We start from the raw sequence: 72089 nt of genomic DNA on the forward strand, positions 1-72089 counted from the left end.
CAAAAGTCTAGTTTAAAATAACCTTTTGTTTTGACTTTCATCAAATATAATACAATTTTATCATAAATTAAAATAAATTTTATTGGAGAAAAACTTTCTAATGGTTGTCATGTGATCGTAGTATTTTGATTCCATACATGCCGTTATGAAATATAATGTCAATAAAATATGTGCTCATTTTGTCAAAGAATGGATGAAGGGTAAAAACCAAGGGATCTATTTATCTTAATGTGGGACATAACTAACTTTGTCCTAACCACCTAGTTAAAGGGATATTGAGTTCGAAAGAATTAAGAATTGAGTAAATCTTTTACCTACAAATAGGTTATTTCGCCCATCCCTTTATGCTCGGAGCCTTGGTGTAAGGACTTGTTGACTAAATGAAATGTTTTATGCTAGAAAACATAAGTCAACAGAGGAGTGGTCAGTTTAGAGAACACAAATAATATCACCGTCCTCTCTTGAGATAATGTTTATGCTGATGACTATGATAACTAAACAACAAATCCATACTATTTTTTCCTTAATACATAACTAACAAAGTTTTAATATAACATGATTTACATAAATGTGATTAATAACTTCTACTATGATTATGGTGTCAAAAGAGTCTCACCTCGTAAGTTGAGCGTCCATAATTGTTCACACGCTAATCAAGCATGGGATTAAGCAAACAATCAACTGATCATGACCTCACAATGTGATAATTAAGGACAAGATTGGGTGACCAATCAATGACAATTGTTGCCCCATAAGACAATTATCAAGGACAAATTTGAAAATCAATTTGCTACAAAATAATGCAGACAACTTAATAATTAACACAATTCGACCCACTAAATTGATATGACCCTAATAACATAAATAAATAAAAAAAGTCACCTAAGGATAGGCCAAGATAAGAGTCTACCATTTCTAATTCCTTCTTTTATCCATTTGAACTCTTTGATTACCTATGATTGACTTTATCATCTAGATAAGAAATGTGACCCTTGCCCACGAGAGAGCACATCAAAGAACAAACCATGGCCTATAGAGCCTTGACCTTAGGGCCTTATCTTTGATAATTTTACTTGAGTGAATTTTTTTGAAAAACAAAATTGGTAAAAGTTGTCAATTTATAATTGGAATTTGCTTTATAGACTATTTTTATTGAATTCAAATGAGGTTATTATATTATTTTCATAGTAAAATTAAAATAAATAGAGATATGTATAAATGACAAAATGCTAAATGAGGACATTTGTTTAAATATAATACTATGAGAATATTGTCTTACAATAAATCAAAAAGACCATGTTGTGGAGGGGGGGGGGGGATTGCTCATATTGTATATCCAAACTAGTTTCCAACATTAAATAAAGTATATCTTAATCATGAGTTTAATTCAACCATGAATAACAACTGCAACATTGCAATCATCGTCAATTCCATCGCATACAAGCAAAATATTCTCAAAAGCAAATAATTCAATATATCATGATTTTTTCTCAACACAAACATAATTCAAGATTTCATTCAAACAATAGTTTAGTTCAAAGAAAAATGAATTCAGAAAATACAATTTTAAAATTGTAAACTTTTTTGTCTATTATGTATGTATTCATCCTTAACTTTCAACCTTTTCTTCTTTGATTTTCCTTTTGAGTAAAGCTCTAAGTTTTGAGAAAAATTTCAATGTTCTTCCATTTATACGCTAAAGACTACCCATTGAAAATATATCTTTAGGCTAGCAACTACCTCATCCCCAACTACAACCATATGTCACATTATACATCTTTAAGTGTCTCACTCTAATTCTCTATTTACACTTGTTTTAGCCCCTTCTTGATTGAACCTTGAGATAATGAATTTTATAGTAGAAGAAAGTTGGTTGAATTTTTAGCCATAAAAAAATTAAGCAATTGATTAAGTTGTCAACCTCATGTGTTGCTAACATTATAAAGAAATTCCACCATTCTAAGTCCACTTTTAAGTTACTCCAAAATTGGTTAAGCATGTTAGTTACTCAATTAATCATTTTCTTTAATTAAATAACTAATTGATTGACCAATTGAGTCATTAATCTTCACTAAGTTTTTAATAATTTATTTATTTTTAATATTTTATTGTACAATTTTATTTATTTTTTTCCCTATTTCCCTCCAAACTTTTCAACAACCAAAAATGTCACCTAAATGATATAGATGTATGCTAAGCCAAGGCCCAAGGCTGCTCTTCAAAGCTTTAAGTTGTAGTATCCATTATATCATATCATTAAAAATCAATCTACCTAAAATCTAAAAAGTACGACTTTATGCCTTATTAAATAATGAGTACAAAATAATATAACTTCATTCATTTTCAACTTTACACATGAACTTATACTACAATCAATCAATGTATATGAATATGCTCCCTTCAAAGAGAGAAAAAATAAGTGGATCCAATTAAAAAGGAATGACTTCCCATTAATTCCAATATTACGGGGTGTTTGGTAAAACTGAATATTTATTATTGAATAACTTAAATTGATTTTAAGTTAAATTATTGACTTCTAACTTATTACTTAATTTTTACTTCAAGTATTAAAGTTGTTTGATAAATTTAATTTAAATCATTAAATTGATATATTTGTCTTTATAAATTATAATTATGACAAAAAAGGTTGAGTAACAATGAAGGTTGTAAAGTAGTAAAAGAAATCGTAAAGGTAATTGGTGTAAACAAGGATAAAAAGGTAAAATGAAAATGTCAACTTAAAAATAAATTAATTGTTTTTACTTATTACTTAAAATTATTTTTTACTTTAAGTTATACTATTATATTATTTTACCAAACATACTTAATTTATTTAATAACTTAAATTAAATTATTAAGTTATTTTAAGTTATTAAGTTAATTTATCAAACACCCACTACGATAAAAAAGAAAATAGAAAACAAGGAAAAGAAAAAAAAAAAGGAAAAAAAAACCCTTAAATAATGATTCTAGCAGGGCACAAGTTTACTCTTCCCATGTGCCAATCATAAGGCAACTTGTAGTGGCTCTTCAAATGGAACTGATGCCTTTTCAGCCAAGTTAAACTCTCTTTCCCTCATTTCCATCTCAACTCCATTCAGTTTTCTTATAGCTTACCCTACACATGTATGAGGCCAACATAAACATAGCAAGAAGTACTTTTCTCCACCCATTTTTCTTCACTCATTAGTTGCCTCTTCATCCTCATGAAATTTGTATTAATTTAGGGTTTTTGAAATGTGACCCACACTGTCACATTCGATACCCAAGTTAATTTATAATCATTATGAGAAAATAAATTATAGTCTAGGTGTCATGTCATCTTCTTCTGGCGAGACAAAAGTGGTGGGATCGACACGTTCACATACATATTCTTCTTGCAAATGGATAGAGACCGACTAAAGCAAGGCGGTCGGTTTGATCAGCTTCCCTTCAATGGTCAAGTCAAATGTGAATGTTTGAAAGAGAGAATACATACATTACTTAAAATGTATGTGTGTGAACTTACTTTTACTTCAATGGTTGTGGATTTTATTGGGGTTAGTTTGGTGTGGAAGATCATAAGCATATCTTAACTTTAAAAATAGCATTCAACCATATTGAATACGTGTTTAATCACATTAATCATATCCTTAGAGATCACTAAGTTTTGAGGATCACCAAACATAACAACTAACATCTTGGTAAAATCTTGGATGAGCTAAAGTGTAGCAACATAAAATTGTAGTTATGGAAGCATGGTTATTGTGGCAATTTGTTATAGAAAAAAATATCATGACCATAATTATATATAGAAATATTTGATTAAAATGAATGAGATAATACTCATATGAAAAAAATAAAAATTCCGTGCATTAAAAATTGTATATACAACCTCATTTTGACGTTTTTGCCCTTAAACTTTTTATCAAAAAAATGCTCGATGTACAATGGCATTAAAAAAAATTATTGAAACATAGTTTTGTCTAAAGAAGGTTATATTTATATTTTTAAAAGATGAAAGGTAGATGAATTTACATCTTTAATATCCTTTTTAATCAAATAATCTTTCTATATAATTCTAAGTGAACATGTGAAATTATCATTGTTTTTTTTTTTTGGTGGTATGAAAGATAATTTTTTCTTTATAAATTATATATATAATCATAGTTACTAATAGTCCGTTTCATAGTGATTTTAGAAAATATTTTTAACATTTTTAACACTTGAAAATTTTTATCATTCAAATGTTAGAAATGTTAAAAATGTTTTTTAAAATCACTATCAAACACAATAATCCGTTTGATAGTGATTTTAGGAAACATTTTTAATCTTTTTAACATTTAAAAATTTTTATTTTTCAAATATTAGAAATACTTCCTAAAATTACTACTAGACATACTCTAAGGGTCACTTTAGCAGTATTTTAAAAAAATATTTTTAACATAAAAAGTGTTTTTTTTTAAATTAGATATTTAGTAAAATTTAAAAAACATTCTTATATTTGAAAAATCACTTATAGTGTTTTTGAGAAAAACACATTAAGTGATTTTCTTAAAAATATTTTTAAAGAAAACATTTTAATTAAAAACACTTCTATAAAAAATACTTCCCAAGTAGTTAAATATACCTTATAAAGCATGATTTTTCTCAAATGAACTTTACATATCCCTTCACCCGAGTCAATAATTTTATGAAACGCTTTTAACTTAAAAAATGTTTTTGAAAAAACATTAAATATTTGATAAAAAAAATGTTTTTCAAAATTTTAAATATCATTTATAGAATTAAAAAATCACTTATGAGAATACTTTCTGAAAAATACTTCAATTAAAAACACTTCTGAGTTGAACACTTTGCAAACCTAGCTTTTAAAATGCAATAACTTGAGATAATGTGTATTCTTTTTCAAAGGATACCTGCCACCAGATTTAAGTTGCTGAATTAGTGGTACAACTTTTTTTAAGACAAGCCTTAAGTTTAGAGGGCACCACCCTATCCATAAGGGCAGCTTTGGTAGGAAAGTGTAGTTGTTTTCAAACTGATACATAGAAGTCTTTTTGTATTATTTTCAGCATAGTGGCAGATTAATCAAAAGAAGATTGTCTCCTTGGACTTGGTCAATAAGTTTGACCAAGCTGTTAAATCTTTGAAAGAAAATCTCAAGGGCTCCCACGCCCAAGAAAAAAAGGGAAAAAAAATAGTAGAAAATAATTTTTTAAAGAGCCTTTTTTCTTTTTTAAATTTGGATTGTTTTTATTTTTTTTCAAAGTTTTAATTTAATATGTTTTGTCCAAAAATAAAAATAAAAGGTTTAACTTTTATCTAAAATTTGAACTTTTATTCAAATCTTAGAAAGATTTACACCTATTTTGACTTGAATAAAAATATTTTTTTATATTTGATTTTTAATAAAAATATAAAAATGAATATAATTAAAATACGATTTTTTAAATGGTTCCATATTTATATAAAAATATGAAATAAACATAACTTATAAAATAATTTATTAAATTTAAATATATTTAAAAAAATTATTTTCTATTTATTTTTTTTTTCATAATAGATTTTGATTTTATAAAGTAGGAAATGATGGGTAAATTTTGGGTTGATGGTGTCTAAAATTGTGCCTTAATAATCAAACTACCAAGAGAATCCATCACTTTAAAAAAATGAAAGGAGGGGGTTTTTGAAAAAGTGGGGATTGTCAAGGAAATGGGGAACAGGGGGCAAAAAAGAAGGGTACAAATTTGCAATTAAGTGCCAACAAAAAAGAAATCCCATCTTTTATTTGGGGAAGATTATTAGCCTGCACTCACCATTGGCAACATGTCAAGGGGCCTCACACCTTTTCTTTCCTGTCCACTTGACACTAGGAAAAAAAAAATGGTTTCCCAAATGTAACTTCACTCTTCACAACCCCACCTTAAATAAATGTCACACAATGCTTTATCATTCTTGTAATATTTATTTAGTGCTACCACATCTTAATTTTGAGCATTGGAAGCTTTCTTAAATGAGATGGGTTTATAACATGTTATAATAATTGGTCAATTTTTGTTTCTACTCAAAATGAGATTGAATATCTATCCGATTTTGATTCATCGCTAGTGAAATTTGGGTTCTTGAATAAAGTTTAAATATCTGGTATCGATTATAAATAAATGAAACCAAGATATAAATAAATGAGATACGGTAAAAAATAATCACTAGTGAAATTTGGGTTCTTAAATAAAGTTTAAATATGTGGGATCGGTTATAAATAAATGAAACCAAGATATTAATAAATGAGATACGGTAAAAAATAATAAAATCTGTGCTTGATATAAATAATAAGATTCAGGTAGAAAGTAATGAAACTTAAGTTAAAAATATGACCATTGCTTGATTTTTATCAATAATAGTAAAATTTGGAATCTTGATTAAAGTTTAAATATGTGGGACCCATATTTAAATAAATGGAATAGGGTAGAAAGTAACAAGACTCGTAAGTGATATAAATAAAAAATTAAAATAGAAAATAATGAAACTTACAGAGCAATTCCCATACTTGTCCCACCCCGTCCCGTTTATTTGATTTAATTTAATTTTAAAACTTAATTTTATATATAATGGGGGCGGGATGAGGAGGGAAAACTCATCTCATTATCATCATCACCTAATTTGTAATATTTTTTTTCAATAGATATAGAAAAAGTACGTTTCGATACTATGATAAGACATGTCGGTGTATTTTTTTGAATATACCATAGTTCAATTTGATATATGTATGTTTTGAAAATATTTTCTATAAATTTGTAATGATGTAATAAATAAGATTCTATTATTAATACCTACTTTTTCATGGAAACATTTCAATGAACCTCGTCATGTTTCATGATATCATTTTTTTTGTAAATGTATTAAATACCCATGAATTATTAGGGCATGACTTGTTTTTATTCAAATATTAAAAGATTCCAAATAATACTATATTAAAGAGTATGGATGTGATATGATATGTCTATTATTGTCTTTTTCCTATTTCAATTTATCCAACTACCTCTATATATAGTTTTTTTTTTTTTCATGTTCACTAAATATAGTGAGTGGTAGGAAGGAAGAGGGGCAATATGGTCATTTAAGAAAATGGTCCCATTTGAACAATTCACCCACAAATTTTCCGCAGTCAAAAGCAGAGGAAAAGGGAAATCAAAAACCCTCCAACGAGATTCGAACAGATGCCACGTCTCCCACCGCCCCCTGGTAATTAGTTTTTTTTTTTTTTTCCTCTTTTTTTCTGTTTTTGAATTTCATCGTTACCTAACGCCGTTAAAAGAGACTAAAAACAAAAAACGGAGACAAAAAACAAGGAAGAAATAAAAAAGTATGTCTATATATAACGGCGACACGCAGGCACGATGGGGAGTCGGTGTAGGGGGTGGAAAATCTCATAAACGTTGTGGGAGGGGTGTTCGGACGGGGAGAAAGTAGAGAGAGGCAGGGCCAAATCCCTACGGATCGGAGCAGAAATGTAAGAAATCTTTGAATTTTGGTTGTGTTGGTTCTGTTCTTTTTGTGAATTATTGCAATGTGGTTCGGGTTTTGTGTGAATTGTTTCATGATTTGGTTGCCGTATCTTTTGGTTCTTCTCAATTTTGGTTTTGGATTTTGGTTTTGCTCGGTGGGTGTTTGTTTGTTTTTTTTTGTTTTTGTTTTTGTTTTTTGTTTTTTTTTTTTTTTGTTTTTCTGTGGCAGTGTTGGGTTTTGGGTATGTGAGTGCTGGGTGAGGGATGTGTTTGGGGGTTTTCAATCTTAGATTTTTGTGGGATTTGTGCGTTTTTTTGTACTCAAAATTTTTTAGTTCTTACTTCATTTTCTCTCTCTGAAATCTCCCTCTCTTGGGTGTTCTGAAGTATTGTTTAATTTTCTTTATATCTGTGAACATCGGCTCGTAAATGGAAGGTTTTTTTTTTTTAGCAATTCATGATATTTGGTTGCTATTTTGTCTTATTTTATTTTTATTTTTGGTCTTGTGAATGCCTTTTTAGCTGTTCAATATTTCTGGTGTGTATTTTGATGGTTATTTTTTATTTTTATTTTTCACCCTTGCTATGTGAATAACGGGAGATCTGTTGTGAATTCATGCTCTTCTGCTTCTTTGCACTGGCCTTTTTTTTTTGTTTGAATCTATGGAGTTGTTTTTCTTTGTTGATGGGTTGAGAAGAAAATCTTGGGAGATTTGAGTTTAAGACAATTTAGAAATGACTAGAGTCTACGGATGACAGTAAGGATGGGCTTTGGATCCAACCTAGTATTTTTGGGTATTAAATTTGTCGATTCATATCATTTAGTATGGTACTTGGTTATAAAATATTTTGTTCTGGGAATGTTGTTTTGTCGTTTTTCATCATTTTCTTTTCTTTTCTTTCTCTTATTGGATTAAGAGTTTATTTTTAGTGAGAGGTTAGGGTTTATTGCTGGAGGTATTAGTTTGGGTTTGGCTGATTGCAAATTACTGCAAACTAGTGTATCTTTGGCAACACAGAGCTCATTCTTATTGTTGTTTTGGTGGCTGAGAAAGTGGTGATTTTATGTGTAATTGCTGGGTAAATGGTGATTTTATGTTTGATTGCCAAGAAAGTGGCGAAAATGAAGAGATAATGAAAGTCTTTTTCATTTCAAGTTTGTGTTGATTTGGTTGCTGAGGAAGTATACATTTGCTGTTTGGTTGCTAAGAAAGTGTGGGGAAGGAAGATAAAATATTTCTTATTTCCTATTAAAAAAATGCTCCTTCTGAATTTCATGTCTGTTGTTGGGGAAGTCAGGATTTTCTGTATAGTTGATGATAAAGTGGAGAAATAGGAAAACCATATATTTTTTCATTGATCCTGACATTAACATAGACTACCAGGGGAATGGGAAGTCCTGACTACCATCTAATCCCTGCCGGCTTCGATATTCACTTATAGGAATAAGAATCATAGGAATCATTGCTTTTCTCCTATTTGGGCCAACTAAGAGCAACCAAAGTGTGCGGAATACCTTGCTCACCTTTCAATTCTGTTCTGCATTTTGTTGCAAAAAGTGCTATTGACAAGCCAGGAAGGCTACAAGGACTAAGTGGACAGAAGGTGGGGCAGGGGGAAGCTCAGGATTATGTGCATGTGGATTATGATTGAGAAGTCCATACTATGGCAACATAAAGTTATGGAGTAAGATCACAAACTTGTACTCTAATTCTGGCCATATTGTGATGTCAAGTTGTCATTTGCATTGGGGAAAGAACACCAGGCAATATAGATTTTGTCTGAAGATAAAAGAGCCCTGTATTATTTCTAGCCAACATGGATTCTGTGTAAAGATCATAGAATCCTACATCTCATTGCAGATTCCAGTTGTGATAGGGTTCTAGCATGGATTTTGTAAGAGATGTAGGAAGTATGACACATGATGCAGCTTTTCTAAATTTTAGGCCCCTAGACTGATTTGTGGGGTTGTTTAGCTGATTGATGTGGAAAAACATCTATATCTAAAAAAGGAAAAGAAATGAGCTTTTTTTGGGTTATAGTCTCTCAAAGTTAGACATGATTCTGGATGAAGGTCTTTCCTTGTCCATTCCCTCTCTCTAAGCTTGAATTGTTTAGATCTGGGTGGTATTATTTTATTTGTTACACATTGGCAAATTTTGTCAATTTTTTATTTATTTTTATTTTTTTGGTTTTATATCTTTTATTAAAAACTGGGGGCTTGGAAAAGTGCTCATAATTAACTTTTTTCTACTAGGATGTAAACAAAGTTAATTTATCTGTAGAAGGAAGGAACTTTCTTGATAGAGGAATATCGTATCATCGAATTGCTTCACCAGATGTCCTTGTAAAATGACTCGTAACATAAATGCCGTTCATTTTGTGAAAAATCACAATTCATGCCATTGAGTCTCTTAACAAGGCTGTTTGTGTGAATTGGTTCATTTGATTAAACATTTTCTTTTTGATTTGTCCAAAGGGAGATTAACAATGTGAGGCATGGAGTAGAATCATAAAGCTATTGTCATAATATAAAGAAAGCAAATGCTAATCATCTGGTGGTCTTTAGCATGTTTGTAAAATTGTTTGACTTTTACATCTTTTGTTAATTAAATTTTCAGCCTTGCTTTGCTTTTGAAAATATGAGATAATATGCTGAAAAGTTATAAGAATTAGGAAGCATTTGAACATTAAAAGAAAATAAAGTCATTTCCTTATTTGTCAGTCTCTTGTTTCTGAACATTGTCATTAAAGTAATTTCCTTATTTGTCAGTCTGTCTTGTTTCTTAACTCTTAGCCTTTGATTTTCAATGTAGCTTGATGGGAAGGGAGCTTACTGATACACAAATGGACAAGAAGCCACACACCATTGTAGTGAATTCAAATGGTGTTTCCCATGGTACAGTTGATGCGATTTCAGAAGGAAGCATTGAAGCAAAGGACTATGATGTCAAGGAATGCACTGAAGAAAGCTCAGTTGTTGAAAAGTGTAATGAGAAGCAAGATGTACTAGGTGTAAGAAGCACAAATTTTAACAGTGGTCGGCTTGAAGAGAAAACTATGAAACCTGGATCTCAGAAGTCAAGTGAAAATAAAAAGGCATGCTCTCCTACAACGAAATCTGATCCTATTGGAAATTCAAGAAACTGTACCGTTCCCCAGCCATTTGCTCTGGCAACTGACAAGCGTGAGCGTGCTTCATGCGTGAGTCGTCCTATTGGGGTTGAAACTGCTGCTGTTGGTGTGAACGGGTCATCTAATGTTAACAATTTACAGTCTCCCAACGGTAGTAAGAAATCACAGGTAGTTAAGTACCTAGCAATATTATGTGTTTTTGTCATCTATTTTGTACTCTATCTGTGGATAGGGGTGGCGATTTTGTGCCCACCTTTGCACCTGACCCAAACTCGATCCATTGACTCGATCAGGATCCAACCTGATCCATTTTGGGGTTGCTTTAAGGTTGAGAAAACTGAAACCATTACAAATATCTGGAGTTTGGTTTGAAAATAGGAGTTGAGTGGTGAATGAGCCATTAAAGAAATTGGGGGTTTTCTATTTCCTATGTGGAATAGAAGTTTGTAAAAGTGAACCATCGAATCCTTCTGTTGGTTCTTACTTTTATCGTTTAGAAGCTGTAGGCAAACAAAGCATGCTGCATGTAGAAATAGTGACAAACTTCTTACTTCACTACTGATGTCATTTTTTGTTGTTTGAAACTGCCCCCCCCCCCCCCCCACTCCTTTTTTTTTTTTTTCTTAACCTGGATGATTGGATGGTTGGATGGATTCAAACTTGTAAATTGATTGATTTTGATTTAATATCTATATGTCCTGATTTTGATCCTGCTGACCGATGGCCATTCCTACATATATCTTTATATGGTTGATTCAACCCAGGTCATTGCTAACCCTGCTGGCTAGTTGTTTCCTTGAATGCATGATTATGCCTTTAAGGTGTGCTCATTGAAAATAACGAATTACTTCATTTTGATTGCATGAGAATTGCCTGTGTATTGGAAATTTGAAGGAGATCCATTGTAGCAGAGTGAGCAGTTATAACTTTTTGAGTGGGTGGGAACCAGAAAGATTTTTTTCATTTGTTAGAAAATATCTTTTCTGATATGATCGTAGATTTGGAGACTGCTGGTCCTGAGTTTTTCTTTTTAAAAATCTCTTCCAGCCAAACTCACCTCTGTCAGTGAGGAAGCTTTTGCAACATGACAATAGAAAGCATCTGGACGAAGAGGATAATTGGTCTGTTGCATCCTCGTATCCTTTGTTAGACTTTAAGCAGTTCTAATTGGACAGAGTGCTTTATATGCTATGTTGTAAATTTGGTTTTTATCAGTCTCAAAGTGGAATTATCCTTAGCCATGCTTAGCGCTGCAGCATCTGTACGAACAATTAAATCCCGAACAACAGTTGGAACAGCTCCCACATTTAGATGCACTGAACGTGCAGAGAAACGGAAGGAGGTATTGTTTCTGTATCAAATAGCATTTGCAATACACCTTAATTAGCAACTAGTTTTTTTTATTTTTTTTATTTTTATTGTTTTTTATTTTTATTTTTCAATCTTCTAGTTTTATTCGAAGTTAGAGGAAAAACACCAAGCTTTGGTACTAGAGAGAAGCCAGTGTGAAGCAAGGCACAAGGTACAACATTTTGTTTTCTCTGAGAAGTGTTTTACATGGTCTTTATCCCCATTTGCATGTCTTTTAACTTATGTCATATGTTTTCCCTGCACTTCTTTTGCAAATCTGTATACGATTTTTTTAATACAACCTCCTCACCCTCATTTCTTTTCTCCATTGTAAATTTCTAGGAAGAGCAAGAAGCAGCTATCAGGCAACTTAGAAGAAATATGGTGTTCAAAGCAAATCCGGTTCCTAGTTTCTACAATGAGGGTCCCCCGCCCAAGGTTGAACTGAAGAAGGTAAAATGTCGGACCTTCTTTTCTTAGTTCTATATGAGTCCAGTAAGAAGTGCATAGATTTAAGATAAGTTTTGAACTGGCAAAGGATTCTGCAGTTTGCATCCAGTGACAAAGCATCTGTAGATAGGGGAAAATACTAGAAATGTAAGTGACCAAATAAATTAAATCATTAAGCAATGAACTTATCTCTGCACTGACATGAATTTGAATTCTTTTTAGTATGCATTTTTGGGGTTGTAAACAACAGTGTGACGGTGAGGAAGAGATGGTGTAAACCTGGAGGTGGGAATTAGGAGCAATATTCCAATTTGGGCTGCCTCCTTATATATTGTGTTTTATGTTCAAGCACCCATGCAAGATGGGGTAGGACCTCTGCTGGAATATTTATGCTTACTGTTTAAAATTACCCATTTTGGTGTCTGATAGTCCTGCTATGTAGCTTCCTGTTGTACCTGCAGCTTTTGTTGGACCACAAAATATTTATGCCCTTTGTTTGATTGGATGCCCAGGTACCATTGACTCGCCCTGTATCACCAAAACTGGGCCGGAGAAAGAGTTGCAGCGATGCAACTATCTCATCTCAGGAAGAAAAGGGAAGAGTTTGCAGTCGGGCAAGCCGCCACAGCCTTGGCAGTTACAAATATGATTCCAGCACAACAACCACCACCAAAAACAAGGATCAGATCGCTGGCCGAGCTGGTAACAGTGCTTGCAAAGTGAAAGAGCAACCAAAACAGGCCAAGGAGACAACGAAATCCACTCCTCCAAAGATCATTGAGCAGACAAACACAGACATCACTGTTCACTCATGAATACTTGATGGTTTTTAAGTGGGGAAAGTTGTCTAGTTTCCCTAGTTGTTATCATGTGGACGTCCTGAGAACTAAGAGGTGTATTATCTTTTCCACCTGCAGTGACTTTTGTTTAAGTGGTTTGTGTTGATGTGAATTGTATATTTTGTGTAAGTCATATTGGTACAAGTCATATATTTATATATAAAGGAGTTGTTTTTCTAATGTTTCTCCCCATGGGCTATATATAATATATGCTTTTGCACTCTAGTTTTATGGATTGGATCAGGTATGTTGTTGTTAGATGTAGATTATATCCTATTTCTTTAAACAACTCTTGCTGCCTCTGCAGTTCTTTTTTATTTTAAATGTCCTTGGAAAGAATGTTTGGGAATGGAGAGATGGTGGCTCTCAGTAGCTGATGTTCCCATCAATTTTTATTTTTTAACACTCCCAAATTTTTCTTTATTATTGGGGCCCACGTGAAGCAATTAAGGCTTCCATATTCAATGGAAAATATAGGGTCTGTCCGGGAATTGGTATTGAAAATAATTTTTTATTCTTCATAACAAAAAAAAAATTAGAAAAACATAATAAAAAATTATTTTTTGAAGAACATAAAATCTTCAAGTTATTTTTTGTAATTAAAAATGAGGAATTATTAAAAATAAAATACTAGACATTAAAATTATTTTTGAAACAAATTTAAAAATAAGTTAAAAATATTTTGAGTTTTTAAATAGATTTTTGTTTTATAAAACATCGTAAAATAATTTTTAAAAATAATTTTTCAAAATTGTTATCGAAAAAAAATTATTTTATATTTAATGACTAGAGTAACATTTACAAAATACTATAATATATGTTTTTGTAAGTTAAGAGTTTTATTTTCAATATCTTGTTTAAAAATAATTTTAGTTTGAAATTTCAAGTCTGAATTGTAGTTGCACATTAATACCCATTCAAAATTGGAAATTTGGGCTACTTACCTCGGTTTATCGTAAAAAATAAAAATTAATCCTTTATATAATGAAAATGTTCTTATTTTCTTTAATAATTTTGTTAGAATATAATTTTTTTACTTTTTATTTTTAAAAATACAAAATCATATAGAAATTCTTATAAAATTTGATTACATATTTTATGTATTTTAAAAAACGTATTTTAAAAAAATTTAAAATAATAAAATAAATTTTTTTCACTCTTCTAAGATTTTTAAATTTTGAATTTTTTTAAGGATATAAGAATTTTATTTTTTCATAAGAGTATCTATTTTTAAACGGTTCTGATGGTTCCAGCTGTTTTGTTCAAGATAAAAGGGAAGAGCTGCAATGCGTTAAGACTTAAAAAGCGCTTTCCCACCAAATTGCAGAGCCATGGCCACCTTCTTCACTACACTCCCCAAGACGCTGACTCTTACCCTAGTTTCAGGCTCCCTATCGAAACCCAATCCCAAGAAAGCAAGCTCCATGCAAGGCCAAAAACCCACTTCCAGAAAGCCAAGAAAAGCATCTTATGGCGCTTCTCGGAAGTCGATTCTCAAGAAATCCTTCAACCAAGAGCAGGTCATGTTCACCGCTCCGCTATCCGACGACCCCGCTGTCGCTATCATCGGCGGAGGAATGGCGGGTCTCAGCTGTGCTCTTTATTTGGAGAAAAGAGGGGTTCGGTCCACGGTGTTCGACACGGTTGGTCAGTTCATCTTTTTTCTCCTGAATTTCTTCCATTGATGTACCATTCGGCTTTTGACGTTTGGAAATGGTTGAGTAAGCAGTGTGTTTTGAAAACCTTATTTGTTGAGGAGGGTATACTCATAAATCATACGAAATGAGTAATGCAATTTATAGGGTGTGTCGTTTAATTAAACAATTATTTTTTCCTTAGGAGTGGCTTAGAAAATAGGTAGTGGTCGGGCTTCAGTTCTTGGGGTTTGTGGAGGGAAAGATGAATAGGGTTTATGGATGGTTTAAGGGCCAGAGTGCTATGATTTTAGGCGATTTATGGTTTCAAATCGAGTAAGAAAACTTTGCCAAAAATCCTGGACAGCAAGGAAAAAATGGGTTTTATTACTAGAATGGTGGGAAAAGATGGGATTTTTGGGTTATTGAAAAGCTGTTCATGTGTACAAAATAAAACAATAATGCAGAAAGTAAAATACAGTAAAACTAAATAGATGGAAACTTACCTTTTGCTTGGTTATAGGCATATATTTACTAAACCCTCCCAACCCTAAGCTAAAACTTTTTAAATAAGAATGTGCTACCTAAGAGAAAATTCCTGAACTCTTTATAAGACTTAGATTTGGAAAGAATTTACTAACATCTATAAGCTTGACTCATACAGACAAAAAGACTTTACATAGAACCTAGTTGTCAAATTTTACTCTACTTAAATTTAGGAACTTGTGCTAGAGAAAAAAAGACTTTCTCAATTAGACTCATAACAAGAATAAGGAATGCTATAACACATAAACAAATACCCATTAACTTTGAGGCACATCACTCAAAATCTGACAAATATTCTTGGACGATGAAATTCTAAACCTTTCTTTTTTCAAATCCAAGGAGGTTTGAACCTAGTGGGTTTGACATAATCAACCTAGAAAAACCATCATGTGCCACTTTATGGTGGAACCCCTTCTCCACTAGTGTGGGGTGGGTGGGGGAAGAGTGTTAGTTCACGACTTCTGAACTTGTGTATTGCACTTGTGTTTATTGAAAGTATCTGTAACATATAAACATACATGTAATGTGGTGTCACCCTAGTGACACTCTCAAGTTATTGTACTTTAAAAATCAATATCCTTGCTTACTTAAGTCCTTCATGGATAGAATATTTTCCTGTTCTTAAGACCTAGAGAAAGTTAAAAAAATTGTTATTAGAAAGTATGTTTAAAACCTTCAGAGAACAATAATATGCCATTCTCGGTATTTTTTTTGAACCATTTTTTGAATTAATTGAAAACATCGAGGCTTTTAAATGAATTCACCATAATTTATAGGGATAACCGTTTAAAAGGGATAAAATTCCCCTATAATTGCAAAAGAAACCCCCTACTTTTAATAGCCTCAAAAGTGACCCGTTTCAAACAAAAATACCCTCAGCCCATTTTTCCTCCAACTATTACATTCCCCCCTTTATCCTTTTTATTTTTTTTTCAGCACATTCTCTACAGTTAAAGAGTGTACTTTTTTCAACACATTTTCCCTTCAACTATTCCTTCAACCCATTTTCTTTGGTAAGTCTGATTTCTCTCTTTTTCAACATGTTTTTTCATATTTTACACACAAATTCTCTTCAATTTTTTTCAATTTAAGGTGCTTAAAGTTATAGTTGGGTAAATAGTGTATATTTATTCTTTTTTTTTTTTTCATATATTTTTCTTTCATTTTTTATGTATTAAATGTTTTCAAACCTTTAATGAGATGTAATAAATGTTTAAATAAGTTTGAATTTGTTTTAATTTTTTAATATCATTTACAACCATGAAAAACAAAGTTGAAAGAAGGAAACGGTCAAATAAACTCGATGCCAATGCATCTATACAAAATAAACTCGATACCTATTAAGTTAAGATTAAATATGATAATCGTGGAATAGACTTGGACTTAACATCTTTTAAGTTTGTTCATAGTTAACTTGCTAGTAGTTACGTTCAGGTATTTTGTGAAGATTGTGGACTTAACTACCTTCAAGTTTGTACACAAAACAACTTGACAATAGTTAAGTTCAGGTTAAAATGTCAACTGTAAACATAACTTCCTATGAGTCTACACAAAATCAATTTGATATTTGTTAAGTTTAGATTAAATATGATACAATGGAATAGACTTAGACTTAACAACTTTTAAGTTTGTTCATAGTTAACTTGATAGTAGTTACGTTCAAGTGTTTTATGAAGACTGTGAACTTAATTACCTTCAAGTTTGTACACAAAACAACTTGACGACAATTAAGTTAAGTTTAAATTGTCAACTGTGGACATAACTTCCAATGATTTTATATAAACTCAACTTGATATCTGTTAAATCCATATTACGTTTGATAAGTTTAGAATAGACACAACTTCTTTCAAGTATGTCCACAAATAATTTGTTGCTTAGAAAGTCCATAATAATATTATTGATAACTTTAGAATAATCTTTGGATTCAATTAGAAACTTGCTATCATGAAACTACATTTAAATTTATATTGACATATATCAAAATGTCTAACTACATATTTCAAAATGTCCAACCACATATGTCAAAATGTCTAACTACATATATCACAATGTCCAACTGGATTAGCATGATTAATAAGAATGTCATTCTCTGGTAATTTAAATTGGTTCCATTTCTTGTCATGCTTAATCCATCTTGCTTGAGCATTTTGCTACATAGAATACAGTTAACATACATGAATAAATAACTAAGATCATGAGATTCGTTATTACAAAAAATTAAAAATGATAACAACAAGTCAAACAACTTCTCAGTTGATGAGCAAGTTTGGAATATGAAAATTGCATTTCCAACAGTTAGACCAAACAACCAATTATGGACATTCCAAAAAACTTCTACCAAGAGCCTATTAATCAAGATGGTCTAATTTCCTCGAAACTTCCATTGAAGGTGCTTCACTTGCATTACCATCTTACTATCTATATGGATGGTGAGGAAGGGGTTGTTTGCACCGATTGTGTTGCACTCAATTGATAGATTATGATTTTGGTCATTGTCTCGAAATTGAGCCTTAGTGCCATACAACTTCTTTCCAAAAATGTGTTCCTTCTTAGTAATGAAGATGACATTGTAAAAACCAAGGGTGACATTAGTCTTTTTGAATGCTTCTTTCCTCGTATCCCCTAGAAGTAGAACCATCTCTCCATTAAACACCACTCCTAAGTAGAAGCCCTCCAATGGCTCAGGCTCAAATTTGAATTTTGCCAAAGAGAGGTCCCAATGTGTCTACTTGAATGGAATTAATCTCAGAACTCTTAGACACTTTTCTTTTGGTGAACAACCATGGCTTTATATCAAATTTACAGAGACACTAATTCATCCAATCATTGATTTCAATACTAAGGCACTAACCTACCAAGCTTTTGCTCCATATTATTATGATAAAGTAAGGTTTGGCTCCTAATTTACATGAACAAATGCATGTGACCAAATTTTGAGTAGTACTCCTAGAGACACTTGAAGAAGTAAAATCAGCTACTTGAACCCCATTTTCACCAAAACAAGATGGAAAGTCTCTCATACTGACACAAGAGGAAACACCCAAGATCTCCTTGTTTCTTAGCACATTGAATGACAATTTGACCCTTTCTTTTGCTACTGCGACATCAACGCTTTGTTTGGTTGCCTAGAAAACTAAGGAAAAGAAAAGGAAAATCAACTTTGGGTGTCGCATTCTTTCTTCGATTTGGAAACCAAAAAAAGGAGAAAATCTGTGATTTCTTGACAAAGAAAAGGAATCTAATGAAATAAAAAAGGGAAAAAGGTTTAACAAAGAAAAGAAGAAGTGCATCGTACCAGATGGAAATCAGAAGAGAAGTGATGAACCCCATGCTGTGTTCCAAATGGGCCGAAAAGAATCTGGTAGTGGTCTCAAGTCTCAAGTAAGGGCTTGGCTTGATGGGGAAGAGAGATGGGTATTTGTGATAGAAGAAAAAATAAAAAAGGTGAAGGGAGGGAAATAAAAGTAGAATGAGAGGGAAAAAGGGGCTGAAGTAGCTGATGGGTATTTTTTTCCAGGTTGGGTCATTTTTGAGGCTATTAAAAGTGGGGGGTTAGTTTTACAATATTGAGGGAATTTTAGCCCTTTTAATCAGTTATCCCTAATTTATAACATAGAAGATATAAAATGCCTTAAAACCCAAATCTTTCTTCTTTTGCATTAGAAGGAGTGTCTTAGATAAATTGAAATAATTGGAAACTTAAGAGTTTTGGAGAAGGAAGATTCTCTGGAACACTTGGAAGCTAGAAGCTTTAGAAAATTAAGGTTCTTTGGTATGATTGAAAACCTAATGATTTTTTTTTTTTTTTTAATAGGCAAAGAGAAAGAAAATGATATTAAAAGCACCTAATAAAAAGGGGTGTACCCAAGTGCACTGTAAGTACATAAAGAGTGCCAAAGGCCAAAGCCCCCCCCAAAAAAAAAACCACTGAAGGAAACAATAAAAAAACTGTACCCCTAAGAATTGATCCAAACCATCTATAAAATCCAAAAAAGCAAGATCAAACCCTCAAGGGATCTTACCCGAATCACAAAAGAACTTATGAAAAATGCTTTGAATGTATAATTTCAACTCTCATTTTCTCTAAAAATCCTACCATTGTGCTCGCTCCATAAATACCAAAACAGATACAAAGGATTCTTTAGTTTCTTCTCACTACTTTATGATTCTAACCTATGAGTACCTCTCTAATGTTCTTTGAAAACACTCACGACAACTCGAACAAAAATGAGCAGTAGGTCTTAAAGCATACTGACTTTGGCATTGTGAACTAAGATATGATTTGCTAACTCCTTAACCTTGCACATACAACATCTATTCAAGATCAGCCCCTTTTCATAATTAGTTGATTGATCGTTAAGATTTTCTCCTAAGTAGCTTCCTAAGTGAAAAAGAGGACCCATAGAGGAGCCTCTAACATCCAAACCTGTTTAGCAAGGAACTTCATAGAAATTTGAAGTCAATGACGAGAAAAAAGACTTGATAAAAAACCTCGCATTCTTCTCGACTTTTCTAACTAAGCTGTCCTCTCTATTGTATAGAAAGGGTGTTGAGTGAATGTGCTCAAGGCTACTCATCATGTCCATTTCCTAATCCTAAAATAGCCTTTAGGGTTTGGAAAGGACTCTAATGACCTTGCTCCTCCATTCCCAAGTAGAGCTCCTAACTTTTGCCATTTTATTATAAGCAATAGTGAACAAGGAAGGGTAATAATTGTAGAAGGAAAAAATTTAACCTTCTATGATTTATCAATCAATTTAAGCTAATTATGGACACCCCTACCCAAAGAAAAAAAAAACTCATAATTAATTTAAATTGTGACCGATTAAAAGTCATCACATGGTATAAGTATCCTACCAATAAAATAATGTAATGTTTGCATGGGCCTTATGTAAGAAGAAGACCAATTGTTTTCCATTTAAATTAAGAAAATGATATTCTGACAATTAAAATAAGTACAAATGATTAATTAGATAATTGAAAAAATAATTATCAATTCTTTTTAAGAGATAAATTAAAGACTATTTCAAATGTGGTCTTTGAAATCTCCTTGAATATTATATTTAATTAAAGAATAATACAATGTTAAGACCAAGGATGAAAATATAAGTTTTAACAGATATATCAATAGTTGGATTTTACGGATGTATTGAGATTTATCAAGAAATATCGATGAAAATTTTGACATGGACAAAAATTGATAAAAAAATATTGAAAAAACTCTAAAAATAATATAAAAAACAATAATTGATATATTGAAATTGTTCTAACTAAAAAAATGATATCTATAAGAATTTAATAACACATGAAAACTAAAATGATAATATATTTAGTTTGAATATATTAAAGTATATAAAAGAAATGATGATATATATAAGTATTTTTTATTTAAAAATATTGATAAAATTATTTATAAATTTATATTTTTATTGTATTTAATTATTATTATATAAAATACATAATAAGTAAAATTAAATTATTATAATAATTTTATTTTAATTAATTTATAATACACACACACACATATAATTTTATGAGAATTAATGACTACAAAGTGCATGTGGTAGGGTGGTAGAAGTTTTCTCATTTTATTCTCAACGTCACAGGTTCAATTCTAATATTGCTTGGTTTTAGGCGTATTTTATATTTAACAGCTTTATAAAGGAAATTCCACATTGGTAGTTGGGAAGAAACCAATGCCATATTTAATATTATTGGTGCCTAGGTGCTATTACATGCATAAGTGGGCTGAGATGAGGCTCAGACCCATTTCTCTTATTTGAGTTGCCATGAATAATTACAATTTTGAGGATTTATGAAAATCATGTGACATGGCTTGAAAAGATTGTAAATATATCTAAAATATTGGTTGAATATCGGGATTGTGCCGAAAAATTGGCAATAAATGTGGATAAAATACAAAATTTCTCTCACTTGACATATTTGTAGTTATCATATCAAGGCCCACGACACACGATTTATTGGCAAAATATCGTCGATAAATCTTGACATTTTCTTCCGTGGTTAAGACTAGCCAAATATGATCTTCCATATCTTCCTAAATATCATCTTTAATTAAGGATTTTTAAGGGATTAGAAAACTATTCAAATATAGTGCTTGCAATCCCTATACATAGGGCTCATTCTAAAGCTTTTAAGACAATTTAAAAGGCAACACTTGGAAAGGAGCTCTTCAAGGGAGATATAAAGCTTCCTTAAAAGGAGACTTTAACAAATCTTTTTTTTTTTTTGATAGGTAAACAAGTGATGTATTAAAAGTGCCAAAAAGAAAGCGCACCAAAGTACACGACTTTAACAAATCTTCGAAGGTTTTTTAAAGAATGTTCAAGTCTTTCTATTGTTAAGATCTTTGATCCCTTGAGTTTTAAGCTTTAGGATCGAAATTTGCAAAAGACTTCTGCAATTTGAGATCAAGTTGTTCAAACTCTTAATCAATGTTTTTGAATGAAGCCAATGCCCAATTCAAGTCAAGCCAAGGCCAAAGTTAAGCCAAGATCGAAATCATGCCAAGACCCAAGTTGCACTAAGGCCCAACTCAGGTCGAGATCTAAGTCAAGTCAAGACTTAAAACTAAATCAGATTAAGACTCAAATTAAGTTCAAGTCCATAATAGCAAATCTTCAATTAACTCTTTCTTTAAGATCAAGCTTCTTCAAACCCTTAATTGACAACTATAAAAGGAAGAATTAAAGAACAAAATAGAGATTGTACCTACATTATTTTTAGATCAATAAAATTTAAATTTGATAGAAAATGTTTTTCAAGAGAAATATGTATACACAAATTTTTAGTACACCTAGTGGGATAATCTTTACCTCTGATCTCTTTCTTCACCAAATGAAAGATTTACTCTACATGACTCCAAAAAATGCTTATCTAACAAGCAAAGTATTAAATGCGTCCAATCTAATCCTATCAAAGCAGCCACCTTTGGAAGAAGCTTTGGCACCGTGACTCAGAGCAAAGTAAAGACTGCTTCTCATTTGTAAACACAAGTTGACTCCTTCAAGTTTGCTATCACTTTTGAGATGACTTCATCCAATAATCTTATCATGTCTTTAGCCCTCCTAGAGGTAAGAAAGAGTGACATGGTTGAAAAAAGGTATTATCACATCCAACCGCTTCTTAAAGAACATTTTCAAATCACTCCTTCTAGATAAAGAAAAAAAAAGTGTTGGCTTAAATCACCATCAAATTGGTCATTAGTCAAAAATTCAAAATTTTGACTTTTGCCTTGGTAGAAGTCAGCTTAGAAAATTCAAAGTTCAAGTTATACAATAATATTTTAGTGATTACTTGTTATACCAACCATCACACCAAAATTGAGTGTAATGGCTTATTCCCAACCGGGATACTCACCTTGGGCTAAATCTCACTCCAACCACGTCTGATGGTCTTAGAGGTCCACTAGCTTCTCCTATCCCTTTGGAACTCATACCACCATCAATCTCCCCAAACTTGCTTGTAATCACCCAATTCTAAAGCCAATCATATTCCCTTGCATACCTCCACAACAATTTTCCAAGGAGGGCTTTGTTTAGTGCCACCAATCTTCTAATTCCAAGGCCCTCATTCTTCTTCTCTCAATGTACGGTGTCTCACTTCATCCATTGAGCATTCTTCCTTGAAAAATTGCCCCCCCTTATAAAAAATTGTGTTGATGCTTCTCCATCTTGTTATTGACTTCCTCAGGAATTTTGAACAAAGACATGAAACAAATCAATAAAATGGATGAAGTGCTTTCCATTTACTCCCTTAGATGAAAACTACATCTACCCCTCCTCTACCATGTTGCACACAACATAGGGCTTGCATGGGGCCTCTAGAGGCGGCTCTAGTACGTTGTAGGAAATACACTTAACTCACAACAGATTCTTTAACTCTTGACGTTCAGGATCTTGATGACTAGGATGATTTCACTCTTCAATAGATTTATATTCAAACTAGATACTGTATCAAATCAAAGGACCCATCTAAAGTCTCAATGTTGAGTTAACAGATTACAGAGGCATCATCTGTGAATAGGAGGTAACAGGGTTCTATAACTAACATTGAGAATCTGGCTACGCTAATGCTAAATCTTATCCAGCTTAACTGTTTTTGCCTGAAACCCATGTTTGCTAAGACTAGCGAGAACAACCTTGTTGACAGGCCTTTCAATATCAAGCTTACAAGCCACCCCCTCTCATGAGCTCTATTATTGGAATCAATAGCCTCTTTGCAATTAGATATCCTGCTTCCATAATTTGTTTATGCTCTACAAAATCATTTTGGGATCAAGGATCACTTTCCCTATTACATTCTTTGATTTATTCACCCAAGTTTTATCTAGAAGTCTATAGAGGGCCTCACTGAGCTGATTGGGTTGAAATCCTTTATATGACCTTTCTTAGGAACCAAAACCAAGAATGTTGCTTTTAGGCTTCTGTCTCTTGAAACTGTTCAATAAACCTCCCCTTTCACTGTAGGCGAATGATTTAGCCATAATGCCATTGAGAATTCATCTGGGCCCAAGGCCTGATCTCCCTCCAGATCAGCCAGAGCTGCCTACTTCAACTGTGGAAGAGGTATAGTCTTATTATACGCCTTGAACAATCATACTTCTATTTGAAGCAATGTTCAAGATGACTCTTTGGTGATTGAAATCTACATTAGCACAGTGAGGGAACAAAATGTGAGCCTAGGATAGATAATAAGAGTGGAAAGTCAAGATAAACTAAAAAGAGTGAGGAACTATCCCTTGATTGCTTGACTTTTAAAATTCTTTTTCTATGATCACTAAATGTTGAATTAATTTATTTTCTCCAATTATTTGCATACAAACTGATGCAAAATTTAAAATAATAGTGTCAAAAAAAATTATCACACAATAAACAACCTAATACTCGATCAATTGAAGCTCCCATGAAGAACATGCCTTGAGCCTTAAATTCCTTGCCAGATGGTTTCTTGTTATTATTTTTTTATATCATTTTTAGCTGTCCTTAGTCAAACAAATTTGGACTCTTCTATTTTTTTGAAAAATGTTATTTTGTTTTACCAAACGTGTTTTCGAACTGAAAACTTAAAAGATAGCTGTTCTTCTTTTTCAAAATTTGCTATTGGAAACTGTTTCAGAGAATAGAACCAAACATGTCCTAAGATCTTACATGTTTTAAATACCTATTGAATTATTTTGAAATTCTTGGATGTGAGCTCATTCTAGAATTAGGATAGATTCTTATTCTTCTTTCCTGCTAAATATGAATTCCTTTTCTAATTTTTAAATTGACTTCAGGATTTCTCTGAGTTTTTCCCAATATTGCATGACTAACTCCCATATTCCAAATTGTTCTGGTGCCAAGTTATTCCTGAATCTCAAATTTGTGATTATTTTTTCATGCGTCTTAATGCCTGTCTTATGAGTTGGATTGAATGATTTCCTAGGCTGAGAACCGTATGTGTCACTGAATTTCAAAAGGTTAAATCTTTGACAAATGGTACTGATGGGGTGTTGGGTTGATGAAATTTTTATTAAAAACATTCCAATGCGATCTTGATATGGATAATCCTATTTACTAATTTCATTTTCTTTCTTGATTATAGGAGTCCACTTGATTCCCTTTTTTTTTTCTTTTTTTGCAAACCTTTAATTCATCTCTTAAGCACCGTGACAAGGGTATATTACCAGGTTTCTCACAATATTTTGCTGCTTTAGGGGGTTCATGGGCTGGGAGGAAGGATGGGAACTAGAATGATTGATCCTCAGTCATTGATCTTTGATCATGCGGCTCAGTTTTTCACTGTGGGTGATCCTCGGTTTGCTCAGTTGGTTGATGGATGGTTGGAGAAAGGTTTGGTTCAACAGTGGCAGGGTATGATTGGAGAGCTTGAAGTAGGTGGTCAGTTTGTTCCTCTTCCTTCTCTCCCTCCAAGATATATAGGTGTCAATGGAATGCGCCCTCTTGCAGATTCAATACTGTCTCAGGTGATTAACCTTCACTTTGGCTTTCTTATTTTCCTGGTACTGTAAACTACGGTATGCATGTATATATTCATACAGACATATAATTCAAACAAATAAAAAAAGAATTATATTAAACAAGTTGTTAGGGATTTTTTCAAAATTTTTATATTGGCAAGTCCTATCCAAAAGCATAAGGTCAAGTCATGTGAATCTGAGTTCTTCACATCCAATCTAGGACATTGAAGCTATGGAGAATGAGGCTTCAAACTGTTCAAGTTGTGTCAAGTGTTCTCTTCATTGAGATTATGGATGTAGGAATGAGATTGAGATTTTTCATCTCATTTAAAATGTATAAAATTGTTTTTTCTTGCATTTAAAGTTCTGTAGAAGTGATTGATTTGAAAACGTGAATTTGAAAAATAGTTTTTAAAGTATAAAAGGGGTTCTTGGTAAACAGTTTGAGGCAGACTGATTGCGCTTGCTTTGGCAGCCCATTTATTTCGAAAAAACTGTTGGCCTATCAATCAGGCCCTTTGGCCACTCACTCCAGCTCAATCATTTTTTGCCCTGTTTTATGTTTGAAATGATTGATTGATTCACCTTAGTCAGGCTCTGGATTTGTAAGATTGTAAAACCTTAAACTTATTATTTTGATGGAAATAGAAGGTTAAAAGTTTTGTAAACTTGTGGAACCATTCTAAATGAACAGAATAGAAATTCAAAATGCTCTTTCTGCTGACAAAATCTTTTGGCAAGTTGAAATTTGGGAAAAGTTTCTAAGTCGACTCAAACAACGTTCTCAAGTCTATAAATATTCCTTCACCCCAATATGTTCCAAAAGGACTTATTTATCATTAAAGTGAGAACTTTCTGTTTTTGAGTTTTTCAATTCTCAAAACTTAAGGTTGTGTTTGGTTTGGAATTTTTTTTTCTAGTTTTCATTTTCTATTTTTATTTTCTGAAAACAGTTTTCATTTCATGAAAATGCATTTGGTTGAGAAAGCGTTTTAAGAATATATGTAATATTCGTATTCCTTGTGTTGTGGGTCTCATGAGGTGTTTTAAGTATTCTTGTTCCCCATTGTGTTTTCAACTCATGCCGTTTGGTTTCTGTTTTTTTTTCTAGTTTTCATTTTCTATTTTTATTTTCTGAAAACAGTTTTCATTTCATGAAAATGCATTTGATTGAGAAAGCGTTTTAAGAAGATATGTAATATTCGTATTCCTTGTGTTGTGGGTCTCATGAGGTGTTTTAAGTATTCTTGTTCCCCATTGTGTTTTCAACCTTTTAGAAAATGATTTTCACTTTCTTAAGAAATTTTGAAGACACCAATTTGGTGTTCTCATATTTTGCCTTTTTGAACTCAAGTTTTTAGAAAATCAAAATGGATTTGATGTATCCAAACATGTTATCAAACTTGGTTCTGTTTTATTTGAAAAAGGAAAGCACAAAATAGTCTAAACAAACTGAGCCTAAAGTTTTAAGTGGATCCATTGGGTTTTTGAACAGAAAAATCACTCAATCTCACACTTGCATGTTGTCATCATGATTGGTTCATGTCTCTTCTTTGGGTGAAGAGCAAAGTCCTTGAAGGAGCTTCAAGGATTCCAAAGGTGTGTATATTTGGTGGATTCCAAGGTTTATATTGCTAAAGATTGAATGAGGTTGGCATCATTGTTGAGTGGAGTCAAGGCAGGTGGAGGTCCAAAGTGTGAAAGTGAGAGGTATCCTGCATTGGGTTGGTGGTGTCTTTGTTTGATAAAACTATCTCATTTTGTTATTTGTTGAAGATTTCTACAGCCTCATGGAATTTGTTTTTTCCTCACTAGTTTAAAGGGGTTCGTATATATTAGGTGTTTTTATCTTTTTCTTTATCATTTTGTAGTTTTTGCTTGGGATTTGAGCAATTTTAAATCAATCCAATTAACTTGCTTAAGTTGGTAAAAGATTAAAAATCCAGGGTTTTGCAAGTTGTTGTCATTTGGTTTTAGTCATGTTATTATCATTGTAACATAGTTTTACTAAGGCCTTTCAAATCAAGATGCTGTTGATGTGTACATGGGGCAGATTATGGATGAAATGGGACTTATAGGTAGATTAAATGTAAAAACTTATTGCTTTGGTGGCATGCGTGGCCTTGGTAAGTAAATAGATTACTTTAGGTAAAGTGATGGGGGAAAGCCTTTTAAAGTTTATTCAAGGAGGAAAGGGAAGACCTAAGTAAACTTTAAGTAGGATTTATATTAATTATAATTGATATTTGTTGGAGTCTAATTAGGATTAGCTAGTTGAGTTATAATATAATTAGAATTTGAGTCATGATAGGTTATTAGAGTCCTAGTAGACTTTGGATGTTATAATTATAATTAGAATTATAATAGGTTATTAGAGTTTTAGTAGACTTTGGATTTCTTAGAGAAATCTATAAATAGGCTAATCAATGTAAATCAAAGGGATGATTGATATTAATAATATTATGTTTTCTTTCATTGCAAGGTTGCAACCCTTAATGGTGAGACTCCATTGATTTTCTTCTAGGTGAGACTCCTAAAAGGCCTCAGTGAGACTCTAAGGTTTTCGATATTTTCTTCGTTGTTTTTTATTTCTCTCTATTTCTTATCTTATATTTTTCTCTACCATAAAATTTATTCCTTATTCCTTTTCTTACACTCTAAAAATAAAACCCTAGCCCATCTACCCTTGAATGTAGGCAACCATCCTAGGGTTGTCCTACATCAATTTTGGTATCAGAGTGAAAGTTCTTGGCTTGAAGGTATATGCAATTAAGGAGCGAAGCAATATGCTTGGAGGAAATTTCAGCCACAACAATCCCATCAAGATGCTATAATATACTAAATAGCAAACTTGATGAGATCATGAAGTTATCGGAAAAGAGTCAAGAAAAACAACCAATTGAAGATGAGATTGCAAGTCATCAATTTAGACAACGCCAAGTCAATCATGCGAAGAACAAGACAATTTTATGATGAGGAATCAAAGAAGGGCCAAACTTTTTGAGCTAGATGATGATGTGACAAAAAAGGTATGCCTTGAAGTTGCTGAATTTTATGGAAAACTAAATCCAACAACTTTTCTGGATTGGATTATGTCAATGGAAGATTACTTTGATTGGTATGCAATGCCCGAAAATAGAAAAGTTCGTTTTGTAAAGGCAAAGTTGAAAGGAGCAACACGTCTATGGTGGCATAATATTGAGAATCAAGTTCATAGAATTGACTAGCCACCTATTGACACATAGGGCGAGATGAAGGAGCACTTTCTCCCAACTGATTATGAACAACTTATGTATATAGAGTTGTTTTCCCTTAAACAAGGTACCAAGTCCGTTGAAGAATATATATAAGAATTCCATGAATTGAGCATTCAAAATCAAGTGCGGGAAAGTGATGCTCAACTTGCAGCCCGTTACAAAGTTGGACTTCGAATGGAGATTCAACTTGAGATGATAGCTACACATACTTATACCGTAGATGATGTTTATCAACTAGCCTTCAAAATAGAAGAAGACCTCAAATTTCGGGTTTCCAGGCGTCCAAGTTCACAAATTGGGAGCACTTTCTCCAACAGGACAAGAAGCAAACCTTTAAGCACATCAAGCTTCAATACTTCTAATCATGCGAATGGTGGGGGCAACACTCAACAGACTTCGAATTTGGCTCATAAAGATGGTAATTAGGGTAAAACTTCAATGAGTATTGGAGATAGAAAAGTAGATGTGACTCCTTTATGCTTTAAGTGTAGTGGGCATGGTCATTATGCTGTTGTGTGCCCAACCAAAGGTTTACACTTTTATGTTGAAGAACTAGAATCTGAATTGGAGAGTTACGCAAAGGAAGAAGAGACCTACAATGAAGATGAACTTAGTGAAGAATGTGACTACTATGATGGTATGACAGAAGGACATGGTCTTGTAGTATGACCTTTATTAGCTGTCCTAAAGGTAAAAGGAGAAGAAGATTGGCGATGTGCTAGCATTTTCCAGACACGTATTTCTTACCAAGGGAGATTATGCATCATGATCATTGATGGAGATAACAGTTTGAACATAGCTTCACAAGAACTTGTTGAGAAGCTAAACCTTTTTATTTTTTATTTTTTTGGTAAGTAAAACATGTGTTGTATTAAAGAAAAGGTATACACAACGTATACATATACAAAAACCAATAGGGGCGATAACACAATTGCTTTCTACGGGGAACTTAACCAATCCACAAATTCTATCAAAGAAGTAATGCTATCCCCCATGTACACTCTAACCCAATCACAAAATAGGTACAAAAAAGAACTTTTGAAAGATTGATCTAAGCATTCTTTATCCTCAAAAGCTCTCCTATTTCGTTCTCTCCAAATGGACCAAAAAATGCAAAGAGGAGCAACTTTCCAAGCCTTTTTCCTTTTCTTGCCAATCGGGACACCATTCCAACTTAGAAGCACCTCCCTCACTGAAGAATGCATCACCCACTGAATGTGAAAAAGAGCACAAACCAGCTGCCACAATGTACTTGCTTTCGGACAATGCAAAAGTAAATGATCTCCTGTTTCCTCTTTAACCCTGCACACATAGCACCTATTTGACATCTTCCAACCCCTTTGTCTAAGTTGATCCTGTGTCAATCTTAGCCCAAGTTGCCTCCCAAGCAAAAAAGCTAGCTCTAACAGGGGCCCAAGAATTCCACACTGTGCCGTATGGGAAAGGCTCCACTCTTTTACTTGCCAGAGAGGAGTAAAAGAACTGAACTGAAAATCACCATCCTTAATCTTCAACCAAACCATGGTATCAAAAGTACCTGAACCGAAGGAGTAGCTATGCAACCTCCCAAATAAGGCATTAACCTCCTCTAACTCCCAATCATTGAATTGTTCAATAAACCTTGGTCCCCAACTACCCCCATCCCAAACATCCTTAAAGGAAGCTATAACATAAAGACCCGGGAACTCATCCCTCAAAGACATATCCCCACACCATCTATCTTTCTAGAATTTTACCCAATTCTCTAAGCCAACTGGAAACCTTCTTTTATCTTTGAAGACCTCCCACCCATTTCTAATTGACTTCCATACTCCTACACCATACCTCCCTCTCACCTTCTTAGTGCACCTCTCCTCCTCCTGCGTCCTATACTTACCAACAATTACCCGTTTCCAAAGAGGGTTCTTTTCCTTCACAAATCTCCAAGACCATTTACTCAAGAGAGCCTTATTGAAGAGATAAAGGTTTTTAAAACCCAATCTCTCATTATGCTTCTCCAAACACACAATTGACCAATTAAGCAAATGAGGCTTTTTCTCCAACTCCCCTCCTCCCCATAAGAAATGTCTTTAAATTTTTTCCAATCTAGCCGCCACTCTTTTAGGGATAACAAAAAAGGACATAACGTAAATGGGCAAACTAGATAAAGTGCTTTTAATTAACGTTTGTGTTCCACCTTTTGACAAATATTGTCTCTTCCACAAAGCAAGCCTTTTTTGGAACCGTTCCTCCACACCTTCTCATACCCTACTAGACTTGTAAGGAGCACTCAAGGGGAGGCTTAACTAAGTGGATGGAAGAGAAACCACCTTACACCCTAAAACCTTGGCAAGCTCCTCCAAATTTGAAACCTCCCCAAAAGAAATCAATTCACTTTTCTCCAAATTAATCTTAAGACCTGAGCATACCTCGAACCACATAAAAACCCAGCTCAAATACTCCAGGTTCTCCTTACTTGCATCACAAAAAATGAGAGTATCATTTGCAAAGAACAAATGAGATACCACTACTCCCGCAACATTCCTCTCTTTAACTCAGAAACCCTCAATAAACCACCATCCTTTGCCCTTGAGATCAAACAGTAAAGGATCTCCATCACCAAAATAAAAAAATAAAGAGACAGAGGATCTTCTTGTTTCAACCCTCTACAACTGCTGAAGAAACCAAAAGGAGAGCTGTTGACCAAAATAGAGAAACGGATCATAGAAATGCACCATCTAATCCAACCCAACCACTTGGAGCCGAAACCCATTTTATCCATCATCGCTATAAGATGGTTCCAGTTAACATGGTCATACGCCTTTTCTATATCCAGTTTGCAAAGCAAGCCTCTCAAGCTAGCTTTGAGTCTAGAATCTATGACCTCATTAGCTATCAAAACTGCATCTAAGATTTGTCTTCCCCCCACAAAAACATGCTGAAAATCCGAGACCAAAGAGTCCACTACCTACTTGAGTCTATTAACTAGAACTTTGGCTAACAACTTGTACAAACCCCCAACCAAGTTGATAGGCCTAAAGTCCTTTAACTCTTTGGCTCCCCCTTTCTTAGGCACCAAAACCACAAAAGTAGCATTTAAACTTCTCTTAAAGCAACTCAACTCATAAAAGTCACTAAAAAAACCCAAGACCTCGTCTTTTACAACATCCCAGCACTTTTGCCAAAATGCCAAAGTAAAACCTTCCGGACTCGGGGCTTTATCTCCACCTAAGCTAGACAAGGCAGAAAAAACCTCATCTTCAGAAAAAGGAACCTCCAAGGCTGCTGAATCTGTATGCGACAGAGAATTAAACGTCAACCCCTCCATACTTGGCCTCCATTCCCCTGTCTCGGAAAGCAACAATTGAAAAACTCCTGCCACCCCCTCTTTAATACTATTCTCCCTCTCTAGACAAACACCATTTACCCTTAACTTCTTCAGAAAATTCCTCCTTCTATAAGCATTTGCCATTTTATGGAAAGATCTAGTATTTTTATCCCCTTTTTTTAGCCATAGCTCTCTTGATTTTTGCCTCCAGAAAATCTCCTCCAACTCTACCCATTTTTTAAACTCATCTACCGCTCTCCTTTTCTCCTTAAACTCCTCCACTGGGAGGGCTCTATCTCTTTCCTTTGCATCCCACTGACCTAACTGCTCCAAAGCCTCAAGTTTTTTTGGTGGACACATTCCCAAAAACCTCTCTGTTCCACACTTTGAGATCCTACTTCAAACTTTTGAGCTTACTTGCCAAAATATGACTGTGAGACCCTTGGATGCTATATCCCTCCTACCAACACCTTATGAGATCCTTGAATCTTTCCTCATTTAACCACATATTTTCAAATCTGAATGGAATTTTTCCATTTCTAATCCCTCCCCTATCCAACAATATTGGAGCATGATTAGAGGCTGGGTTTGGCAAGATTTTTTGAACCAGTCCATTGAATTGGTCTTCTCAATCATTAGATACTAGGGGAGAATCCAACCTAGAAGCTGAACTGTTGTTTAAGCCACCATACCAAGTATACTCGCCTTTGGAAAGAGTAAGGTCTTTAATGCCCAACTCATCTATAACCTCTGAAAAACGTCTCATTGTAACTAACATTCTCAAACAACCCCTCTTTTCCGTTGGAAATCATACCACATTAAAATCTCCCCCAATACACCAAGGATCCCTACAAAGACCTCTAATAGCATCCAACTCAGCCCAAAAATCTTCCCTATTCTCAGCGAGAACAGGTCCATAAACACCTGAAAACATCCACACAAAGTTGCCCTCACAATTTCTAAAACGACACAACACTGACCTACCTTCATCTCAAGAAGCTCCAACACCCGCTTATCCCAAAACACCACAGTACCTCCTACTTGACCTCTAGCATTCACTGCTCCCTAGTCTAAACATCTGCCCACACCTAGGCTCCTCACCATTCTAGTTGTTATCTGTTGAACCTTCGTTTCTTGAAGACATACCAAATTGGCCGAGTACAAGCGAATCAAAGATTTAATCACGCTACGTTTATTCTCCTCATTAGTCCTTCTAACATTCCACGAAATAATTCGAAGCTTCATTGACTTACCCTGACTAAATCCCCAAAAATTATCTTCCTCTCCCACACTTGGAATCGGTCTTGTAACTAATTGAGCATTCCAATTTCTGACGCTCCCTCTCCAACTTTGAACTGCTCACCTAAGCCTTTTTGGTCCCTTGCCTTCCTGTCTTTCCTTTTATTCTTAGTTCTAATTTTTCCAAGAGGCTTAAAATTTCCTCTTCATAACCATCCACTAGAAGCCCCAAAACTTTGCTGAAAGCCATTAATTTGCTAAAGGCACTTCCCTCCCTCATAAGGTAAGCCTCATCCTCCTCCCCAACCAAGAAACTCGATTCCACTGCTACGTAGTTTGACTGAAGATTCACCCTTGACCCATCCTTCAAGAACATGAAAAGGGGGCCATTTCTCACATTTTCTACTATCAACGGATCTTCCCTATCCATCGTCGACATATCACCCTAACAAATCAACCCTACCTCCCAACAAGCCTCCTTGACAGCCCCATAGAAAGGAGTAGAAGATAGAGTCCCTTCCGCTTCGGAAAGAGAGATAGACATTGTATCTTGAAAACGCGCCGCCTCCGACAACAAAACCTTATCCACAGGTGAGAAAATCTTTCTCGACTGCCTCTCACCAAGCTAGTCAATAAGAGACACCCCCCACTTAGGGCAAAAAGGATCCCTGCTCTTAAGAAGAGAAGAGGGTTGGGCCTTGCACCCTTCTATCTCCTTTGCATTTGGTTGAATTGGGCCCAAAAGACTTTCATGGGCCAAACTACTAGGGAGATCTTGGGCCCTTTTAAACGCCCAAGCTATGTTATCGGTAGGCTGGCCTGCCCTCCCATCAATGGGCTGAACCCCCTCAACAAAAGGCCCAACAGCCTCACTTATGGGCTCTTTAAACCAACTCATGACCCTATTATTAGTAAGCTGACTTTTCCTCCCATCAATGGATTGAACCCCCTCAACAATAGGCCCAATAACCTCACTTATGGGCTCCTTAAACCAAGATGAGCTTACTTTCACTTCCACAGGCCTCTGTAAAGCTGCTTTAGTTGCAAACGACTAACTCTCCCACATAGTACTTGCAAACTCCTGCTTCTATGCATCCTGTTGGCCTTGGGAGCCCCACGCGACTTGCCTCGCGTGTATTACTACTCTTCTTCTCCCTCTCTTCTTGCCTCTCAGTATGGGGAGCCACCGGAGCTACCCAAGGAGGTATCTCCCACCATAGGTTCACTGAAAAACATAGTTCTCCCACCACAACCTGTAACCTCCTTGGTACCTTTTTTTCCATTTGTTTTGATTAAAACTCGTGCCCATTGTAAGTTTTTGCCCCTCACGGTCTCCTCGTCCACTCCCACATAACCCCCGCATGCATCATCTACTCGCTTAAAGAAATCCTTGTGCCAAAGACAAAGCGGGAGCCCTACAATCCTCACCCAGTAGGAATTTATTTGAGCTCTCACTGAGACAACCTAATGTTGGACTCCATCTTTCTAGCTTAAGTGGTCTCTGCTTGAAGACACTCAAGCCTTCTTGTAACACCCTCTCAACCTCCTTTGCCAACTCGAATTCAAACAAAATCCATGGCTTTTCCAAATGAAATAACGATAGATTCCCTTTCAACCTCCAATGATACCTAGCCCAATCCTCCAAAGAGGATATCGACGGACCCTTCTCCATGACTTTTCCCTATTTTCCTACCAAGAAATGATTAAGATACTGCAACTGGTTAAACGAATTAACTCCCTTAAACTACAACCACACCTCTTCCCTTTCACTCCCCTGTTTAGGCAAGCGAAAAGCCTCCATGGGCCCTTGACTCTGCTCATCTTTCATCTTGAATGCCTTGATCCTACTTTCTCGACGTTCTACTCTGCAGGCCTTCAACTTCTGAGCAAGAACATACCACCCCCTAGTAATCCCTTTCCATTCGGAAAAATTAACACAAACCGTTTCGCCTCTACAAAGAATATTGAACACAACAGGTATCTACCTGCCTCATTGCTGCGGAGCTGGAGCTTATAGCTCCTTCCTTCTTCTACCCAAGAGTTTTTGAACTCCTTCAAACTCTCCTTCTGGTAAAAGTCTTCTACTCCTTCTAAGAGTAAGGACATACCTCTCTCTCCGAATCTAATCCAGGTAGAAAAATTTCTACCCCTCTCTATAATTACCCCAGACAACTTTCCTTTGGATAGTTCCACCGAAATCTCGAAGGACTTGGACTCAATCCCAAACCAGGCCCTTCCTCCGACATTCATCCTCTTTACACCTTCCTAGACATCCAAATCCATTCAAAGTAGCATGGGTTAATGACACCTCTATCTTGGTAAGTTTTCGTTGCTTGTAACATTTCTTTTTGGTAAGGACTTTGAAGAGTCTGTATGGTATGAGGTCTTACCCATAAAAGTAAGTCATATTTTACTTGGAAGACCTTGGCTTTTTGATAGAAGAGTTCAACATGATGACTATGAAAATACATATGCTCTCATACACAACAGACGTAAGAAGATCCTTAGTCCAATGAAAGAAGTCCCTCTAATTAAGAAGTTTGGGAGGCACAACCAAAAAAGGTACTTACTATGTGCCAATTTGAAAAGGAGAGCATGAAAACTAAAGTTATTTTTGCTTTAATGGCTCGAGAAGTGGAAGAATTTAAAGAGCAAGATAAGGAATATCCAACAAACATATGTAAAATCCTTGATGACTTTTCTGACTTGTGGCCTGCAGAGTTACCTAATCAACTTCCTCCTATGCGTGGCATACAACATGCCATTGATTTGATTCTCGGTGCATCATTACCAAATTTACTAGCCTACATAATGAATCCAACAAAACATGCTAAGTTGAAAAGGAAAGTTGATGAATTACTTACTAAAGGCTTTATTTGTAAAAGCCTAAGTCCTTGTGTAGTTCTTGCCCTATATCATGGCGGATGTGTGGATAGTCGTGCAATCAACAAAATCACAATCAAGTATCGATTTCCAATTCCAAGACTTGATCTGCTAGATATGATGGTTGGATCAGTAATCTTCTCGAAGATTGATCTAAGAAGTGGATATCATCAAATATGTATTAGACCAGGGGATGAATGGAAAACATCCTTCAAAGCTAAGGATGGATTGTATGAGTGGTTAGTCATGCTGTTTGGACTAACCAATGCTCCAAGTACCTTCATGTGGGTTATGATGCAGGTATTGAAACCTTTTATTGGACGGTTTGTTGTTGTCTATTTTGATGATATTCTTATCTATAGTTGATCTTTTGAAGATCGTGAAGAACACTTAAAGCAAGTAATGCGCACTCTTAGGGTTGAAAAATTTTACATTAATTTGAAAAAATGTACTTTCATGAGCCCTAGTGTTGTATTTCTAGGCTTTGTTGTGTCTTCTAAGGGTGTTGAAATAGATCCGGAGAAGATCAAAGCTATTGTTGATTGGCTAGTACCAACAAATATCCATGAGGTGCAAAGCTTCCATGGAATGACTACATTTGATCGATGATTTATTCGAAATTTCAGCTTTATTATGGCCCCGATTACTGAATGCATGAAACCTGGTTTATTTATTTGGACCAAGGCAACCAACAAGGCATTTGAAGAAATCAAATCCAAGATGGTGAACCCTCCTATCCTACGTCTACCGAACTTTGAGAAAGTATTTGAGGTGGCCTATGATGCTTCCATGTGGGAATTAGAGCAGTTCTTAGCCAAGAGGGACATCCTGTGACTTTTTTTTAGTGAGAAGCTCAATGGGGCAAAGAAAAAATATTCCACATATGATCTTAAATTCTATGTGGTGGTGCAAGCAATTAGGCATTGACAACATTATCTCAGTTTCAAGGAATTTGTTTTGTATTCGGATCATAAAGCCTTACGATATCTTAATTCTCAAAAGAAGCTTAACTCTCGACATGCAAAATAAAGTAGTTTTTTTTCAGTTGTTTACCTTCAATTTAAAGCATTGTGCAGGAATTGAAAATAAACTAGTTGATGCCCTTAGTAGGAAGACCCTTCTCTTAGTAAACATGTTAGCCACTACAATTGGATTTGAAGAATTAAAGCATTGCTATGACAATGATGCTGATTTTGGGGATGTTTATTCCTTTCTTTTGAGTGGTGAAAAACAATACATGTTGATTTCCAGATTTTAGAAGGGTATTTGTTTTATAAAAATCGTTTATGCTTACCAAGGACTTCCTTACGTGATCATGTCATATGGGAACTTCGTGGAAGTGGAATGGGTGGACATTTTGTTGAGATAAGACCATTGCTTTGGTGGAAGATTGCTTTTTTTTGGCCTAGTTTAAAGAAGGATGTTTGGAAGGTTATCAAACAATGTGAAGCATGTTAAGTAGGAAAAGGTTCAAAGCAAATTACAGGGTTATATACACCATTACCAATTCCATTCAATCCTTGGGAAGACTTGAGCAAGGATTTTGTACTTGGATTACCAAAGACACAATGAGACTTTGATTCTATATTTGTTGTGGTTGACAGATTTTCTAAAAAGGGCACATTTTATCCCATGTAAGAAGGTTTTGGATGCTTCTTATGTTGGTGCCTTGTTCTTTAAAGTAGTTCGATTGCATGGATTACCACAATCCATTGTTTCTGATCGCGATGTCAAGTTTATGAGCTATTTTTGGAAAACCTTGTGGGCCAAGCTAGGTACTCAATTAAATTTTCAAGTTCTTTTCATCCTCAAACTGATGGACGAACATAAGTTATCAGTCGCAGTCTTGGTAATCTTTTGAGATGCATTGTGAGAGATCAGTTGAGAAATTGGGACAATGTCTTACCACAAACCGAGTTTGCTTTCAACAGCTCCACTAATTGCAGTTCTAGGTACTCACCTTTTGAAGTGGCATATGAGCTAAAACTAAGCAACCTATTGATCTTATACCATTACCTACTTTTGTCCGCACCAACCAAGATGGTGATGCATTTGCATGTCATATACGAGATATACATGAAAGGGTGCAAGAAAAAATCAAAATCAGCAATGAGAACTATAAAGAGGCAGCAGATGCACATCGAAGATATATTCAATTTTAAGAAGGTGATCTAGTGATGGTTCGTTTACATCCATAAAGATTTCATCTGAGCACATATCAAAAGCTTCAAGCTAAGAAAACGGGTCCATTTTGGGTACTAAAGCGGTTGGGTGAGAATGCTTATTTGTTAGAGCTCCCTTCAAACTTGCATTTTAGTCCAATATTTAATGTGGAAGATTTGTGTATCTACCATGGCCATCACAACGATGTAAATGAAGAGTTGGATCTTCAATTGCCATCTACTCTTAGTCCACGTCCTGAGATTGAGCATGTTTTTGATGATCAACTTGTGTCTACTCAACAAGGCGGATACAAATTTTTTTTGGTGAAATGGTGAGGCAAACCACACTCTGAAAATACATGGATTACGACAACGGATTTTCAGAAGCTTAACCTCGATCTCTATGAATTGTATCAAGCATCTAACTTGTCGGAGCTGAGTTCTTTCAAGCTGGGGGGAATTGATGGGGGAAAGCCTTTTAAAGTTTATTCAAGGAGGAAAGGGAAGACCTAAGTAAACTTTAAGTAGGATTTATATTAATTGGAATTGAATTAGGATTGATATTTGTTGGAGTCTAATTAGGACTAGCTAGTTAAGCTATAATATAATTAGAATTTGAGTTATGATAGGTTATTAGAGTCCTAGTAGACTTTGGATGTTATAATTAGAATTAGAATTATAATAGGTTATTAGAGTCTTAATAGACTTTGGATTTCTTAGAGAAAGTCTATAAATAGGCTAATTAATGTAAATCAAAGGGATGATTGATATTAATAATATTATGTTTTCTTTCATTGCAAGGTTGTAACCCTCAATGGTGAGACTCCATTGATTTTCTTCTAGGTGAGACTCCTAGAAGACCTTAGTGAGACTCTATGGTTTTCGATCTTTTCTTTGTTGTTTTTTCTTTCTCTCTATTTCTTATCTTATATTTTTCTCTACCATAAAATTTATTCCTTGTTCCTCTTTTTATACCCTAAAAATAAAACCCTTGCTCACCCACCCTTGTATGTAGGCAACCATCCTAGGGTTGTCCTACATCATAAAGCCTCTTATCTTGAAGAAAATTTAAAGACATTTATTAGGAATTCAATGTATTAATGTCAAATTATGTTGTTATTGCGATTGAAGAAAAGAAAATGTTCTTTTTAGATTAATGGTTTTTTTTTTTCTTTTTTTTTGGTGGATATCTCAATGCCATAGCTAAATGTAACTTGTAAATTTGGTGCAGACTACTATGGTGAATGTGGTAAGACCTTGCTGGATAAGCAAACTTGATCCATTTAATGGGATGTGGCACTTGAGTGAGAATGGAAAACCTCATGGGCAGTATGATGCAATTGTTATTGCGCATAATGGTGACTATCTGCCTCTATAGAATTTGCATGTTGTGTTAAGATTCTGATTTTGTATGTTATGCCTACAACTCATTTTGCTTAATTCTATGTGTTAAGTGATTCTTTGTCATCTTTTGAAACTTCATAAAAGGAATTAATGGAATTGAGATCATCCATTTTGGGGAATGCTCACTTAGAAGTATTAGAATTGGATTTTGACTTGGAACAGGAAGCTTCCTAATTTTATATCTCCTTGTCATTGTGGTTATTTTAACTTGCTGAATTTTTAGTGATGGTATATGGCTAATGTTGGATCTTATTTTAATCTGCTTAATTGCTAGTGTAGGTTTATCTATAACCCATTGAAATACTTGCATAACAGGAAATTTAGGTCCTGTTTGGCAATGTTTTCAAAAACAGTTCTCAACTGTTTTCAGGAATTTTGTTTGGAAATTAATAATGTAAAACAGTTGTCTTAGCTTATTCTCCATGAAAGTACTGTTCACTTATATACAATCCAAAAGTTTAAAAAATATTCTTCACATTTTTAATTGTATCTCAGAATTTTCTACAAAAAACATATGAAAACACCTCAAATTTGTTAATTTTTTTTTTCTTCTTTTTTAATTTTCAGTTAAAAGTTTGACAAATGTTTTTTTTAAGTTAGAAAACAATTTTTTTTTTGTTCTAAAGAACAGTTTCCAAATAAGCCCTTAGTTTTCTCCCTCATGACTGTTTTACTCTTAATAAGAGGAATGCTTAAAATGGTCATGGTCAGAAGGAGAATCGGATCTGGACCAGACCCCGTCAACCCAACCCAAGCCTATACCAACTAAGGCAAGGTTCACTGACAATACTTAACAAAATCTCATTTTAATGAGCATTCAAATAATTAAGTAGCATATTTTCACATCTAGTTTCATGAAACCAGTTTAATAGATCTGGGTGTGCATTAATGGGGATTACTTTTGCGAAAAGAACATAGATGTTGTGGCTATAAAATTATATGTGCTACTGGTTCACTGGAATTTGATATCCATGGCTGATCTAAGGACTTCTGTAAATGGTATAACATCTTTTTGATTTTTAAGGATAAATAAGTGCATCATAAATCATATCAATGTGTTTGGACTGAAAAAAAGGAAGTCAAATTTTGTGCTACAAGATTGACCTGCTGCTGTAGATTTCACAAAGCTGTCATGTAGCTAAATGTTTTAGGTTCCGGCATTACAGTCTCTTTTCTGGGCTGTGCGTGTATCTACGGGGTGCTCATTCTAGAGTAGTGACCTTTTGCTCTGTGCTTGCATGTAATTATTTATTGAAAACCACACATTTTGTACGGTTGAAGTAATGCTATCTGTTCTCTACTTCTTAAAAGTTCTATTATGTATTAACTCTGATAGTTAATCCTGTTGATTCCAAAGAAATTCTGTTGTATAGTCATTCATATTTCATGTTGTTTGCACACTTGAGCCTATCTAGCAATTTATTTCCTAAGAGTTGGTTTAATAATCTAAAAATAAAATTTAATGTTACCTCATTTGCCTCATATTTATTGATCTTCACTGTTTGGTACATCATTATTAATATTCCTATGTGTGTGTGAAGGTTAGGGAGGGTTTGTTGTTTTTTTGATAGGCAATGGGGAGTTTATCTATATCTATCTATATATGTATCTTTATATGCGTGTGTGGGCTCGTGTGCCCTTGTGTATGCTATTTATTTATTTATATTTAGAATTATCTTCTTGTGTTTAGTCATTCTGTTTCTGTTTCATCACCAGGAAAATGTGCTAATCACTTACTTGCTTCATCCGGTTTACCACTTGTTGCAAGGCAAATGAAGGTATATGCAGAATATTTTTGTCTGGTTCTTCAATGCAATCTAGCATATGGATGTACCTTTTTCTGTTACTGCCCATGGATAAGTTTTCAATTGTTGCTTCATCCTGTTTGCAGAAGCTGGAACTGAGTTCTATATGGGCCCTTCTTGCAGCGTTTGAGGATCCACTTCCTATTCCTTTTGAAGGAGCTTTTGTAAAAGGGGTTGATTCTATCTCATGGATGGCCAACAACACAAAGAAACTATTGCATTCACTGGGCAGTGGCCCCCACTGTTGGACCTTCTTCAGCACAGCAGCTTTTGGAAAGCGGAACAAGGTTCCTCAGGTTGATTATTAACTAATATTTGATCTCTCTTTCGACACAACATTCACACAGAGGCTTGGGGCTTGGCCATACCCAAAGTCCACAACCCATATGAAGTAGGTGGTTTGTCTTAGGTAAAGAAAACTCAAATTGAAAGTTCTGTCAAATCAGCCTGGCTCTTGATAAGAGTGGACTGGCAAAGTAGCTGGACCAAATTGTGAGGCTGAAGTTGTTGAATAGGATAGGTATATGTGTCTGCCTTGTTGGTGGGACCAGCTTAAATTTTTGTTTTGTTTTTTTTTTTGTGGTAAATAAAATAATCTTGTGTTCTGATGGATTTACCATAGCTTGCAATTACAGTTGCACAGGCTTATGTTGCCTGGGTTTTTATTAGGTATCTATAACTAGCTCACTTGTACTATCAGGAAAATATTCCTACTGTTACAGCAGAGAAGGTGAAAGAAGCCATGCTTGCGGGTGTTGAGACTGCACTAGGACATTCAGCAGGATCACTTAAAAGACCCTTTTACACCCGAGTGCAGTTATGGTAAGAATCACATTTAATGACATTACTGCAAAAATGCATTCTCTTGTATGTAATTAGGCCATGGTACATTCATGACTAAGGAGTTATTGATGGTTGGGAGTGACTTGTAGACTTGGAATTAATAGTGAATATATGATGAAAAAGTTTGGAAGCTAGTGTTAGTGTCAGTTGGCATGAACCTGCCATTGGGCCTTTTTGATGTGGTTTTCCTCAAACTGGACAATTAAAAAACAAGATTTTCCCTCTGCTACATTCACGAATGCATCTAGTTTCCAGCTTCCCAAACAAGGCAAATTAGATATTATCAGAAGGTTGAAGTCAGGTTATCTTTGGGGGAGATGCTTTGATGGCCACCTATTGTTTGATTGGATCTCTAAAGCTTTGTGGGGTATCAATGTTGGTGTATAGCTGATGCAACATAGATGTTTTCTTCTTTGAAGGATTTGAGAGTGGAGAAGGTAGTCAAATTGTGTGATGGATGAGTATGGTGATTTTTATTCCCTCCTTGATCCCAGATGTTTGCTAGAGTCTCTTTGTTGGGCAGTCAACTCAGGACTGTGTTCCTGTTTTGTTGGTTTTCTTGCTCAATAACATGTCTTGGTCAGCAACTCAACAAATTATATATTTATTTATTTATTAATGTACGTACTAGGAAAATACGTATACATATGTACTAGGAATTTACTAAATTACTAAAACAGATTTCAGTTGGGAAAGCAACTGCAAATTAGGCTCCATTTGTTTCAAGGGAAACAAGGAGGGAAGAAGGGTTTCTGTTGGAAAACATGTGAGTCATTAACTTGGGAAAAAGAAGTGGCTATGATTACTATTGCTATACTGTAATCATTGAACTGAACTTTTTCAACATGAAATGAAATAAACATGTATAAGTAGCCTATTTATTTTGAAGAAAGTTTCACATATTCCATGATGTTAAAAACACAGAAGTGGGGATTGTTGCAACCGTGGTGGAGTTGCCCTTTCAACCCTATGAGATCAAGGATTGACAGATGCCTGTAGAGAAAAAGATAAAAGTGGATACTAAGTCAAATTATATGCTTCAAAATCAGGTTATGTATTCAAATGAGTGGGACTTATTTCACATTTTCTGGAATATGCAGGGGTGCAGCTCTTCCCACAAACACTCCAGGTATCCCCTGCATTTTTGACCCTCATGGAAGGGCTGGCATATGTGGCGATTGGTTAATGGGTTCAAGTTTGGAAGCAGCATCCTTAAGTGGGATGGCTCTTGCTAACCATGTAAGTGTTGTTGTCAACTGTTAACTTTATTGTGAATCAATTTCCTATTTTTCTGCATCATGCATTCCACCATATTGTGTTTCATTTATTTATTTATTTTTCACATGGGGAAACAGATAGAAATCGTATATGATGCCTTTATGTCCCCTATATTTGAGCTCAAATGCACCTAGATTTTCTCAATTTTCAAAATCTGTGTTTCATCTTGTTGTAAGTATTCAACTTCACATGAGCCACCTTTGTCAAACTTCTGGTAGTTTTAGAGTAGAAATAGTTATATTGTATATTTTTTTTTCAAAGTATTAGGCACTCCCTATCCTTCTCATTTCCTAAAATAAACAAATAAATATCACATTTGAAAGGAAAAAAAATTGTAAAAAAATGGTCAAATGGAGCCTTCAACAATTTCAGTTGGAGAGGGGGAGGAGGGGACAAACAGGGTCTCGCCATCTCAAAGAGATTTGGGTATTGAAGACAAAATGGTGAATCACCTCACCAACTGTTTTCCTAAAACGGGATCTTTCTATCATCACCTACAAAGAAGTGAGTGAAATAATAAAATTGGAGAAATTTGAACAATAGCCTCTAGGGGCAACATTATGGCCATGTGACAATAATTTGGCATCCAATCCTTTAAAACATGACTATATTTCTCATAATGATCTTGTGCCATAAGGTGTATTCTCCCTTGGAAACCTTGTTGGGAAGTGTCCCAAATTCCTAATTAGTAAAGATTCCTTTTTGTAAAGAATATTGTATAAAATATTTCCTAAGTTGATATATCCATGTAATATTAGATTTCATTATAGAATAAGAAAAGTTATTCGAATATCTCTATAAATATTTTAGGTTATGAGAGAAAAAAGTAATGAGATGGAGATGAGTTTGTAGAGACTATATAAGGTGGATAGAGATGTGAGGAAGAATGGGGATACCTGGTGGAGCGAGAGGGCTCATGGTAGTATGGATACAAGGAGTGGGGAAACATGGGATGTTTTGGAAACCCAATAGTTGTATCTGGTTCTGTCCTCTGTAATATTCTCTATGGTATAATGGAAATATTCTCTCTCATTCATGGATGTAGGCTTAGTTGGCTGAACCACGTTAAAACCTTGTGCACCCTTGTGTTGATTATTTTATCTTTGTGTTCTTGAATTAATATTGTTTGCATTAAAGCTTCCGTTGGCACAACAAACCTTCATAACCAATTCTTTAAAATGCTATTCCTTTAGAGATATCCTACCTACAATCATGCCCCCTTTCCGTTTAGGCTTATACACTAAGTCCCAATCAACAAGGTGATCTCTCTTTTGTTCCCTAACTCTTAACCAAAGAAAATTTCTCTACAACAAACACTTAACCCTAGAAGGCACTTCGATTGAAATTTTGAAATTGATAGGAAATAAGTGGGAATGAATGACAAACATGACTGCATGAGAGTTATTTTGCCACCAAAAGATAAATAGGTTACTTTCCAACCATCTAAGCATTTGGAAATCCTTTCTGAGATTGAATCCTAAAAGGAAATAGATCTTCTGCTTCCTCTTTAAGGTTGACCCAAATAGGACATGGGCTAATCAAAGGGCTTAGAATTTAAGAGGGAAGCTAAAGCCAAAACTTGGTCTTGATTCACATTGATACACAACAAAGTGCTTTTTTCTACATTTACCTTAAGCCCATAGATGCGTTCAAACATCATCAAAGTTAGTTTAAGGTTTTACTAGTCACGTGGCTTAGTTCATGAGAAAAAAATGGTGTCATTTGCAAAATGTAAATGAGTTACTCTCATTCTAGATCTGTCCACCAAAAAGCCCTTTAGGATGCCTCATTGCTACTAAAAACATCAGCCACTACGGTGAAAAGAAAGGGAGAGAGTGGATCACCTTGTCTTAAGCCCTGAGATGTCTTAACCCACCCATCCACTAGTACGCCCATTTATTAACATGACAAAATTAGTTGTTGATACGAACCCACCAATCCATGATCTCCATTTCTCCTTAAAACCTTCTCTTGAGCGTCCCTTCACATCTACCACTTCATTGGCTACTAATATTGTAGTTAGAATTTATCTATCCTCAAAATGCTCCCTTTACCAAAACATTCCCCTTCAGCACTTGGGCCCATGTCTGCAACTCACCTGCAGAAAAGGTTGCCTTTGCCTTACCATGAACAACCATTTCACCATATTGAGTCAACATGTTAGCTGGTTGTGAATTTTGCTGCAGATCCAAGGATCCTATCTGTGCATGAAACCCCATCCATACCTTCCCTAACCTCCAGCCTCTCTTGTTATCACCTACAACACCCATGGTGGAGGCTCCCACCATAGTTGAATGCCATAGCAAAGCTGCCCTACCACTAATTATAGACTCCCTGACACTGTTTTGATCAATACTCTTGCCCATTGCAAGTTCCTCCCATTGTCATCCACCCCCAAAAAACGCCCCATGCATTGCCTAGTTGCTTGAAGAAACCCCTAGACCAAAAGAACAATGGGAGTCTCAATATTCTCACCCAGGGTTCCTTATTGTATGCTCCTCTAAAACAGCCAGTCTTTGGAGCCCACCTGTCTAGCATAAACCTCTTCTACTTATTGCAAACTTTCTTGTAGAACCCTCTTTGCTTCAGTCGCAAACTCAAACTCAAATAAGATGATAATAGAACCTCCTATCAAAGATTAAATGGATGTTCCAATTCAACCTCCAATGATACCTAGCCCAAGCCTTTAAATAAGGTAAAAATGGGGCGGCCTCATATTAGAAATCTACCCACTATCATACTAAACAACAACTGAGGAACTGCATTTTGTTGAAGGAGTCCAAACCCCCACAGTGATCTTCCTTTTCCCTTTCATTTCTTGCTTACCACATTTGCTAAGGAGACTCCCTCATTAAGGCCCATAGCCTCACTGTCATATGAAGAAGATTTGCCAGCTTGCTACAACTCTGTGGATTCAAGAGGAGGCACCACTACACAGCTTCTCAGCTTCTTAGCTAACACACGCCACCCCCTGATAGTCCCTTTCCTTCTGGAAATACCAAGGTGAACATTTTTGTTTCCACTGAAAGCATTGAGCATATAAGAAATCTTCTAGCCTAATCATATGAAGCTGCAACTTGTAGCATCTCCCTCCCTGCATCCAATCCTTTGTAAAACTCTTTAGATTTTCACTTTGATGAGAGGCCTCCACCCCTTCCAAATGCATGCATAGACCCTTCCCTCCAAGTCTATTCCACTCTGAGAATCCATGCCCCCTCTTTATAATCTTACTGACTACCTTACCTTTGTAATGATTGATTATGCTGCTCATTGCATAGATTTGATGCTTAGTGATGTAGGTGACTTATCAGTGCATAAGAACAAAATAGTGAAAGCACAAAAACTTACCATGTATGTTTATTGTCATATAATAATAATAATAATAATAAAATAAAAAAACAAAACAAAACCAGGAATTGACATGATCCAGAGTAACACGAAATACAAACACTTGACTTACTTGGAAGGTATTTTGAGCCAAAGGATTGAACTTTGGCTACATTTGAAAAAAACAAAACAAAACCAGGAATTGACATGATCCAGAGTAACACGAAATACAAACACTTGACTTACTTGGAAGGTATTTTGAGCCAAAGGATTGAACTTTGGGAATTGACATGATCCAGAGTAACACGAAATACAAACACTTGACTTACTTGGAAGGTATTTTGAGCCAAAGGATTGAACTTTGGCTACATTTGCATTTGAAGTGTGGGTGAGAGTTTATATGCCAAGAAGAGTGATGCATGGCAATCTAAGAAATTGTGTTGGGTGATACAAAGTTTTAGCAAATAATTAGATTTTACTTGAAATGTGTTCTCCTTTGATTGTACCTGATACGACCAAAAAAATAAAAAAAAGTTTTAAAGCTTGTAGATGACAATGCAAAGTCACCAATAAGATACATCTATGAACTTGTGGGTAGAGCAGAAGAAAAAATTGAAAAGAATTTTAATTTTGTAAAGAATAAAATATGACCTTATTTGGAACATTATTGATATTCTCTTCATAAACAACATATTATCTTCATTTTATGTAAGTAGAAAAACTATGTTCTGTTGTATTTGTTGCTTCTCTTGCCTTTTTTTAATTGTTTGAAGTTTTAACTCTTACGTTAAAACTTGATTTAATTTGCTTCATTTTTTATGTTAAGGATAGCTAATGAAATAAGGTTAAGATAGATGCACAAATGAGAAGTTCCATAAAGTAAAGAGCATGTTTGCTACAAGTATATGCCTATTCTAACAAGCATGGTTCAAAGTCGCGGTATCGGTCATTGACTCGGAGGGTCACGAGGCATATCGGTATCGGTGTCTCGGTTCGGTATCGGGCGATACGTAAAATAAGATAATTAAAATTTTCAAAAAATTATAAAAATATTATATAAATTAAAAAATAAAATAGATATAATTAAATAAATTGAAAATTTTAATAAAACAATTTTTTTTCACATTAAACTCAAAGTTATTTATGATAATATTAAAAATTGAGGATTTAATTATCACTTTACCATATAAATATTTTAATTTATCATTAAACCTCATATATATACCTTTCATATCATTTTACTTTAACAAATGGGTACTCAATTTTCCTAATTAGTTATTATTAAATCATATTAATATAAAAGGTATTTTTCAGGTAAATTGGCCTTAATTCTCCGTGTAAATCCGTATAAAAGGTAGCTTTTTTACTTTACTAATTTGAGCCCCAATCTCCCGTCCTCGCCACCATTGCTGTCAAGACCCACAACAGAGCTCTCAATCTCCCACCCTCGCACACCACCATGCTGTCAAGACCCACAACAGACGACACCACTTGCAATCGCAAATTTATAACCGTTCCTAACATGGGAGGGGGAGCAATCTGATTGCGAGGGGTTGTCTTGTCGACGCCGCAGATGAAATATTCAGTCCACTTGACGAGTCACCACCGCCGACACCAAAGCTCCACCCTCTGGTAATGCTCGATTTTGAGGAAAATCAGGTAAGTAAATCATAAATCATGCCCTCATCCTTCGGTGGTTTCTCCGCTTATTTCCGAATGGGTTACGGTTAGGGTTTTTTCTTCTTCATCTTCTTTGATCTTCTTATTGATGGTTTAAAATTTCAGAATAGGTGTTTGCTTTTGGAAGGGCAATCTCTGGTTTTTTTTTTTTTTTTTTATTTTATGAAAATTTTGAAAATTCTCTGTAACCTAACCGAGTCAACCGAGTTAACTCGGAAACTCAGACAAGTCAGTCGAGTCTAACCGATTCCCAGTCGAGTTCATGCATTATACCGTATCTGGTATCGGTCTCGTCGCGGCAGGTGTTGAGGCGGATACGACTCGGCCGAGTCGTACCGGACTCGGCCGAGTCGTACCGGACTCGGCCGAGTCGTACCGGACTCGGCCGATACTTTGAACCTTGCTAACAAGGGATGAGAAATAACCAGTATATGTAACAAACTAAAGATTTATAGTTCATGAGTTCCTTTTGCTTTCTTACTATAACTTATAAATTTATGATTACATATTATTGTATTGTGTTATATAGGATTATGTAGGAAATTTATGAAAGTGAATTTAAGGAGTTCCAAAGATTAGCTGTATGCATTACATGCTTACTTGTAGTGCCATGGGATGTTAAAAAATGGTAGTATTTATTTATTTATTTTTTATCATATGATTCTAAGAAAATAAACTGTTTTAGAGCGATAAAGAGTGAATGCATTAGTTTTTGTGGAGTACAATATCAGTTTGGAACTAAGGCCATTAAGGAGGTGAGAAAATGGGAAGATATGATCCAATTTGATCATATGGAATCCAATGATGCCTACAAGAAGACCTATGTCTACCCAAAGATGATATCATTCCTTTTAAGGCCAAGAAACTTAAATGTTATAGGCAATAGGAAAAAAAGTTATTAAACTTGAGGAGGATAATATTAAAGACATGTTGAAGTTGGAGATAAGAAGAATATGACAATGATGATATCCTAAAAGATGATGAGGATTACAGTGACATGGATTTTGATCATTGAAGATGATATAACGAGGAATAGCGACTTTTGCCTTTTTTATTGTATGCGTACATCTATGATTTATGTTTGTACAAACTTTTTTTTTTCTTTTTTTCTTGTGTCCATGATTACACACTTGTGCGTGCAAATTGATCATATACACAATTTATGTTCGCACAACCTTTTTTTTTTTTGTGTTTGTGTGTCCGTAATTTGTGTTTGTACAATGTATATAATGACACTAGTGCATACAAATGGATCATATATATATATGTGTGTGTGTGTGCGCGCGCGAGCGCATGCAGGTTTGTAGATAGATTGGATTGTATGCAGGACTATAAGCACAAAACCCCTTTTGGTCAATGTATCACATCTACTCTAATTGATGTCAAAAGTTCTAGCAACCCAACACTGCAATTTTGCTTGTATTTTGTCAATTGAAAGGTTGAAAATATAACTAAAAGATGTATTAATTACCATTAGACATTTTTAAGTTGAACAGAGGTTTTCAATGCAGATTGCTGACTATTTCCAAAGTGGTGGAGCTCGGCCAGATGAGTTTGCTGTTGGTTTACACAATGAATTTCATCCACTTGAAGGGCATGATATTGGGCAATTTCCAGGATTAGGATCTAAAGAACAGACGGATGAAGCTCAGGCATATCAACTTAGCACTTGAATCACATCAGGGTCGAGAGGATTTTGCAGTTGTAACTTGGAAGTGGAAGTGCTTCCTAGATTTGACTGAATTCAATCTCTTCTACTTCTGTCATTTCTATCTGGTGTGTCTCATGTTAATTTTTGCATTAGGTGGTAGAAATTGTACAAGCAAACAGTAGTTGCAGAAGAAACGACTCATACAAACGTCTCCCTCTCAGCAACACAGGACCACAGATATATTATTGGTAGCAATGGAGTATTCAAACTAGGGAACGAATTACTCTCTGTCAAGCAGTTGAGGAAACTCATCTCTCATTAAACATTTTGGCTGATGGGTCCCTGTACTGTATGTATTTGGCCTGTTGTTTCTTTTTGTGATGGTCCCTATTTTTGAGTGTCCCTCTTTGATCCCAAATATGTCTTCATTTATTTATTTTTACCTGCAAGGGAAACAAAAGCAGTTTCACCTTTTGTTCCTCTCCATAAAGCGGGTTGACTTGGGGGGTGACAAGGTTAACTTCCCTTATTATTCCTCCTCCTCCGAGCGGGTCGACTCAGGAGGTGACAAGGTTAATTTTGACCACTCCAGCTGCAATGACAAATCATAATAAAAAAAAGCCAAAATTAATTTTAATATTCTTGTGAACTTTACCTAAATTGAGTAAGAAGAAGAGGGAATCAAGTTTAATTTATATTATTTCTTACTGTACTTAGAATGGGAATTTTATAAGACAACAAATTTTAAGCATAATTTATTTTACCTCGCATAGCTTCCATTGGGTTTTGATTTTGTTTGAATTTATTTGAAAAAAATTATTTATTATTTTATTTGAGAAATTGATTTTTTTTAATGCGGGAAAAATAACTTATTTATTTAGAAAATTGGTTTTTATTTATTTGTTGATTTGTTACTATTTCTTAATTTAATTTTTTTAAGGGAAAACTTAGAAGGAACCAAGACATTTATGGTTGAAATCTTGTAGAAACTCAAACGGGTATGGGAAGGTATTACGTACCCACCAAGCTCAGAACAAATCAATCTCTACTAAGTAACTGAATGTGACTTGGTCAGTTAATTAATTGGTTAATGGATATGTTCCAAAAAAAAAAAAAGAAAAAGTAATCCTCTTTTCTCGTGATAATTGACATGGTAGATAAAATAAATAAACACAAATGTGAATGCCCAAATAAATGAGTGGGAAAAACACAATGGGTAAAGAATAAAGTGAATGGATGGATAAATTAGGTTTAGTGGTAGTGGTAATCCCACTCTACATGGTTTTATATGCAAATGCTTCCATTAAAAAACCTTAGGCAAATATATCTTGGGTTGGTTGTCATATGCACAATCCATAAGAAAAACTAAGGCATATATATTGACGAAGAAATCAAACCAAATTAAAAAAAGAAAAAGAAAAAAATCTATTGTCTTCTTCTTTCTACATACTTCTCAAAGAATGTATCATTCACTTTCACCTTCTAAAACTCAAACAAAATAACTATATATATATATATGTGACATGTTGATGAAACCTCAAACTTGACATCTTTATGGAGTTGTATGAGCCTATTTAGATGAATTAAGGATTCAAAACTAACTCTCAAAAGTTTGCTATTAGAACCTTGGGTTTTGAATTTGATAAGTTTTTGAATTATTTTAGGTAAAAAAGTGAAGATTTGAAGAAAAGGCAAGGGAGAAATTGAAAGATTTCGCATCATTAACTCAAAGGTTGCACACCAAAGTCTAAAGGTCGTGTACCTACTTAGAATAAAAGGCATAAGTTACACACCTATCAAAGAAGGAAGTTACACACCTTAGAGGACCATAAAAGGTTGCGCGTCACTTTAATTGTGCACCTAATAAGTAAGAGAAAGTTGTGTACCCCAAACTCAAGGAGAAGTGTCACACCTAATTCAAGGGCAAAGGAAAGGTGGAGCACCTAAATTGGAGAATGAAGTAGTGTACCACTTAAGTTACATAACTCTCCCTCAAATAAAGTGGCACATAATTCGTGCCTAGCTGGTGTATGCTCTGTTGATTGGTGTTCAATCAACTGGTGTACTATGATTTAAGTCCTCAAACGGGAGTAATCAACAAAATTTATAAACCTATTTCACCATATACTAGGGTAGCATTAGGTAGCATAGCAAAGTGGCTCTAGGATCGTCCATAGGGATGAGTTTTCAAATTACAATTGATATTAGTTCAAAAACTGAATTGATGCTTTTTCTTCTCAAGGTTAGCTTTAAAAGAAAACATAAGAATGTTTGAAAAGGTTGGTTTTAAGAGAAAAAAAAAGTAATTGAAATTACTTACAAATAAAAGTGCTTCTTGGAGTTTTAGATCACTAGGCTCAGGTTCGTCATACAAAAACGGAGATTCCGGTCACTTGGATCTTTTCCTCGCATTGGGGATTTAACATATAGTTATTTCCTGAACCGGTGTGGTACAAATGCTTCCACTTAATGGTTTCAAACACTAAATCCCTGTCACCGAATCATCTTGTAATGGTTTATACCTCTCACCTAGTATTGGCCATTCAAGGTGATCCTTAACCTTGGACTACCCGTCAAAAGCTGGCAAGAGATAACTAATTGATGTCTCCTGGGAGTCCAAAAGCTTACCAAGTATTGACTATTCTAGATAATCCTACCTTTAAATCACCTCCCAGAGGCTCGCAAGAGATAAACTAGTGAATCTCAATGGATGAAGACCATTTGCCTTACCAAGTGTTAGCCCAGGTGATTTTAAGGGATTTTAAGTTAACTAAAAAGATAAAAACCATTAACGGGTCACACTTTCTCTTCATTAAAAACTGAAACAACAAAACTTCCACTTTTGTATTCGGAACCTTACTTAGCTTCTTTCACTCTAAGTAACAAAAAGCCTAGCCACTCATCCTCTGGGAAAACATTCTCAGAATTTGATTTGCTAGAAATAAAAATATCGAGAAAAGAAAATGAGAAGGTAAGACAGAGCAAAGCTTTGTGTATTACTTTCTGAAAAACTATACAAAGTGTCGTTCTCAAGAAAAACTCCCGAGCGATCTTTTAAAAGAAAATTACAATAGATATTATATAGAGAGGCTATTCACCCCTCCTGCTAACTTCCCAACCAAGAAAACTTGTCATTGGTGGGTTACATGGAGAAAATAGGGATTTACACACAAATATCTGAAGATAAATATCAAACGAAGTCGGGACGCAAATATCTCAAATTACAGGTGGATTTCGCAAGTTGAAATTATCCATTTCACAAGTTGCAAAATTGTCCTGCAACTCATCAGCTCTCTGTCCTGTAGCGATTCCTTTCCCCTTCCTACTTCGCAAGTTGCAAAAATTTCGCAAGTTGGATTCTACAACTTGCGAAATTGCTGGATGGTTGATTTCTTCTGTGCTTTTCTTCCTTGCATCCTCGTTTGGATTTGGCAAAGGGTTATGAAGCTCCAAAGCTTAGTTTCTTCATGAATTTGAGCTTCAACTTGGTTTGCCATGAACTATACAAAGATCTCCCTCATTCTTGGATTGCTTTGGTGATAAAAAAGTTATCAAAAACACCAAAACTTAACACAATTTGATTAGAAACGATTACAAGGGTCCTTACACATGCCAATTGAGTTAAAAGGTAATAACTATTACTCAAAAGTGTTTAAAAGAGTTAATTACAAGTTATAAAATAACACTTTTTGAGTAGTAATCACTCCCCCCAACCGACACATTGCTAGTCCCTTAGCAATGAAGGAGAGAAAAATAAAAATAAACAGTACTATAATTTACAAAATCATGCTGATCACTCTAAAAAAATTTCAAGTGGCATGATGATCAAACTCTCACATGGACCATTAAAGATATAAAACTCAACCTTCAACAAGAGTTATCAAATAACTTGCCTAATCACAATTCATAAAGAGAAGACATTATGCAGATTTAAGCTTTAAAAGAATTTCCACTCCTAAAGGGTCAATCCTTACTCTTCCACAAAAATCTAAGTGTTACTTATTAGTTTCCAAATATAGTATGCTGAACTAATCTCTCCCCCCAACCTAGTTCTTTTTCAAATCTTAGCAAACTGATCAACCTCCAATAGGCTAAGAATGCACCTCATATATTTCACACTTTTTTTTTTCTTGTAGGAGTACAAAGCTTAAAGGTATTCTTTTCTAAATTGTCTATGTAACGGGGGTCCATCGATGACTCCCAACCAATTAAAGTTTAGGGTATCAAGCTTTAAGGATCTTTCGACCACTAACTCCTCGGATTTTACCCCGGACTTTTAAGATTGGAATTCAATACCTAAGTACCTACAGTATGTTAAACTCCACCTATTCACCCTTGTAACGAGCATTGAGGTCGGTGACTCCCAACCAATGAAGGCTTAGGGCACTAGGTTTTAAAGATTTTCACCTTATACCCCTCAGACCTTGCTTGGGTTTCAAGGCAAGTAAAACATTTTTCAAAGGCTCATTGGCCTTTTCTAAGGTGTCCCAACACTATTAAAATGAGGTCAAAGGTACCAAGTCTAAAATTTCCTAAGTCAAGGAGTGAAATGTTTTTTCATCTTATAATTCGAACCTAGTGTGCACATTGTGTGGTAAGCTTAAAGTGGACCAAATAAAGTTGAATTCAATAGAAGTTTCAACAATTCATCAACTTTAATAAGCATAATACAAACTCTAAGTCAAGTAAAAAGACAAAAATTCAATTTCTCTTATTTCATTTTGAGAATTTTTCCTTGATAACCATGAAGAGTATTCAATTTTTTTTTTTTAAATTTAAACAAAAAGTAACTAAATTACCATTTATAAGTTAGCATTATAAACAATACTTCCTTTCTCAACTTCCCCCAACCATGTTGAACATTGCCCTTAATGTTTGAAGAGCAATTGAAAATAAAGGGAGGAAGTGGTACCTCCTAAGTGGAATAGATTCTGAATTGTATAGGAGAGACCACATGATTAAAAAAAACAAAAAAAAAATGAGTAGAGGAAATAAAATATGCCAAGTATACTAAAAAATGATGGATATGTATTACTTTAAGGAAGTACAATATGAAATATGCACAAGTAATACATCCAATCCCAGTATATAAAACATTAAATACATGGGATTAAGAGTTCTACTATAATAAGTAAATACAAAGAGTAGATAGATGATCAGGTAGTGGTGGGAGGATCATGTGAAGATGATGGCTCTGCTGTGGTAGCCTCATGAGGCATAGTCTGCTCTGCTGTGGTAGCCTCCTCAGATGGAATAACTTGCTCAGCTAGAGTAGCCTCCTCAGATGGAGCTATAGGCTCTGATGGGCCAGGCATATCATGCTCAGGTGGTGGCAAAATACCCAAATGCTGCTGTATCTACCTAAGGATGGCAGTATGCTGGGCCTGCGTGGCAATAAGCTAATCCTAACGTATGACTACCATCTGCTGGAAGAGAGCACCTTGAGTGGTGCTTAATGTCTGCAATGTATGACATAGGCCTCTAAACTTTGAACTGGATATGGTGATAGAAGACTCAGATGGATGAGGTGTTGATGTAGTTGGTACACTGGTGGAGCTTCAGGAGTGGTAGAAGGAGCAGAAGATGTAGCCTCAGGCGTGGGCACTGTAAAAGGTGATGTAGGGGCAGGTAGTATGATCTCTATAGGTATCTTAGCCTGCTGTGCCTGTGGTGGCTGCTCATTCTGTGGTAACTCTGGAGGTGCAACATAGGTCGTCAAATGATTCCATTTGTTGAGAGTGAATAACTCTCGGCAAATGCGTCAACGCTCAAGCTGAGACTCAGAAGGATAGGCCAAATGCTCTAATATCTGACAGAGCAGCCTAGGAAAAAGTAATGGAATGGCATCTACTCTCTAGAGCTTCTTCCTGTGGACCTTCTCTTCAAAGTAGAGAAGAAAGGTCATAATCAAATGATGAGGGCCAAAGTAGAAACCCTCTGATATCCGGAATAAAGCCTCCAATATAACTCATCTCCTCTGCACCATATACTGAAGTTGAAATATGTTGGAGCATAGCACCACATCTAGAAGGAGCATTCCGGGTAGAAGCTCATTCCTAAGAAGAAATGAACGTGTAGAGGTCCCTCTAGACAATATACGGACCATGTCCCTCTGAGAAAATTGGGGCCACTCTCTAAAATCCGTTGGACTCGCAGGCTCATATGGAATATGCAGTGCCTCTGCAATGGTTCTAGCTCCAAGGATACCATGGCGTCCATCAATAGTGAAGTGGATGACAGTAGGATCCCGGACGCCACGTGTAGTCATAGACTGATAGAAGTTTAATGCTACTTTAGGATAGAAGAAGTCCTTAGGAGTCATTAGGTGCTCCAAATGGTATTTTTGTAGTAGGTGGAATGAATCTGTAAGCTCCAACTGCTGTCTGAAAGTGTCCATATCAAAACATAGCTCGGAGTGGAATGACCTGGCTCAGCAATCCAAATTTCCCTCAATAGGTGGCTGTGTAACCATAGGTCGCCTGATAATCACTTTTGGAGTCATCCCAGAAGGAATCTAAGACTCTATAGTAGGCGGCTGAGGCTGTGGAGGTGTAGATGACTCTCCTAGGCTTGAAACTTTGGTTTTCTTTGCAGGAGGGCGATGAACTGATTTCTTGGGGCCCGAAGTGCTTGCCCCAGGTGTAGTGGGTGGTCTTCTTGTCTCATACCTGCGCCGAGGAGGGCTAGATTGCACTCCACCCTCATAAGGTGGAATGGGAGAGGCCTATGGAGCCTCAGATGTGGAATCCTGCGTAGGTGAAGCTCTTGGCTTGGATTGCGAGCTCATGGAGACGCGGCGTGGGCTCCTCTTGTCTTGGCCATGGCTGAAATGGAGAGACTTGTGTTCCATAGGGTGGGTGTTGGGCACACAGAGTGGTTCTTCTTCAGACGCATGACCTCTGGGTTTCCAACTCTGGAATTTTGGGGGCTTCGCAACTTATAGGGTTATTTCACAACTTGAAAGGGCTGTGTGAAATGAAAATGGAAAAAAATCAGAGGTTTAAATATGAATTTAAACATCGGTTGGCATTTTCGCAAGTTGGCCTGAATTCGCAAATTGGTTCGCAAGTTGTCCCTTTTTGCAACTTGATTCACAGGCTGCGAAACTTGAAATTGAACTTGCAAAATGGCACACACATGCTTAGAGGTGCTTTTGCAAGTTGAATAGTGGACTTGCGAATTTGAGCTTTGAGGATTTCGCAAGTTGGACCCTATTTTTGCAAGTTGGAATTTCATAATTGGCGAAATTTTCGCAAGTTGAAATATTGCTATGTTTTTTAGGTTTTTTCTCATTCTTTGATTGTTTAAGGCTTTCCTCCAATTCCTTTGAAGTTTCTCCTAATTTTGATCATCCAAAAAGTCTAAGTTAGATCAAAATAAAATAAATTAAAGCTAGAATTAAAATTAAAACAAATAATAAAGCTTTTAAATCAACAAAATTGAAACAAAAAACATGGACTTTGGTTAGTCTTCTGAAAGACTAAGTCCATCTACCCTTTTTTGGTTAAGATTGCTATGACTCAAGGAGATTGACTTCTTCCTTGTCTTGATTGAAAAGCTCCATGAATGGCTTGAGACGATGGCCATTGACTTTGAAAGTGTATGTGTTGTTGGAGTTTAGTAGTTCCACTACTCCATTGGAATGCACTTGGTGAATAATGAAAGGACCTATTCACCTTGATTTTAGCTTTCCTAGAAAAATATGGAGCCTAGAGTCATAGAGTAAGACTCTTTGTCCCTTTTGAAATTCTTTGTTGAAGATTAACTGATCATGCCACATTTTCATCCTCTGTTTTGCAAATTTGGAATTGATGTAGGCATCATTTCTCAATTCCTCCATCTCATTTAGGTCTAAGCACCTCTTCATCCCGGCTTTGTTCAGGTCCATGTTTACTTTCTTAATTGCCCACCAAGCCTTGTATTCAACTTCCACAAGGAGATGGCATGCTTTGACATAGACTAGGCGATAAGGAGACATGCTAAGAATAGTCTTGTAAGCTGTTCTGTATGCCCATAGTGAGTCATGGAGCTTAACAGACCAATCTCTTTTGCTCATGTTCACCACCTTCAACAATATATTCTTGATTTCCCTGTTTGCTAACTCAACTTGCCCAGAAGTCTGAGGGTGGTAAGGTGTAGCTGCCTTGTGCTTCACCCCATACTTGGCTAAGAGAGTTTCAAAAGGCTTGTTGCAAAAATGAGTACCTCCATCACTGATTATGGCCTTGGGCACCCCAAATCTTGAGAAGATGTTCTCTTTGAGAAACTTGAGAACAACTCTGTGGTCATTATATTTACACAGGATTGCCTCAACCCATTTAGAAACATAGTCTACCCCCACCAAAATGTAAGAGTTACCAAAAGACATAGGGAAAGGTCCCATGAAGTCAATGCCCTAAACATCGAAAAGATCAACTATTAAAATGGGGTTCATAGGCATTTGGTTCCTACGTGTTAACTTCCCAAGCCTTTGGTATCTATCACAGCTCTTGCACATGGCATGAGCATCTTTGAAAAGTGATGGCTAACTGAAACCTGATTGCAACACCTTCATGGCTGTTTTCTGAGAGGCAAAGTGACCTCCACATGTGCTTTCGTGGCAATGACTGAGGATCCCCTGTTGCTCTTGTTCAGGGACACACTTCCTTATTATTTGATCTGCACAATACTTGAAAAGAAAAGGTTCTTCCCAATAGTAGGCATGAATTTTTGTAAAGAAGTGCTTCTTATCTTGTGTTTTCCACTCACTTGGAACTTCACTAGTAACTAGATAGTTAGCAATATGAGCATACCAAGGAGAATCTTCTAACAACATCAGTGACTCCTCCGAAAAATCATCATTAATAGGCAAACCATGGGAATTATGCTATATAGCTAGAAAGGTGGTCAGCTACCACATTCTCCACTCATTTCTTGTCTTTGATTTGGAGATTGAACTCTTGTAGTAAAAGAATCCATCTAATCAGTCTTGCTTTTGCATCTTGCTTTGTCAATAAGTACTTCAAAGCTGAGTGGTCAGTGAAAACCACAATGAAAGACCCTACTAGATAAGCACGAAATTTGTCCAAGGCAAAAACTACAGCCAACAATTATTTCTCTGTGGTTGTGTAGTTTTTTTGCGCTTCGTTCAATGTTTTTCTTGCATAGTAGATCACATAGGGCTTTCCATCATCTCTTTGACCAAGAATAGATCCTATAGCAAAGTCACTGGCATCACACATCACTTTAAAAGGTAATTTCCAATTAGAAGCCCTCACTATTATAGCGGTTGTCAAGAATTGCTTCAGTTGCTCAAAACTCTTTTGACATCTCTCATCCCATACAAATTTAGCATCCTTCACCAATCATTCACAAAGAGGCTTTGAAAGTTTAAAGAAATCTTTAATAAACCTCCTATAGAACCCAACATGGCTAAGGAATTGCCTTACTCCTTTTATAGTTGTTGGGGATGGCAATTTGACAATAAGTTCCACTTTTGCTTTATTAAATTCAATGCCTTTCTTGGAGATGATGTGGCCAAGGACAATTCCTTATTGTACCATAAAATGACATTTATCCTAGTTAAGCACTAAGTCCTTTTCAATGCATCGGTTCAGAACAACTTCCAAGTTGACTAAGCATTCCTCGAATGTGCTTCCATATATTGTGATATCATCCATAAAAACTTCCATAATGCGCTCCACCATATCACTGAAAATGCTTAACATACATCGTTGGAATGTTACAGGTGCATTGTATAAACCAAAAGGCATTCTTCTATAGGCATATGTTCCAAATGGACATGTGAAAGTGGCTTTCTCCTGGTCTTCAACATCAATTTCTATTTGAAAATACTTGGAGTAGCCGTCCAAGAAATAATAGAAAGGATGGCCTGAGACTCTCTCCAACACTTGATCAATAAATGGCAATGGAAAATGATCCTTCCTTGTCACAACATTCAATTTTGTATAATCAATACACACCTTCCAACCTGAAGTGAGGCGTGTAGCAACTTTTTCTCTCTTATCATTTTGCACCACTGTGATCCCTGATTTTTTTGGCACTACTTGAGTAGGACTCACCCATGGGCTATCTGATATGGGGTAGATAATGCCGGCCTGAAGTAGCTTCAGAACCTCAGCTCGCACCACCTCTTGCATATAAGGATTCAATCTTCTTTGAGGTTGACGAACTCACTTAGCTTTTTCTTCCATGTATATATGATGTGTACAAACTAAAGGGCCGATACCTTTCAAGTAAGATATTTGCCATCCTATTACTTTCTTACATCTTGATTACTACTCAAAAAGTACTATTGCATAGCTTGTAATTAACTCTTTTAAACACTTTTGAGTAGTAGTTATCACATTTTAAACCTAATTAACATATTAAGGACCCTTGTAATCAATTCTAATCAAAGTGTGCTAAGTTTTGGTGTTTTGATAGCTTTTTGATCACCAAAGCAATCCAAGATTGAGGAGAGTTCTTTGGAATCCATGCAAGGAGTATACCCGGACAGGGCGTCCGGATACACCATCGGAGGGCATCCGGACAACATATTCGGACAAGATGTTATCGTTACACTCGGCTACCGCCGTCGTTACACCCGACTGCAACCGCTGTTACACCCGGCTGCGCCGCCATTCCACCCGGCTGCCGCCGCCATTACACCCGGCTGTGCCGCCATTCCATCCGGCTGCCGCCACTTTCCACCCGGATGCGTGCCGCCATTTCGCTCGGATATTTTGCATCCGGAGCATGACGCCGGATGTGAGAGGATGCGTTTCAACTTCTCAGGACGGACGTGTCCGGATCATCTGATAGCCGTCTACCCGGATGAGAGAGCAGCCATTTTGCACAGTGCAGTGGTGTTTTCCTAAAGCTTCCTGATATTTGCCACCGATATTTTAGGATATTTTGAGATATTTTGCTTTAGATATTTGTTGTCTAAATCCCCAAAATCTCCTTGTAACCCACCGATTATAGGATTCCTTAGTTATTAAGTTTGGAAAAAGGATAAATAACCTTTTTATATTATTATTGTAATATATATATATATATATATATATCTTGGGAGCCTGTTCTAAAAAAAACGACGATCAATCCTTTGTACAGTTTTACAAGGAAGTAAAATACAGAGCCTTTGCTCTGCTTTATCTTCTCATTTTAATTGTATTTTCTTACTAGCCAAACAAGCTTTGAAGATGTTTTCTCAGAGAATGAGTGGCTAGACTTTTAGTTCCTTGGAGTTAAGGTTGCCGGGAAAGGTTCCAAGTGCAATAATTAGTAGCTTTGTGGTTTCAGCCATTAATGAAGAGAAAGTGTGACCCGCTAATGATTTCTATGTTTTTAGTTAACTTAAAAGGCCTTTAAATCACTTGAGCCAACACTTGATAAGGCAAGTGGTCTCTATCCATTGAGATACACTAGTTTATCTCTTGCGAGCTTTTGGGAAGTGACTTGAAGGTAGGATTTTCTAGAATTGCCAACACTTGGTAAGCTTTTGGACTCTAAGGAGACATCCATTAGTTATCTCTTGCGAGCTTGAGACGGGGAATCCAAGGTTAAAGATCACCTTGAATGGCAAGTGCTAAGTGAGAGGTATGAGCCATTGCAAGATGCATCAGTGAGAGGAATTTAATGTTTGAACCCATTAAGGGGAAACATCTGTACTGCACTGGTTAGAGAATTGACTATATGTTAATTCTCTAATGCGAGGAAATGAACCAAATGACCGGAGCTCTGTTTTTGCATTAGGAACCTCCCCTGTGAACCTAAACCTCCAAGGAATGTTTTTCTTCATAAGTCATTTCCATTACTTTCTTTGCTGTTAGTTTAAACCAAACCTTTTTCATCCAAAAATTATGTTTTCTTTTAAAGCTAACCTTGAAATGAAAAAGCACCAATTCAGCTTTGAATTGGTATCATTTATGGATTGAAAACCCTTCCCAGTGAACGATCCTAGAGCCACTATGCTATAGTAGCTTTGTCTTTGCTACCCTAGTTCATGGTGTAATAGGTTATAAATTTTGTTGATCACTCCCTCAATCAAGGAGCACCAACTGGACCTAAATCAGCTGATACACCAAGTGGGCACGAATCACATCTCTTGAGAACTTCAAGTAAACACTCCTCCTAAGGAGTGGTAAGAGATGAAGATATAACAACAGTGCACTTCTTATTCTCTTCTAGGTATGCATACTTCAACTCCATGGGTAATGGCTTCACACTAAGCTTTGGGGCCTCCTCTTTAACAGCTTCTTGTGCCTTCTCCTCTTTGAACAAAGATAGAATTTCTTTTATCCTCCTCCAAGGTGGTAGAGTAGCAAGCAAATATGAGGGTTCAGGCAACCCTTCATCAAGATCCCCAAGACTTTCATTCAACTTCTCTTGTATTTTCTGATTACAATGCTCCTTCACTAAAGTGTCAATGATGCACACCTCTTCTGGACCTTCTTCTTCTTCCGGATTGATTGGCTTCTTGCACATATAAAAGATATTGAGCTTCAATGTCATGTTGCCAAACGTGAGTTGCATGAGTCCATTCCTACAATTGATGATTGCATTTGATGTAGCTAGGAATGGTCTTCCAAGTATGATAGGAACATAATTAGTTTCCTTGACAATTGGGTCAGTATCAAGAACAACAAAATCCACTGGATAGTAGAAATTGCCAACTTGAACTAAGACATCTTCAATCATCCCTCTTGGAATCTTCACTGATCTATCTACAAGAGATAGAGTGATTTATGTTGGCTTCAATTCACCAAGTCCCAATTGCTTGTAGACAGAGTATGGTAGCAAATTCAAACTTGCTCCCAAATCCAACAAAGCTTTCTTCACTAAAGTTCCTCCAATCATAACTGAGATGATAGAGCAACCCGGATCTTTGTACTTCACTGGAGACTTGCACTGTATGATGACACTTACTTGCTCAGTCAAGAAGGCTTTCTTATTCACATTCAACCTTCTTTTGATAATGCACAAGTCCTTCAGGAACTTTGCATAAGTCGGCACTTGTTTGATCATGTCTAGCAATGGGATGTTGACCTTCACTTGTTTCAATACTTCAAGAATTTCTAATGCATTGCTGATTCCTTTTTTCCCATGCAAAGCTTGAGGAAAATGTGGAGGCATGTGTTTTTTCATCACATCTCCATTGATAACTATCTTCTCTGGATCTTCCTTCACTATTGAATCATGGTCCTCTTTCCTTCCACTGCTCCCTTTCTTATTTTCTTTGATTTTCTCTCTCTTCTCTGTCTCTTTTTCACTCTCTATTTCATCATGTGGCTTGGGTGTTGGCAGCTCAACCTCTTTACCACTCCTCAGAGTGATCATGGCTTTGACATCCCTCACCTGTGAAGATTCTCCCACATGAGCCTCCACTTCATGGATACCCTTGGGGTTTTGGTGAGGTTGAGAAGGAAACCTTCCCTTCTCTTGCACTGTGTTAAGGTTGGTGAGCCTTGAGATTGAATATTAGAGATTATCTATCTTCTGAGATAAATCGTTTTGCATTCCATCCATCATTTTATTCAATGTATTCTCTACATTGTCAATTCTTTGATTGAGTTGAGCATTGATGGATTTCTGGTCTCCAACAAAATCTCCCACGACCTTGCTTAGATTCACTATTGCTTGCTCAAGATTTGAAGCTTGTTGAGATGCTTGGCCTGGTTGCGTGTACTGAAGTGCTTTTGGTTTCCAGGAGAAATTTGGATGGTTCCTCCAACTTGAATTATAGGTATTTTCATATGAAGCATTGTTATTGGGCTTGAGTTGTCCAATAACATTCGCTTGATCTCCAAACATTTCTTTAACAGTTGGAATTATAGGACACTCCTCCACCAAGTGCTCATAAGATTGACAAATGGAACAGGGCATAACTTGCACTAGTGTTTCAGAAACAGCTTGCACTTCACGTATCTTTTTCAGTTCTAGCTCCTCCAATCTTCTTGTCATAGTTGCAACTTTTGCTTTCATGTCAATATCTTCGTTCAAGGTATACATCCCAGCCTTAGCATTAAGAGCATTTGGTTAAGACTTTATTTTTCCCACTTCTCCCTTGTTCGGTTCATCCCATCCTCTTGAAACTTCAGCAACATAATTCAAGAAATCCATGGCTTCCTCCGGATTCTTACTCATGAAATCTCCTCCACACATAGTCTCTAGGAGTTGCTTCATTGAGGAAGACATACCGTCATAAAAGTAGCTCACCAATAGCCATGTATCAAAGCCATGGTGAAGACAAGCATTGATAGCTTCCATTTATCTCTCCCAACACTCATAGAATTTCTCATTCTCCTTAGCTGAGAAGTTTGAAATTTGCCTTTTCAAGCCATTGGTCCTATGAGTAGGGAAAAATTTCTTGAGAAATTTAGCTTGCAAATCAGTCCAAGTTCGGATACTCCTTGGACTTAAAGAATTAAGCCAAATCTTAGCCTTATCCTTTAAGGTGAAGGGAAATAGCTTTAGCCTCATCAAGTCGATTGAAGTTCCTCCCTCTTGGAATGTATTACAAACATCTTCAAATTCTTTGATATGCACATAGGGATTCTCACTTTCCATCCCATGGAAAGTAGGTAGAAGTGACACAATATGCGGTCTGATTACTAGTTGCTCTGTAAGAGGTACTATGCATGGTGGTGCAGTCATATGAGGTGGATGCATGCGGTCCCTCATTGATATGAATGCATTGGGATTGTCCTGCTGACCATGGTGACTATGTTGATTTTCAGGTGTAGCTTCTATGATGTTCAAGCACAATTCCAACTCTATTTTGTGAGGTGTTTCAATTTTCACAAGTCTTCCTCCACTATCTCGTATCCAATATGGCATACATAACTAGTAACAACTGTAACAAAAACAAAGAAACAAAAGAAAACAATACTACAAAAAACTAAGATTAACTAAAAACTAAATTAAAAGATAAGCTAAAATATAAACAAGTAAAATAAACAATTAAAAAGAGTTAGTAAAAGAAAAGAAAAATCACCAAACTTGTGATGAGGATCACAAGTGTTTTGGAAAAGGTTATATCACTGTAAAGTTGGCACCATCCCCGAAAATAGCGCCATTTGATTTGTGCCTAACTGGTGTATGCTCTGTTGATTGGTGTTCAATCAACTGGTGTACTCTGATTTAAGTCCTCAGACGTGAGTAATCAACAAAATTTATAAACCTATTTCACCATATACTAGGGTAGCATTAGCTAGCATAACATAGTGGCTCTAGGATCGTCCACATGAATTGGTGCTTTTTCTTCTCAAGGTTGGCTTTAAAAGAAAACATAAGCATGTTTGAAAAGAAAATGAGAAGGTAAGACAGAGCAAAGTTCTATGTATTACTTTCTGAAAAACTATACAAAGTGTCGTCCCTGAGAAAAACTCCCGAGCGATCTTTTAAAAGAAAATTACAATATATATTATATAGAGAGGCTATTCACCCCTCCTACTAACTTCCCAACTAAGAAAACTTGTCATTGGTGGGTTACAAGGAGAAAATAGGGATTTACACACAAATATCTGAAGATAAATATCAAACGGAGTCGATTCACAAATATCTCAAATTACAGGTGGATTTCGCAAGTTCAAATGCAACTTGCGAAAATTTCGCAAGTTGAAATTATCCATTTCACAAGTTGCGAAATTGTCCTACAACTCATCAGCTCTCTGTCCTTCAGCGATTCTTTTCCCCTTCCTACTTCACAAGTTGCGAAAATTTCGCAAGTTGGATTCCACAACTTGCGAAATTGTTGGATGGTTGATTTCTTTTGTGCTTTTCTTCTTTGCATCCTCGTTTGGATTTGGCAAAGGGTTATGAAGCTCCAAAGCTTAGTTTCTTCATGAATTTGAGCTTCAACTTGGTTTTCCATGAACTATACAAAGATCTCCCTCATTCTTGGATTGCTTTGGTGATAAAAAAACTATCAAAAACACCAAAACTTAACACAATTTGATTAGAAGCGATTGCAAGGGTCCTTAACATGCCAATTGAGTTAAAAGGTAATAACTACTACTCAAAAGTGTTTAAAAGAGTTAATTACAAGCTATAAAATAGCACTTTTTGAGTAGTAATCAACACACCCCTAATTAGAACACTTTAAGTGGCATACCATGAAAATGAAAAGAATAAGTGCACTAACCCACTGCCCTTTCTCCTATCTACTCAAGAAGTACACTTAGAGAAATTCCCTTACCACTCCCATGATTAGCACACTACTTTTGAACTTTAAACTGTATGCCAAACCTCAACACCATTGAAGTCATCGTTACACTTTGACACTCACCATACCTTCCCTCCATCCCACACTTTGATGAAGCATGCTAATCATGAGGAAAGTGGAACCATAATTCAGAGAATAGGGAGTTGACGTTACATTAATTGGAGGAAAAAGAAGCCACCACCAACCCTTCTCTCTCACCTATCTAACATAACCAAACAATGATGAGAACAATAATGAATGAAATTGAGAGTTGTATGAACAAGTGAGTAGACATAAAAGGCTTTACAAGCATGAGAAAAGGAAATTAATTAGAAGGAAAAGATGATTGTGATGTGACAATAACTGAAAAGGAATAGGAAAAAAGTTCGAAGCTATGTATGAGAAAGAAGGCGGGTAGGGGAATGGATATAAATATGTGCAAGTATGAGGAAGAGTGGTCTAGGAGAGTGTTAATAATTCTTTATTTTTCTTTAAAATAAATTGACCGGTGTTTGATTGTTTTTTTTTTCTTGGATCAATTAATAAGAATTCAATTTTTGAGTAGAAAAAAACTCCCAACATTATTTTTCTTAGTGACTACTTCATTATTTTGTTATATATATATATATATATATATATATATATATATATGTATGTATGTATGTATGTATGTATGTATTTTATTATCTAGATTGAAAATGACTTTCTAAACCTCTAAGTGTTGTGGGGAGGTAGGACAATAAGTATTTACACTTTCCTTTCTAGTTGGATGTTTTTTAATGAACTGGAAAGGGCAAGTGGAGCCATGGTTGTACTAAATGCATGCTGTAAGATTGTGAAAGTCGTCAGCTAAGTAGTTTTGGGAGCATACTTGAACCTTATTGATTGCTTCCATAATTGTTCACTTTAGATTTAGGTCAGTTATGTTGGTTAATGCTGTAACAAGTGCTTGTCATAAAGGGTGAATGCTAAAAGCTAAACAACCTTGGGAGAGAGTTTGAGCAATATTGAGGTGCCTTACACAGCTATACCTAGGAACCTTAGCTTCCCTTGAGTTCAAATGACTACTAGAATGATCTTTACGTTGAGAAAGAAGATAATAACATAGGAGTAAATGCCTATTATCCCATTCTTCCACAACACTATTTCTTTTTATTCAAGTTTAATTAAGCCTCAACCCACCTTCCAAAATTTTCATGTGTAGATGACTACTTTAAGAAAAAACATTTAGATGAATCAGAAGACCAAGTGTCTAATACTTGGATCTTTGGATAATGTGTTGCAATAGTAACATATGTTTATCACTAGAGACTTTGATATTCTCTTTCTAGTTTGCAATGGTTATTTGGTGATAAGGGTAGGTCGGATTTGATAAGCTACTCTTAGGACTTTTATGAACACCGGTATTCATATGATCTTAGAGACCTTGCCATTTTCCTTCGAGTTGGCTAAGGGGATTCTCAAAGATTATAGGGTGTTCATATGGAAGTCAAGGTTCTTTAAGTTCTTCAGTTAAGAAGATGAAAAACAACACCAAATAAGGAAAGTTTAAGATAAAGAATAAAAAAACAAGCTCAGGTGCAAGTGATTCATTTGTGACCTTTTAGGACACTAGAAAAGGAATGCCTAGTTTACTTAAAGGAAAAAAAAAAATGAAAGTATACATCATTTTCTCATTGTTAAATATTTAGTGGTAGATTTTACCATTTATAGTGGATAGATTCCAAGGCCACTATTTGTAAGTTCTTATAGGATATTCAACAAGTGAGAAGGTTAAATGATGGGATTATACTTACCTTAACTTCAAATTCAAAGTTAGTTGTGGAGGTTAGTGAGATGTAATATTTTTTTTTTTCATACATATTCCATTATCACTTTTCCAAGTGAGGAGAATAGTTAGATCTAAGGATTGAGATTAACACTAATTAAATATTTGGTATTTAGACTTAGGTCATATTAATTTAAATAAGATCCAAAAATTGGTAAAGTCTAGATTATTTGATTCTAGAAAGTCTTCTAGTTTGCTAATCCTATATAGATGGTAAAATGACCAAGAGGATTAGAGCCAAGGAATGTTTGGAGTTAGTGCATACTGACATTTATGGAACTTTTAGTGTCCATGCATGTGGAGGGTATGGACATTTCATCATTTGTAGTGATGATTACTCTAGGTTTGGACATGTACATAGGAAATCTGATGCCTTGGATACATTAATTGAATTTAAGACGGGATTGGATAACCTATTGGGTATACTTACCAAGTCACTTCAATTAGATCAAAGTGATATGTCTAGTAAGTTTGATTCTTTCCGTTAGAGCATAAGATCATTTCCCAGTTATCTGCACCAGGGTCTTTATTGTAAAATGGAGAGGTGGAAAGAAGATATCAAACTTTGATGGATATAGTGAGCTCGTGGATAGGTTTCTCATCTTTTCTCATATTCTTTTGGAGATATTTCTTATAAACTTTATAATACTTTTTTTTTTTCTTAAGAGGTATATCTGTTTATAAGATATTTAAGGGGATTTTTGGGTTATCACCTTTATAGTTAGGATCATTAGAAGATATTTGTTTACATAAATATAAGATTTTTGATGAAAACCATATGGTAAGGAATAAGGCAAAGAGTGATATAGATTAGAGGGTATATTAGAAGATAGTCCCATATTGCATAGGATACTATGGATCCAAAGGGTTAAAGACATACCATTCCTATGATTTCTAGTACACTAGTGCCTCATCATAATGGGAGGTTTATATCCCACATATTATGAAAAGACGGTGACAATGTTTGTGCTCACTTAAGGCAAGGACTATGAAGAGGTAGTTAGAATCTTTGTATTCCAACATTGTTTGGGTTCTTATAAAAGCACCTAAAGGGATAAAACCTATAGGTGTAAGTTGGTCTACAAGAGAAACACAAGAGTAGATGGAAAACTTGAGTTTTATGTGGCTAAGATTGTAGCTAAAGTTTATAGTTTGAAACTTTGTTTCAACCATGGAAAACCTTTTCAATAGTAGTCATACTCAAATCCATCATATTACTCTCACCTATTGTAGTGTGTTTCATTTATGAGATAAAATAACCAAACATTTTCATAGCAAAGGGTCTTGTGTATACATGAAGACACAAGGAAGCGTAGTGATGCTCTAAGATCTTCTTGGTAGATGATAATCTACTCATTGGGTATGATGTAGGGATATTGTCATTAGTCAAGATTTAGTTGTTTACTCAATTCTAGATAAAAATCTAGAGGAAGATGCAATATATTCCTAGGGTTAAGGTCCTTTAGGACTACAAGAATAGGAAAATTGTACCATGTCACCTACATTGATGAGCATTTGGTCAAGTATATGATGCAAAACTCCAGGAAGGGTTTGTTATTCTTTGGGTTTGGAGTTGTCTTTCTCAGGATCAATATCCTTGAACATCTGTGGAGAGAGATTGCATTAAGGCAGTATCCTATGCCTTTACAATGGATAACCTTAAGCGTACGATGATATGTGCTAAACTAGATATTTGCTTTGTTGTAGGAATAATGAGTAGATATTAGTCCTATTTAGGATTAGAGTTTTGGGTAGATGCCAATCATATACTTAAGTTTCTTTAGAGAATGAGGGATTATATGCTTACAAGTCCTTATGATGAGTTGATACTCTTTTTGTATTGGGAATTGGACTTTTAGTTTGATGAGGACTCGCGTAGGTCTATCTCTAGGTATGTGTATACTCTAAGTGTTTTTTTTTTTTTTTTTTGCTTTTGAAGCAACAAAGGAAGCCTTTTGGCTTATGGGTAATTCCATTAGCTATATCGTTTAAGATACCATTATGTGATAACAATGAGACAGTGGCATAGTCTAAAGAACTGAAGTACCACTAGAAAAGGAAACACATAGAGAAGAAGTGTTACCTTATTGTGAGATAGTACAAGGAGGTGATATGATTGTGGAGTAGAATCTTTATGTGGTGCTTAGTTTGTTTTTAGGGCTAGTGGGAGTTTGATGAGATTGTGCTCCTAAAAGCAAGACATGATGTAACAAAGTTAGACTTAATTGTCTCTTTGTTATTATTTTGGTGTATTGACATTGATTTGAGCATTTAACCCATGTCTCTTACATTGTACATGACTTGTGTGCATTAAGAGTTACATAGAAGATACAAGTAATGGTTCTTTGTAAGTAGATTAATTGTCCATGGCCAGTTCATGGATTTGGGCAAATCCAGTAGAGACTGTAGTGCACTACCTTCCAATTGGGGGGATGACTATCTTGGCCGTTGGGATGGTTTTTCACGGTGAGTGCACTAGTATATGTGATGCTCACTGGATAGGACCTATGATGAACTATGACGTAAGGCTATCAATTGTCATGATTCACCAAGCTACTATACTACATGAATTCTCAACCTTGAGAGGATATTTAGCTTATATCAAAATCAATAGGAGACTTTGACCTAGGGGTGAGAACCTAAAGTGGGCATATATTACTATGAATTGAGTTACTATAGATCGAGGTTGGTGGCAACATGTATTATTAATAGAGACACCATGATATCCTATGGGATTTGAAATAGTGTGTCCCTTTGGGTGATCCAAAGGACATGTGATCATGAAATCTATGCCACAGTAATTCCTTTAGTGGAATTTGACATATGCTTCTTAAGTTAGAGTATGTCATTTGATCACATAATAAGTAAGATCTATAACACAAGGATTTGAGAGGTAATCTTGACAGGTGATAACACTACCTTGTTAGATTATAAACACCGATTCATGGGGAGTCTTCATGTAGTAGATGGTAGGCCATGTACCCGAACTTTGTCTCGTTGTTATTTACATAAGGTACCGGAGTGTAGTTGATTATCTTTAATGGAATGTTGAATCAACTTCAAAATTGGATTATGAAGGAGCCAATACTCTTATGGGTCTTAGTGGTATCTATTGTGAGCTCATATACCATGATGACATAGTTTATGAGGATTGGATTGACTCTAGGTTCATTCTTGTGTATAATGGCATTTTGGTGATTATGCAAGGTTACAAGAGGATAATGAATAAGGTCTTTAAAGTGGGCTAATTGATTAATTAGATAACCCTATGTTAATTAATCAATTAGAACCCATGTTGGGCTAGATAAAGTGACCTAAGCCTTCATGGGCTGAAGTCACTTAAGCCTAGTGGGCAACCTTATAAATACTCCCTTAAAGGTATGAGTTTTCTAATGACTTTCAGTTAGTCATCTTCCAACTCCAGAGAGAGAGAGATAGATAGATAAGGAGAGCCAAAGCTTTTCCCCTTACATTGCCCACACTTTGGAGTACTAAGATCATGGTTCGAGTCAATGGGCGGAAGATCTTGGGTGTACAAGATCTTCAGATTTTTTAGGAATTTTTTCATCAGATGAATTTTGATATGGGAACATCTAGATAATAGGTATGAGTTTCATATTTCTAGATCTATAGTTAATAATGGTTTTTATTGCCATTTTATTCCATTGTGATAGATTTAGGGATGCCTAGGGATAGATATATACACCTTACGAGATCTAAAGGATGAGAACAGAGCAATCCAGGGTTCCCAACAGGTCTTTGGCTTGATTCCATGCCACTTAGGAGCCTTTTGTGTCTTCTTGGTCTTAATGGTTT

The 72089-nt window shown here is 35.4% G+C and overlaps 2 protein-coding genes across 4 annotated transcripts; both read left to right on the forward strand.

Annotated features, from left to right (window-relative positions):
* The first annotated feature begins 7207 nt into the window (after positions 1–7207).
* Positions 7208–13441, forward strand: LOC100246099 (protein WVD2-like 2). Its single transcript, XM_002267936.5, has 8 exons — positions 7208–7224; positions 7375–7492; positions 10304–10790; positions 11670–11758; positions 11871–11964; positions 12073–12144; positions 12315–12425; positions 12935–13441. Exons 3-8 carry the CDS (start codon positions 10308–10310, stop codon positions 13235–13237), a joined length of 1152 nt encoding a protein of 383 aa, XP_002267972.2. The 5' UTR covers positions 7208–7224; positions 7375–7492; positions 10304–10307; the 3' UTR covers positions 13238–13441.
* Positions 13442–14516: 1075 nt separating this feature from the next.
* On the forward strand, positions 14517–50661 carry LOC100241002 (uncharacterized). Of its 3 annotated transcripts, none has more exons than XM_002267974.5 (8): positions 14517–14904; positions 25160–25429; positions 39503–39629; positions 41392–41453; positions 41567–41776; positions 42181–42302; positions 43424–43562; positions 50120–50661. In XM_002267974.5, the coding sequence occupies exons 1-8, from the start codon at positions 14593–14595 to the stop codon at positions 50279–50281; spliced, it is 1404 nt and encodes a 467-aa protein (XP_002268010.1). In that variant the 5' UTR covers positions 14517–14592; the 3' UTR covers positions 50282–50661. The 3 variants fall into 3 exon arrangements, with proteins under 3 accessions (XP_002268010.1, XP_059598315.1, XP_010660120.1); XM_010661818.3 differs by having other exon boundaries at positions 14568–14908; XM_059742332.1 differs by lacking the exon at positions 25160–25429 and having other exon boundaries at positions 14531–14904.
* Positions 50662–72089: the final 21428 nt, after the last annotated feature.

The sequence above is a fragment of the Vitis vinifera genome, chromosome 14 (genome assembly GCF_030704535.1).
Source record: "Vitis vinifera cultivar Pinot Noir 40024 chromosome 14, ASM3070453v1".
In the NCBI taxonomy this organism is placed as follows: Eukaryota; Viridiplantae; Streptophyta; class Magnoliopsida; order Vitales; family Vitaceae; genus Vitis; species Vitis vinifera.

Excerpts from the sequence above, each read along its gene's own strand:
- LOC100246099 (XM_002267936.5), top strand. The coding sequence starts at position 10,308 with ATGGGAAGGGAGCTTACTGATACACAAATGGACAAGAAGCCACACACC. Across the intron at positions 10,791-11,669 it reads ACGGTAGTAAGAAATCACAG|CCAAACTCACCTCTGTCAGT; the intron begins GTAGTTAAGTAC and ends AATCTCTTCCAG. Across the intron at positions 11,965-12,072 it reads GTGCAGAGAAACGGAAGGAG|TTTTATTCGAAGTTAGAGGA; the intron begins GTATTGTTTCTG and ends TCAATCTTCTAG.
- LOC100241002 (XM_002267974.5), top strand. The coding sequence starts at position 14,593 with ATGGCCACCTTCTTCACTACACTCCCCAAGACGCTGACTCTTACCCTA. Across the intron at positions 41,454-41,566 it reads TTGTTGCAAGGCAAATGAAG|AAGCTGGAACTGAGTTCTAT; the intron begins GTATATGCAGAA and ends TCCTGTTTGCAG. Across the intron at positions 42,303-43,423 it reads TACACCCGAGTGCAGTTATG|GGGTGCAGCTCTTCCCACAA; the intron begins GTAAGAATCACA and ends TGGAATATGCAG.